The sequence below is a fragment of the Vigna unguiculata genome, chromosome 1 (assembly GCF_004118075.2).
Source record: "Vigna unguiculata cultivar IT97K-499-35 chromosome 1, ASM411807v1, whole genome shotgun sequence".
NCBI lineage: Eukaryota > Viridiplantae > Streptophyta > Magnoliopsida > Fabales > Fabaceae > Vigna > Vigna unguiculata.
In genome coordinates this window covers 20609107-20681195 of record NC_040279.1, presented here as the reverse complement: position 1 = coordinate 20681195, position 72089 = coordinate 20609107, and the positions used below count along the sequence as shown (strand labels likewise).

At 30.2% G+C, this 72089-nt stretch overlaps 2 protein-coding genes, 1 long non-coding RNA gene and 3 other non-coding genes across 8 annotated transcripts; 5 read left to right on the top strand and 1 right to left on the bottom strand.

The window, feature by feature from the left end:
- Positions 1 to 4665: 4665 nt before the first annotated feature.
- On the bottom strand, positions 4666 to 7102 carry LOC114194240 (glycerophosphodiester phosphodiesterase GDPD1, chloroplastic-like). The gene is made up of 7 exons (XM_028084365.1): positions 6840 to 7102; positions 6573 to 6754; positions 6214 to 6273; positions 5843 to 6121; positions 5618 to 5713; positions 5329 to 5525; positions 4666 to 5228 (listed from the first exon to the last, which is right to left on the bottom strand). Exons 1-7 carry the CDS (start codon positions 6934 to 6936, stop codon positions 4994 to 4996), a joined length of 1146 nt encoding a protein of 381 aa, XP_027940166.1. The 5' UTR covers positions 6937 to 7102; the 3' UTR covers positions 4666 to 4993.
- Positions 7103 to 30863: 23761 nt separating this feature from the next.
- Positions 30864 to 30966, top strand: LOC114165495. The gene has a single exon (XR_003599720.1). It is a non-coding gene; the product is annotated as a U6 spliceosomal RNA (small nuclear RNA).
- A 9705-nt stretch (positions 30967 to 40671) lies between these two features.
- LOC114165541 lies at positions 40672 to 40776 on the top strand. Its single transcript, XR_003599729.1, has one exon. It is a non-coding gene; the product is annotated as a U6 spliceosomal RNA (small nuclear RNA).
- Positions 40712 to 41385, top strand: LOC114180271. The gene is made up of 2 exons (XR_003603658.1): positions 40712 to 40817; positions 40901 to 41385. It is a non-coding gene; the product is annotated as an uncharacterized LOC114180271 (long non-coding RNA).
- LOC114165445 lies at positions 41154 to 41374 on the top strand. The gene has a single exon (XR_003599710.1). It is a non-coding gene; the product is annotated as a small nucleolar RNA U3 (small nucleolar RNA).
- A 20816-nt stretch (positions 41386 to 62201) lies between the features above and the next one.
- On the top strand, positions 62202 to 66373 carry LOC114175471 (serine/threonine-protein kinase PBS1-like). 3 transcript variants are annotated; one of them, XM_028060226.1, is made up of 5 exons: positions 62202 to 62682; positions 63984 to 64150; positions 64264 to 64453; positions 64839 to 65227; positions 65587 to 66373. In XM_028060226.1, the coding sequence occupies exons 1-5, from the start codon at positions 62553 to 62555 to the stop codon at positions 65971 to 65973; spliced, it is 1263 nt and encodes a 420-aa protein (XP_027916027.1). In that variant the 5' UTR covers positions 62202 to 62552; the 3' UTR covers positions 65974 to 66373. The 3 variants fall into 3 exon arrangements, with proteins under 3 accessions (XP_027916027.1, XP_027916034.1, XP_027916038.1); XM_028060233.1 differs by lacking the exon at positions 62202 to 62682 and adding an exon at positions 63034 to 63110; XM_028060237.1 differs by lacking the exon at positions 62202 to 62682 and adding an exon at positions 63484 to 63500.
- Positions 66374 to 72089: the final 5716 nt, after the last annotated feature.

Below are 72089 nucleotides of genomic sequence, written 5' to 3'. Positions count from 1 at the left end.
ATCTGAATTCCACTAGGATTCAAGTGGAATCATCAAGTTTAGAGATAGAATTTGCATACCTTCAAAACAAGAGTTAACAAAACTGACAATGGAGGAAGCCCATAAGAGTAGCTTAAGCATTCATCCGGGTGCTAGAAAGATGATTCAAGACTTGAAGAAAATGTTTAGGTGGTCTGGGATGAAGAAAGTAGTGGTTGAGTTTCGCACATTGTGTAGTGTGTCAGAAAACAAAAGTTGAACATATAAAGCCTTATGGAGAATTGAAATCCTTAGATGTTCCATTATGGAAATAGAAAAGCATATCCATGGATTTTAAGACAGGTTTAGCAAAGATTGTGTCTGGCCATGATGCAATTTGGGTCTTTGTAGATAGATTAACAAAATTTGCTCACTTTATACCTTAAAAAAGTTAGTTATTTGTATATAAACTAAATTATCAAGTTATATGTTGTACCTTCTAGTTTAATTTTTGTTAGGGACCCTTGTTTCACCTCTAAATTTTGGGATACTCTACAAAAAGCCCTGTGAATAAAATTTAGACTTAGTTCAATTTATCACCCTCAAATTGATGGATAATCTGAAAGGACTATCTTATCTTTAGAGGAATTGTTGAGAGCGGGTGCTTAGAACAAACTGGAAGTTGGGATCAATTTCTACCATTGACAAAGTTTACATATAACAACAGTTTCCACTCAAGCATAGGAGTGGCTTTATACGAGGCTCTATATTGGAGAAGATGTATAACCCCGTTGTGTTGGTATGAGAATAGAAATTCTTTAGTTTTGGGAGATAATTGAAGAAGCAATTAATAAGAGTAAGGCTTAAATACCTATTTGGTCCTCGTTTTCGCAGTGTTTGTTGTCGTTGGTCGTAATTTTTTTCAAATGTTTAAAATGGTTCTCATTTTTGCAATTTGTGTTTAATTTGGTCCTTTTATGTCACGTCGTATAAATGGGTAACGAAGCACTGTACAGGTGGCACTATTTGTATTACGTCTTCATTTTGTTTATTACATGTATAGTGAGGTGGATAAATTAGTTTTATAATTAGGGATTAAGGATTTTGGGAAAGCCTGTAATTAAGAATTTAGGATTGAAACCATGTCTCACTCCCCCCTTCCTTCTTCTTCCTCACCTTCTTCTTCTTCCTCTTTAATCTTCAATCCTCTTTCTCTTAACAACAATTCTCATCCTTCAACATCTCAAACTCTCCATGGAAACCATCTCATAATAGAACCCTTCTCTCTCCCAATAAAAACTTCACTACAGGCTTCTCTCCCATGACAAACTCTAACAACCTCTTCATCTTTTCCGTATGGTATTCCAAAGTTCTTAAAATTGCTAACAATCTTGCATATTGACATGGACACAATAGAGAACATCCTTGTTGTATATAGACTTTGGTCTATTACGAATTTTACCATGTCTCTTCATTAGAGAAGGCTAATTCAATGTTATACCTAAATACATGGTCGAAAATTTTCCTTCCATATTGATCATTGTTTTCATCTTTCCTACGTTCAAATACATCCTCTACATTTTCTGAAGAGGTAGCATCATCACTTGATCGAACATTCAAGTTGTCACCAGCATGCAAAGGCAGCAACCATGAAGAGAATTTGCAACTCTTATGCTCCTAAAATCCCTAATTATAGGTTTTTCCCAAATCCCTAATTATAAAACTCATTTGTCCACCTCACTATTCACAAACAGTCCAAGTAATTAAAAAATGGTAGACGTAATGAAAACAATGCCACATGTATAGTGCTTTGTTACTCATTTAAACAGCTAAAAATGATGACCATTGTAAACATTCCAAAAAAATGAGGACCAACCGCAACAAACTATGTGAAAATAAGGACCAAAGAGGTATTTAAGCCTAAGATTAAATTGATTAGGGAAAAGATGAAAACTTCTCAAGGTAGACAAAAAAGTTATTATGACAAACAAAGAAAACCCTTTGAGTTTCAAGAAGGAGACAATGTTTTCTTAAAAGTTACACTTGTAACTAGGGTTGGTTGAGCTCTCAAATTAAGAAAACTTTCATCCAAATTCATTGGTCCTTGTCAAATCCTTAAACGGATTGGTTGTGTTGCCTACCAAATTGCTTTACTTCCAAGCCTTTCAAAACTTCATAGTGTGTTTCATGTGTCCCAACTTCGTAAATATATTCATGACCCTCTTCATATGATAGAACCTGATATAGTACAAATATAAGAAAACCTTACGTATGATGTGCTTCCCATGAAGATTGGAGATCAACGGATTAAGACACTTTAGGGAAAGGATATACCTCAGGTAAAGGTATTGTGGAGTCAAAGAGATGAAGGTAATGCAACTTAGGAGTTAAAAAGTAATATGAAAGAGATGTATCCCCATCTTTTTACAACCAAGTGAATTTCGGGGACAAAATTCCTAAAAGAATGGAAGAAATGTAACATCCCTACTTTTGATAAACTCTATTGCTTATTTTGAAGATAAGACTTATAAATTCTTGCATTTTTACTATTGTTTCGTATTGTATCTAGACATAGTTTGAACATATAAAAAAAAAACAAAAGAAAAGAAAAAGAACTATATAAGCTAAAGAGAGAAGCATTATCTCTTCATTAATGGAAGTAATCATTATGTGAAATTCAAAATGAATTGTAATTTGGCCTATAAATTGGTGAAGTATAAAAGAAGCCAAAAGATAATTAAGTAACTTAAGAAAAAAAAAAAGAAGATAACAAGACAAGAAGAAATATTTTGCATTAAATGCACATGGATTACTTTGAAAAATTTTAGCTTGTAAATATGTATGAATGTGATAGGAAGGTGCAAAGAAAGAAGATAAAGTAAGTCATAATGACTTTGACTTCGCCTTGGTGGATTATGACACATGTGCATTGCTTATAAATACATGGAAGGGATGAGTGAAGTAATAAATGTGAGTTAGGTGAGAAAGTGAGAAGGAAAGAGAAAGAGAGATAAGAGAGAGCAAGAGAGACAAAGAGAGAGAGAGAGAGAGAGAGAGAGATTTTGGAGCAAAAGATTGAAAGAGATCTTAGTCTTCTAAAAATATTGCTAGTGTGTTCCTTCAACAAATAACATAAAGGATAATAAGATTAAGTCTTTCTATGCTAATCTTGATAAATTCATGTATGTTATATTAAATCTTTTACTTATTTTGAATTATATATTATTTTATTTACTTCCATTTAACTTTATATTTGACACAAGAATATGTGACATTGTACGTAGAAGAAGAATTATAAAAAACTAAAAAAATATTTTCATTTTAGTATTTTTTATATTTATAAATATTTTTTATAAACCATATGCTTTTTAATTGTATTATAATATTTATAGTTGGAATGATATATTACTAATGTTATCTGTAACGTTATAACATAAATAACATAAATGATGTGTTCCACAATATATATTTACTAAACAAATTAATTATATAAAAATATACTTATATTAAATATCTTATAGGCGATAAAATGAGACAACCTACTTTAATCCTGTCCACCATCATTTGAAATCTTAACGCATTCCATCTCGTTAGAGGATGAGTTTGTGTGAGCTCACCAGTTTTTTTATAATCTTTTTTTTAATATGTATTGTTTAAAATTTCACTTAATGTATCTTTTTATAAATCCTTAATTAACTATTATCTTTAATTAAATAAATGATAAGATTATTAATTTTACATATTAAGTTATTTTATTATAATTAATAATTAAAACTAAGTATTAATTATTAATTTTTTATCTTTGAATTAATATAATAAAAAAAATTCTATTAAACTACTTTTTATTTTTAATTTTAGAAGCATCGAGCCAAGAAAAGAAACATATTTAAGAAATTGAAATTAGCATCCACCCCCCCTAAATTTTAGTGAGCCGATCCGCGGGACTTGAACTTCCTCGTCATCCCTTAACATGTTCATCGCTTTGCACTTCAAATAATAGCTTCATTACTGAGTACAAAAAGTCAACCTGCCACACGAAAATTCAAAAGGATATTAAATTGGACAAATGAATTTTGTTGAAGTAGAGAATAATTCGGAGAAAAAAAATGACAACAGATCACTTTTAAACTCAGAATTTTCGTCAAATACTTCTAAAAGTGGATAGGATAAATTAGTAATATCTTTTTCGAAAAGTTAGAACTCAATTTTTTTTGTTATTATAACAGTCTAAAACCTATACGCTAACAATAATCCAAATTAAACACGTTAATAATAACTATATTCATAGGTTATTTTATCCTGTATTAATACATTAACTCAACCAAAAATCAATTCCTTAATATAATTTTTTTTTTAAACTGTTCGATGTCGTAAACATTGTTTTATCTTCCTTTATTTTCACTCAAACATCATTTTACGTTTCCCTCACTTACGCATCAAATTAGTATTTCTAATTCAATTTTGTTTAAATAGTTAATTTAATCGAATCATATTCAAAAGTTACATCAAAATATTGATATTGAAAAGGAAATATTTTAAAATATAACCCACAGTAAAATACAAAGAACACCGATTCAATCCAATCCAAGTTAAAGTTTGCTAGGATTTGATGAAACTTATCTCAATCCGTAACATATAACACTCTGTCCATAATAAGAACACGAAAAAGAGACCAACATTTAAAAATCACAGCAAAAATTCTTGGTAGGAAGAAGAAGAGAGAAAGTTTGGTATGTTCTCATTGAAATGGTAGACAATAATACAAGAACGGTGTAACAACATTGGTGCAATATAGAGATATTTTTGTCACTATTTGCACGAGGTCCTTCAAACTACTTAATTCGTACAGAATATCTTTCCATTATATCCCCAAGAGAAAAGAAGAAACATATGTACAAGGGTTGAGCTTTTATGGAACCCCTCCAAAGGGTTCCACTCTTTTGTGAAAGGCCGTGTATATCATCTGTAAACTACTGAGTGTATATATTGTAATAGGCCAAGTCAATTAAAAGCCGCATCTTTCTCTTGTTAGTTTTCAAATTTGTATCAATTGTGGGATAAGCTTCAAAAGGAAAGATAAATCCTGCTGTGAAAATTGTGGATTTGAGTTACCCTGTACCGTCCCACTTCCCTCCGTCAAACCCTCCCCTTCACCACCATTTTTTGGCTTTATCATATCTGCAACGGCCTCGGTGATTTCTTTAACCAAATCCACAATTACTCCATCAATTCCCATTAGATGTTGCATGTAAACTGCCTCAGGAACATTGCTGCAATGTCAAAGATAATAATCAGCAAAAATGTTACACCAAAAAACATTCTCTTCTCAACCAATTAATAAAGGAAAGAGAGTACTCAAAACAAGCATACTTTAATTTGCCGTAAGAAAGGAGACAGAGCTTGGACTCCTTTATCTTGGTTACTGTAGCAGGATCTCTAAATATCCCTTTAATTTCTGAGACAATTCCTTCCAATCCATTCTCCACAGAGAGCTTCATGGCCTCCTCCAATGAGTTTCTCCTCACATCTTCATAGATTTCACATCCCCCATTTGTCAAGAAAAAAACCTGGTTGTTCCAACAAATTAACCACAACATCAGATCCAGTTAAAGAAATAAAATAATTTCCCAGAACAACTAAAAAGGATTAAAGAACTAACTGGGTAGTTGCTTTGCAATTTCCGGATGAGCAAGGCAGCATCTGGCTGGAATGTTGAGAAGATAATAGGTCTGTCCTTGGCATATTCAAACACAACCTGCACCCCACAAGTACCAAAGAAATTGACAGGAGATCCAAGTCACCACTTTTGAAATGTAAAACTGAAACAAAACACTCGGTGTCCCCAGAACACATTTTAGGCTTAAAATTAACTCTCTTTGTGTACCTTTAAGATGGTTTGAAGGACATGGACGAGATAATCTTGCTCATAGACAATGTGATCATCGAACTTCAACTCAATGTTAAAACCAAGAGCGGGTTCCACCTTCACAAAAGCTTCTTGGAGAGTGCACAGTGAGTCGTCTTGTTCAACATCCCATGGCATTATCTTCCCATCTTTTTTCCTTAGCAAAACCTTTCCCTCATTGCCATTGTCTCTCTGAGGCCCATAAGAAAGAAACTCAGAGAGACTCAGCTCTGTGATCCTCCTTCCAAATACAGCACCCTGCAACACACATTAATTCCACCATAACTAACCGAAAAAACTCGACCCATTGAAAAGAAAAAACAAAGCATTGCGAAAAGAAAAAAACTCACATTCTCCTCCGAGAAGATGAAATCGTCGTGGAAAATGACGGGGCAATCATCTCTCGTCACCTACAAAAAAAAACGTGCATTTTCCGCTTTAATTTTTCAATTCGTTTTCTTTTCAAATTTTTTCAATAAAAAAAATGCAACGCGTCAAATCAGCACCGATTCGACGGAAGAAAAGGAGCAGACGGTTTCAAAAACGGCCGAGAAAGGCAAGATATTTACAGAAAAGCCACCGAGGCAAAATCGGAAAAGGAGAAAAGTAGTTATGGCGACGCACAAGAAGAGAAAACGGTGCGCGCGGGTGGAACGTTGAAATGCATTGAATGCAGAAAGCGAAAGAGGAAAATAACAGAAAGGGTTACCTGAACGTCAAATTCTATGAAATCAAGAGGAAAAGTAGAGGCGGCGTTGAAGGACATAATGGTATTTTCCTTTATGGCTCTCATTCTTCGATCCGAAGATTGCAGAACGTTCATGCCGTTACCCCTGTGGCCGATGACGACGAACTTGGGCATCTTGAAGCCACTCCGACCCATCTCCACCCCTGCATTAAAGATTATGAACAACACGTTAGGAAGAAAAACAAGAAAAGGGAAGAGGAGAAGGGAAGAAGAAGAGGCGGTAAGAACCGTTGGGGAAGCGGGAGGAGCAGAGGGCGAGAGAGGCGTTCTCGGGGACGTGGTCAAGGGAAGGGACGTCGGTGACATGGACGGCCTTGAGAGCCATTTGGGTGGAAGGAGAGAGAGAGAGGAGGAGAGGGAAAGGGAGGTGGCGGTGAGGAAGGTGCCGGATGGTTTGTTGGTGGTGGTGGTGAAGAACAACGCATGGTTTGGTGCGCTATTTATTGCTTCCACCTACGCCAAATTCACCCTCCGATGGATCTCCCCACGAATATTCCCCTCCCATCTCATATGCTTCGGATATTCCCTTCCTCCCCTGTCATTTTACACCCTTTCAATTTCAACCTACACTTTTCTTTTTCTTAATCTTTTCCTCTTCAATCATTGCTAATTTTAATTTTCATCCAAACATTTACGCGTAATTTTACATTATTTGCTAATTTATCGGACTGGATTTTCAACTAATATATTCCTCTAATATTTCAATAATCCCATATTTTTATAAAATATATATTTCAAAATAATAACCGAATTTTTTTATACCCAACAAAATATTGTTTTTTTTAACAAACACCTTCTCAACCATTTAAACCACTACAACAACCAATAATTAGTTTATCTATTACAACTTCCAAAAATAAAAGCAAAAGCAAATGGCCATGAATACCTTTCAATTCCAACATAATAGTCTGAAGCTAGCATAAAAACATCTTGAAACAAGGAATGGGTGTCATCAATTTCCAGCACAAACTGTTCTAAACCCCAAAATGGAAGCCTTATGACCTTTTTAAAGGGAAAAGTTACAATATTTTATTTTTTTGAGATTGGATAATTTTTTTAAAAATAATTCTTTATTTATGTGATAAAATAAATTATTAAATATTTTTTGCTTAAAAAATTAAATTTCTAAAATAACATTAACTTAATTTTTACAAAATTATATATATTTTTTAGTGATTGTAAGGGTAGTGGGAACGGAACAAGGTCACAGGTGTGGTTCAAAAGAACATTGGTGGCGGGTGAGAAGTGGCTGGGTGACAGCTGGGTATTATATTATACCCGTTGACCTGTGACAAAGAAGGCAAAATACAAAGTTTTTGTTCTTGATGAAAATCTATGGTGGGATCGTCCGAACATTGCGGACTAGGGTTTTTTATAAGATAGAGGATGAATGAAGAAACATAATTGATCGGATATGACGTGGTGACACAACAGCATGCATGTAGATAGATGGTGCTAGATAGAGAGAGGTGGGTGGGTATAATTGGATAAGATTAAAGGAAGGATTAGGAATGACTCATGGCTGGCTTGGCCAAACTAAAATTAAATGTGTTTAGTTTTATTTAATGATAAAAACTGACGTTGTGTTTGTATGTTTAGGAAAATAAAATAAAATAAATTAAAATAGGGTGAAAACAATTTGCGAAAAGAAAAATAGGAAAGAATGTTTTAAAAATTATGTAATTTAATTTATTTGATATACAAGATAGAAACATGAGTAAAAATATAATCATACTTGTTCTTACCTGAAACCGGCGAGGATTTTGGAGATGAGTCCTCTGAGAGGTCAACTGTCATCCGATTCAGAAAGAAGAGGATTGAGTTCCAACACATGTCTCTCTAATGCTTAAGTCGACGAGAGAATCTATAACAATATATAAAGGGGATTCCCCTTTTTGTGTCCACTTTTCAAAATACCGATTTTACCCTTTAAATATAACAATTTATTAAATTTTAAAAAATTGACCGTTACTTTTACAAACTTTTTATAAAATCAGATGTCTCTGTTTCTTCTCTTCTTCTTTATTTATCAATGGTTATTCTTTTATCTGTTTTGATATATTTTACTTTATTTTTAATAAATATAATTTTAAAATATATATTAACTTAATAATATTATAATATCACGCATTTTAAAAAATACATACACACAGGCGCGATAGCGCCTGTGTTACGCTAGTATATATAGTATGAATTGTATGAGATGTTCACTTCTCACTGAGATTAAATAGACTCATAATATAGGCTAATATTTGATATATTAATAAATAATAACAATATATATGTTTTTTCTGTTGATAGATTAAAAAAAACAGAAAGATATAATAAATAATTATATCAGTCAAATTTAAATTCGGTTGAAGCAACCTTTTATAATTCTTTTTTTTTTCCTTTGTTATTAATTTAACTTAAAACTAAAAAATAATAATTTATATAATAAAGAGTAGTGAAAACATAAGAACTATAAGAACTATGCGCATACGCATGTGTTTTTATTTATTTTTTTTAATAAAAATTTATTAAACTATAAAGTAATTCTTATTAAAAATGATTACAAAAATAAATAAATTGTATATTTTTTATTATTTTATAGTTTTTTATTACAAATAATAATTTATATTTAAAAATGTACTATTAAAATGATAAAATTTTAATTTTAATTTATAAAATAATTAAAATTATATTAACGATCATTTAATAGGTAAAAATAGGTAAAAGTAGAGATGTAATTATTTTATTTTAAAATAATGGTTCTTTTTAAGGTTCTCTTCTATATGAGATTCAATAGGATTCAAATAAATTATGTCTTCTTCATAGGATTCGAAGTATCTAAAACCATATCCACATTATTTTCAAATATTCATTTTTTATTTCCAAATTTTTTCCAATTTAATTTATAACAATTTTCACATTAAATCCACCCATGTATTAATTTTTCACTTTGATAAAGATACTTTGAATTTTCTTCAAAAGTATAATCACTTATATAGGAATTAAATATATTAATTTTTATAATTTTATTGTAAATAGTTTTTATTTATTTTGTAAATAACTTTCTAATTAAAAAAGGACTAAGTTTAAAAAACATATCAACTCACAAAAGATCTATTTATTTATTTATTAAAAATGATTATAATAAATTATTTTCCAAATCAGAAGTATATATTTATATCTTGTTCTATATATCTATATATATAGATTGTATTTTTTTTTTTAATAAGAGGTGTATTTCCGAATTCTTTATCTTATATTTCAATTTTGCACAAATATTTGTCATGGTTTTGTCATTAAAAGATATCTCGAAGGTGAAGAGATATGAGTATTTAAATTACATTTGATTTCAAAATCGAAATGATATAGAATTTATTAGGTGTACCGAAACATAATTTATATTAAGAAAATTATAAAAATAAATAATTTGTATAATTTTTTATTACTAAATAGTTTTTTATTATAAATAATTATTTAAATTAGTAAGAAAAGATAGATCATATAAATGTATACGGTAAAGTATTTTATATTCTTTCTATTTTTTATTTCTTCTAAATATTTGGTTTGTCATGAAACTCATTCGCATCTCCAATATATTTTTTATCTTATCATAACATTTATGTAATTATGTTAAAATGATGTATGTCAATTAAAAAAAATTATGTCTAACATTTGAATATTTCTATTATTTTTTAATATTTTTATTTATTGTATATTTGTTTTTCACATGAGAATGTTTAATACTCTCAATTTAAGTGTTTAATAGGATAAACATTTCATTTACTAGGTAATATAAAAAAAATTCTTTACTTATTATTATTATTATTTTTTATTTCATTTGAAGAACTCTTTTATTTCGCTAAAACAATTTTTGTTATTTCTCAACCATTGAGTATATATGTTGATATTTGAAAAGTTTTCTTAGATCTCTAAGATATTTTTCGTCTTATCATACCCTTAATTATAAATTTGTTTTTCTTTGTGCAATTCCTTCCAATAGTTTCCAAATTATTTATAAGACACACATTTGTTAATTTTTTTAATATTTTTATTTTTGTTTATTTTCATCATGTAGAATATTATTTTGATAAATTTTATCTAATTATTTTTTAATTTCTAACTCATTACAATCATACTTAAATTTTTTTCACTATAATTGTATAAATAATTTTTATTTACTACAATATAAAAATTTAATGTAATTGCCATGAATATTTTTTTATCATCATCCAACATATATTGGAGTTTAAAAGATACAAGATCTATAATAAAATTTTATTATGTTTATTATTTATGTTTTGTGTCATTTTTTTATCAACCATTGAGTATATATGTTGATATTTGAAAAGTTTTCTTAGATCTCTAAGATATTTTTCATCTTATCATACCATTAATTATATATTTATTTTTCTCTGTGTGATTCCTTCCAATAGTCTCCAAATTGTTTATAAGACACACATTTGTTAATTTTTTAATATTTTTATTTTTCGTTTATTTTCATCATGTAGAATACTATTTCGATAATTTTTATCTAATTATTTTTTATTTTCTTACTCATTACAATCATATTTTAATTTTTTCACTATAGTTGTATAAATAATTTTTATTTACTACAATATAAAAATTTAATGTAATTGCCATGAATATTTTTTTACCACCATCCAACATATATTGTGGTTCAAAAGATATAAGATCTATGTTAAAATTTTATTATTATATTTATTATTTGTTCTTTGCGTCATTTTGATCAAGTGATGTATTATAATTTTTATTAGTGTATAAAAAATAGATTCATTATAATTTAAAAAATTGAAGTATACAAACATTTAAAATATATTTTAATTTAAATATTTTTTCCTTTTATATTTTTTTAAAAATATATTTTTCCTTTTATATTTTTTAAAAAATATTTTTAAAATTTATCAACTAGGTTTCATTAATGTTTGCAAATTTAATAAATGTTTTGGTTCTCATCAAATTTTATTTGGTATTATAATCTAAAATGTAAACAATTATAATTTATTTCAAAGTATTTGATATCGAAGAAACAACCATACTCCTAATATTGAATATTTAATAATATTATGTTTCCTTTACCGTAATTTTTTATAAAAATTAATTAAAATTAATATTAAAGTAGTAAGAAAACGGGTATGGGTATGGGTACGAGATTACACCCGTTACCCGGTGGGGATGGGAATGGGACAAAAGTTTGATACCTGTTGGGTTTGGGTATGGGGATGGGGATGAATTTTTTTTTTACGAAGATGGGTATGAGATAGTGAAACCCGTCCCCGTCCCGCCCCGTTGCCATCCCTAAGTGGGAACATATGCTCAATTTTTTATTTTAGTAAAAGTTTATTGAACCATAAATCTTTTCTATTAAAAATAAATATAAAAGTAAATAATTTGTATAATTTAATATTATTAAATAGATTTTTATTATAAATAATTATTTAAATTTAAGGAGAGAATATAGATTGGATAAGTGTATAAAGTTTAATGATGAAAAATATTAAATAAACTCATATATATATATATATATATATATATATATATATATATATATATATATATATATATATATATGATAATGAGATAATAATGAACATAACTTAGAAATATAATAAATAATTAAATTAGTCACACCTAGGTGTGGTGAAATTGAATATTTCTATTAAAAAAGGTTATTAGGACAAGGAATTCCATTAATAACCGGCCGTTGTGATCTTTTGGAACAACTTGATGAATTTAGTAAATCTTTTTATGAGACTCCAATGACTATAGATAGGACCTATCCAATTTCTACAGTACAATGACTAGTTGTTCACGAACTAGTAGTATCCCTGTTTCTTTTTTGAGATCAATATCAACAATGTATTCATCCAACTTTTTTGAGATCAATATCACCAATGCATTCATCCCATGATAAAATGAGTACATACATACAATTAGTTTTAAATACGTGACATTTTATAATTATTCTTTTTTGATTGTTATTAGTTTAACTTAAAATTGAAAAACATTTTATATATTTATCTAAATAGGGTGAAAAAAATTTGCGAAAAAAAAATGAGGAAAGAATGTTTTAAAAATTATGTAATTTAATTTATTTGATACAAGATAGAAACATGAGTAAAAATATAATGATACTTGTTTTTACCTGAAACCGGCGAGGATTTTGGAGATGAGTTAACCTCCTCCTCTGAGAAGTCAACTGTCATCCGATTCAGAAAGAAGAGGATTGAGTTCCAACACATGTCTCTCTAATGCGTAAGTTAATTCTCTAATGCTTAAGTCGACGAGTTAATATAAATAGTATGAATTGTATGAGATGTTCACTTCTCACTGAGATTAAATAGACTCATAATATAGGTTAGTATTTGATATATTAATAAATAATAACAATATATATGTTTTTTCTGTTGATAGATTAAAAAAAAAAACAGAAAGATATAATAAATAATTATATCTGTCAAATTTAAATTCGGTTGAAGCAACCTTTTATAATTTTTTTTTCCTTTGTTATTAATTTTACTTAAAACTAAAAAATATTAGTTTATATAATAAAGAGTGGTGAAAACATAAGAACTATAAGAACTATGCGCATACGCATGTGTTTTTATTTTTATTTTTTAACAAAAATTTATTAAACTATAAAGTAATTCTTATTAAAAATGATTACAAAAATAAATAAATTGTATATTTTTTATTATTTTATAGTTTTTTATTACAAATAATAATTTAAATTTAAGAATGTACTTATTAAAATGATAAAATGATAATTTTAATTTATAAAATAATTAAAATTATATTAACGATCATTTAATAGGTAAAAATAGGTAAAAGTAGAAATGTAATTAGATGAGATTCAATAGGATTCAAATAAATTATGTCTTCTTCATAGGATTCGAAGTATCTAAAACCATATCCACATTATTCCCAAATATTCATTTTTTATTTCCAATTTTTTCCAATTTAATTTATAACAATTTTCACATTAAATCCATCCATGTATTAATTTTTCACTTTGATAAAGATACTTTGAATTTTCTTCAAAAGTATAATCACTTATATAGGAATTAAATATAATTAATTTTTATAATTTTATTGTAAATAGTTTTTATTTATTTTGTAAATAACTTTCTAATTAAAAAATGACTAAATTTAAAAAACATATCAACTCACAAAAGATCTATTTTTTTATTTATTAAAAATGATTATAATAAATTATTTTCCAAATCAGAAGTATATATTTATATCTTGTTCTATATATCTAAATATATAGATTGTATTATTTTTTTTAATAAGAGGTGTATTTCCGAATTCTTTATCTTATATTTCAATTTTGTACAAATATTTGTCATGATTTTGTCATTAAAAAACATCTCAAAGGTGAAGAGAGATATGAGTATTTAAATTGCGCTTGACCTCAAAATCGAAAAGATGTGAGACTTATTGGGTGTACGGAACATAATTTATATTAAGAAAATCATAAAAATAAATAATTTGTATAATTTTTTATTACTAAATAGTTTTTTTATTATAAATAATTATTTAAATTAGTAAGAAAAGATAGATCATATAAATATATAAGGTAAAGTGTTTTATAAAGAGTAAGATTAAGTAAATATATAACTTTTATATATATATATATATATATATATATATATATATATATATATATATATATATATATTTGATATATAATAACAAGATAACAAGATAAGGACAAGATAACTTAAAAATATAATAAATAATTATATTTGTAACACCCCATTTAATTAAGTACGCGAAATTAAAGGAAGCGTTACAAGAAAGATAACATAAAAGCGCAGTCTGGAAGTTTTAAACTCAACTCCATACAACCAATGGCACACCACGATGCCCAAAAGAAAACTAGATGAAGAGTTAACCAAAGTACATAAATCCAAGGACGAACAATTACGTGAGTCACAACCCTAGATAAACTCATACGGAAATAAACACTAGTCCATGCGGACTATGCAGCGAAATCTCCATCCCTTGTTGCCTATGGGTGTTCCTCGCATCTGCTTACCAATAAGTTGATGATCATCGTAAAAGAGAGTACCACACAGCAGGTCACACAACAAAGAAAGTAGGGTAAGCTAGAGCACAAAAGATTTCATTCATCAAATCATATATAATTCCACAATACCGTACATTCAAATCAACCAAGCATGTTATGACTGTTCAGGCAATACACTACGACACGACTCAACTCATCCGGATACATATAACCATGGTCGGATTCAGCGGATGCTTGCACTTGTAGTGGATACCTCTGCTCACCCCTGAGCTATGTGTTACAAGTGTTTCAATGAATCAATTTCCCTTACCACAAGGTTAGCCCTTAATGAATTTTAGGCCTCCTGCTACTCTCACCACAGGAGTCAGTCCGCTCTAAGTGAGACTAACTGACCCTTTAGAGTGTCAGGATGCAATCCTTACCTTGAATCCTTACCTAGTTATACAGATGGGGCACCACCATAGACACCCACTAACAAGGGTCAGGGAATTACGTCCCGACCACTGAAGCACGACCCTGAAAGTCTCACCTAGAGACCCCAAGGAATTATGCACTGACACAAACAAAACAAGATCACACAGTCAAATAGTATTCACCATGCAAGGATATATTCATTATGTCAACCTTTAAAGCCAATACCTTTCACGTATCCAGGTCCAACTCATCATAACCCATCCATGCTCATAGGATTCAACTCATCTCGTTATCATGCCACTTTAATAATACCCATCTCATTTAGTTCACATGCCAATTTTCACACCAAACCCATCATCTACAATCCATGAATAATGCCATGCATACATAACACTCCATTATATACATGTTTCTCATCATAACATTCATACCCAACCAAATACCAATCATTCAAGAGTAAACAAGCATCCAACAGCGCACTGCCTCGCCCAGCCCCTCGCTCAGGCTGAAGGGTCTCGCTCAGGCGAGACGTGCTCGCATCTGCTCGAGAAAAGCATCAAGAAACCAACGTGGGATCTCACTTAGGTGAGACCCCTCTCACTTGGGCGAGATGGCGAGATGTTCGCTCGCTCAAAAATTGAGCGGGTCGCCTGGGCGACCTTTTGCGCAAAAGGGTTTGGGCGAGTCCCTATTCGGCGAGACTGGCTCGCTTAGGCGAGATTATCAGGTCTCACCACTGTTTCACTTGCAGCAGCTATATTTTTCAAACCAACCAATCATACAAGGTATCCCACGTATCAAAACGAATGATTAATCCATACAATCAACAACCAACTCAAGAACAGGCCAAAAACAACTTAAACTTGAAACCCTAACTTCCCGTACCTGGAAAAAGGGTTAACAGAAACCTTGACGGCACGACCGCGAGCACTACAGCTCTAGGAACGGACTAGCGAGCTGAAAATAGAAGGTAAACGGGACAAAGGACGGAGTATTACAAAACTGTAACTGTGAACTACGAAGGAATAACAATGGAACCCATACAATCTAGAAAGCGGCACTTACGTGGAGTAGGAGCTGGTTCCGAGCTAGTTCGAGAAGGCTTAGGGCAAAACCCTAGCAGAACGTCTTTTGAGGGCAAGGAGGGGATGAAGGCTGGTTCTGTGAAATAATGAGAGTAAGTGTGTTAGGCCAGCTTAGGGTTTGGTTATATCACTTGGGCCAGCCCTAGGCCCAAATACAAGGGACAGCCCTTTTCCTTTAGAGCAGAAAATAATAAAGTAGATTTTTAATGGGTCTTACAATATTGGTCACACTTTGATAAAAGTGAACATTTCTATTAAAAATGAGTACATACATCCAATTAATTTTAACTACTTGACATTTTACAATTATTATTTTCTGTTTGTTATTAGTTTAACTTAAAACTGAAAAATATTAATCTATATATCTGAAAAACATTCATCTATATTAAAGACGAGTTGGAGCATATGCTCAATTTTTTATTTTAGTAAAAATTTATTAAACCATAAATCTTTTCTATTAAAATAAATATAAAAATAAATAATTTGTATAATTTAATATTATTATATAGATTTTTATTATAAATAATTATTTAAATTTAAGGAGAGAATATAGATTGGATAAGTGTATAAAGTTTAATGGTGAAAAATATTAAATAAACTCATATATATATATATATATATATATATATATATATATATATTTATATTTGATATATGATGACATGATAATGAGATAATGACAACATAATTTAGAAATATAATAAATAATTATATTGGTCACACCTAGATGTGGTGAAAGTGAATATTTCTATTAAAAAAGGTTATTAGGACAAGAAATTTCATTAATAACTGGTCGTTGTGATCCTTTGGAACAACTTGATGAATTTAGTAAATCTTTTTAGGAGGCTCCAATGACTATAGATAGAACCTATCCAATTTTTACAGTACAATGACTAGTTATTCACGAACTAGCAGTACCCCCTATTTCATTTTTGAGATCTATATCAGCAATGCATTCATCTAACTTTTTTTGAGATCAATATCAGTAATGCATTCATCCAACGATAAAATGAGGGCATACATACAATTAGTTTTAAATACGTGACATTTTATAATTATTCTTTTCTGTTTGTTATTAGTTTAACTTAAAATTGAAAAACATTTATCTATATATTAAGGACTAATGAGAGCACATGCTCAATTTATTTTTTATTTTAGTTAATATTTATCAAACCATAAATCTTTTTACTAAAAATAAATATAAAAATAAATAATTTGTATAATTTTATATTTTTATATTTTTAAATAGGTTTTTATTATAAACAATTATTTAAATTTTAGAAAAAAAATATAGATCAAATAAGTGTATGAAATTTAATGATAAGAAAGATCAAATAGACTCATCACACACACACACATATATATATATATATATATATATATATATATATATATATATATATGATAATAAAATAACGAGATAAAATCATACTTGAATTCGGTTTACGTTGGAGTGAATGTTTTTCTTAAAATAGTTACTGTAACGTCCCATTTAATAAATAAACTTATTTAAATGACACATCATACAATATAATATGAAGAGCAAAGTTTTGGAGTATAACGTCACTCCTACAAGTATCCAAGGTACTTAAAAGAAGACAAGGCACGTCACGATGCCAAAACATAACGAAGTACAAGGCAGCGAAATCATCATTTCCCTGTTGACCACGAGTAGTTCTCGCATCTGTTCACATCAATAAATTGATGATCATTGCAAAAAGAGAAAACCACACACACAGAACATACAACAAACAGAGGGTAAGCTAGAGTAGAAAATGGTTAATCATACAGTTACATACACTTTCATAATCCAAAATGCATATGTCAACCAATCATGTTATGACCTACACACAATACACTAAGACTCGAGACACAACTCATCCGAATACATATAATTAGTCGGATTCAGTGAATGCTTGCACTTGTGGTGGCTTTTACTGCTCTACTGAGCTAATTGTTACTGTGTTTCATCCCTCATACACAAGGTTAGCCCTTAAAGTGTTCCAGGCCTCCTGCTACTCTCACCACTCGAGTCAGTACGCTTTATGTGAGACTTACTGACTCTTTAGAGCGTCAGGATGCAATCCTTACCTTGAATCATTACTAAATTATATAAATGAGGCACCACCATGAACTTCCACTAACAGGGGTCATGGAATTACGTCCTGACCAATTAAGGCACCACCATTAGATATCACCTAGAGATTCATGGAATTACGTCTTAACCCATGTGGCACCACCACGAAACTATCGTGGAATTACGTCCTAACCAAACCAAAACCATGTTTCCATCCATCAATATAACATTATTGCTCATACCAAATCCATGACCACATATATAACCAACCATTCATTTATATTCCATACTAAGATCATGCCACACACATCATTCACCACCCATAAACCATCTTTACTCAAGCATATTCACCCACCTCATGCTTTAACATAGTAATTCAATCAAACATGTGCCAAACATCCAAGAACAAAGAAGTAACAAAACAAGAACGCATGCTCGCAGAGCTCCTCGCTCAGGCGAGAGGGTCTCTCGCTTAGGCGAGAGCTCGAGAAGTGGGGAATAGTGGCTTGCGCGTTCTCTCGCTTAGGCGAGACCTCCTCGCCTGAGCGAGATAGTCTCTCGCTTAACACAGGAGCTCGTCGCTTGAGCGACAGCTCGCGCAAACAACCTGGGTGAGTTGTTGCTAATCTCGCCTAGGCGAGACACGCTCGCTTGGGCGAGAAAACCGCAACCCTCCATTGTTCATGTAAGCCAACACCAATAATCAACTAGAGCAAAGCACAAATCACGTTCATAACATTTTACATACCACACATACATCAGAAATACGAAACATACCCAAAAATAGGTAAAGATCGATTAAAAATAAGAAACCCTAGCTTCCCTTACCTGGAAAGAGCTAGCCAAACAACTCTGACATTTAAGTGAATGAGTACGAAAGTTCTCGGAGCATATTTAAGAGTTGAAAACCCTAATACAGAACCCTAACAATAATCACGAAGAACCAAACCAGAGAAGAAGAGTATGAGTTGACGAACAACTTACATGAGCAAAAACGAGGTCGAGCTAAACTTGAATCTAACTGAACTTCAAACCCTAGCAGAGCTCTGGGAGAGAAGAGGAGAGTAAGCAAGGTACTATTTTGCAAGAATGGCAGAAGTGAGAGGGATTTGGCTAGCTTAGGGGCATTGTACACCCTATGAACCAGCCTTTAGGCCCATTAGATTTTGGGACTGAAATAAGAAGACCTTACAGTTATTGGGGCCGAGACTGATTTTAGTTGAGTACGTAAATTTAGTTTGTAATTATTATTTTCCATTTGTTATTAGTTTATCTTAAAACTAAAAAATGTTAATTTATAAAATAAAGACTATTGGAAACACATGCTCACTTCTTTTCTTTAAGTAAAATTTTATAAAAAAATGATTATAAAAATAAATAATTTTATAATTTTTATTTTTGAATGTTTTTTTATTATATTTTTTTTTAAATTTAATGAAATAATATAAATCATATAAGTGTATGAGGTGTTTAGTGATGAGTAAAGATTAGATAGACTCATCATACATATGTTAATATTTCAGATATTATAATAACATAAAGATATATAAAAAAATCTATATTAGCATGAATTGGAATGGGTTGAGGTGAGGTGAACCCTCTTATTAAGAAGGTTATTGCAACGGGAGTAATTTGAATATATTATGTACAATTGAATTAGTAGTTTTAAATATGCGAGATTTTATAATTATTCATTTGTTTTTAGTTTAAGTTGAAATTGAAAATATTAATTTATATAATAAAGACTAGTGAAAGCACATCACAATTTTTTATTTTAGAAAAGGTTTATTAAACTATAAAATATTTTTTAAAATAATTATGAAATTAACTAATTTGTATAATTTTTTATTATTAAATATATTTTTTATTATAAATAATTGTTTAAATTTATTAAGAGAATAAGATTCTATAAGTGTACAAGGTGTTTAGTAATGAATAAGATTAAATTGACTTATCTATATATGTTAATATTTTATATACGATGATAAGATAACAAGATAAGATATAATAAATAATTATATTAACCATACTTATATTCAGTTGGAGTGAATCTTTTTAACATAACAGTTATTAGACGGACAATGACTGAAATTGAGTATGTGTAATTAGTTTTAAAATGTGACATTTTATAACTATTCTATTCAATTTATTATTTGATTAACGTAAAATAGAAAAATATTAATTTATGTAATAAAGATTAGTGAAAACTCATACGCACTTCTTTTTAGTAAATATTTATTAAATTATAAAATATTTTTTATTAAAATTAATTATGAAAAGAAATAACTAGTATAATTTTTTATTATTAAATAGTTTTTTATTATAAATAATTATTTAAATTTAATCAGAATATATATATATATATATATATATATATATATTAATATTAATATTTTATACATGATAGTAAGATAACGAAATAATAACGTTATAACAAAATAATTATATTAGTCAAATTTTGCTTAAGTTGAATTTAAGCTTTTTATTAAAAATGTTATCGGGGACTGATTTTAATTGAATGCGTACAAAATTTTTTTTAGGGATGGCAATGCGGTCGGTCCGACCTGTTTAGTCCGATCCGCATAAGGCTCGCACAACGCGGGCTGGTCCGTCCCGTCCCACACACTTTATGCGAACTAAAAACACTGACACGTTCCGTATACTCCTTGGCCCGTGGGCTTGCGGGTTCACTACCCTGGCCTACCCCACATTTTTTCTGCGAGCCGGCCCGACGGGCCAAACCCTAATTATCACCCCTAATTTTTTTTAAATGTGACCTTTAGTATTTATTTTAGGATATAATGTGTATACTAACTAGGTGTATATTAACTAATAAATATTATCAATAAGTTTTGTTTGTATCATACGTCACATGTTTATACTCTTCATAAATATTATTATTTCTCTTTAAGGGTTGTTGAAGTATCATATAAATCTTATATTTAAATCTTTAACTATTGAATCTATTTAGACTTGTTAATATACATAATTTTATTATAACAATAGATCAAATAGGTACATGTTGTATTTTCTTTAAACTAGATGTAGTGTAGATTAAGTTTTTCAATAAAATTCTAATGCATGATTGAGATTATATCAGAGGTAACTTTTATTTTTTTTAATATACGATTGTTCATTACTTTTATGTTTTACTTTTCATATATATTATTGTCATATTTTTTTGGGATTATGTGTTGGTTTTGAGTTAGAGAATATAATGAGAGAAAATGAAAACTTTTTTTAATTAGAAAAAGTAATTTATATATAAAGAATATAATTTGGCTTTCCTGAAATTTTTGTCCAAGTTCCATCACTAGTTGGGAATGAGTTAACATTGATCGTTTGTCATGAATCAACTTAAAACAAAAAGAAAAATAATATTAGTACATGAGATCATCATAGAGTTTTTAAATTTAGAAGATTATTAATGGGTTGCCAAAATGGGACATGTTGAAATTTTCAACCCATTAGTCCATTTTGACTCGATCCGCCTAGTCTACCAAATTAGCGGTCCAAAGGTGGATCAACTCGCCCTAGCCCACTAATCCACTTTGTTTTTTATTTTTGTTTCATTTTTATGACGGACCAGTCCAGCCCAACTTGTTTTTGACAGGTCAAAGCCAGACTAACTCATTTTGTCACTCTTAACTTTAATGAAACACTTGCTAATTAGTTTTTAACATGTAAAATCAAATTGATACACTTTTAGTGATTTTAATTATTAATTTTTCAACAATTACTCAAGTTTTTACATAAATTTATAAAAGTTAACTTTTAACATATACACTTTTAGTGATATTATTTATTAATTTTTCAATAATTACCCGAATGCTCATATAAATTTATAAAAATTAACTTTCAAAATTTAAAGAACTTGAGAAATAACTAGTTCTATTTGAACAAATTTAATTAATCAAAATTTGAAATGTAGAGATTAATGAACAAAAATAAACGGAACATTCGTTCAATTTTAATGTTAAATTATATAATAATAGATATTCAAAGTGAAATATGAGAAATAAACGAAGAAAAGTTAAATGAATTGTTGAAAATAAATCCTATATAATATTATAGCTACACAACTAAGACGATATGGTATAATTATTTTTGTCAATTGCATTTAGATTAATCACATTATATTACACATCTTTTTCATCATTTGACCCTCATTGCACCTTTTCTCCATCAATTAATGATTAAACCAATTGGCTCTTGAACCCAATTTTTTCTTTTGTCTGATGAGAGTGTGAAAGGAGAAGAAATTGCATGTTCTTTGTGCAATCAGTAATTGCATTTTTAAAATAATCTCAAATTGTAGGAGTTTCTCTTGTACTTTTGGGTAAACTTGAATACTCTATCATGTATTAAGTAATTGTAATGAAATGAGTGTATATATTTTGGTTGACAATGTGTAAATGTATGTTAGCATGTGTTATGAAATGTTGGGTGTTTAATTAACTATCCTTAAAGATAATCTGATAACCTTAAGTAAATGATTATCTTTATAAATAATTATAACACTCTAATTTATTTAGCCTTCTTTTTTTCGGTAAATATTTTAAAATTGTGAAATCAAGTTTATTGAGTTATTGAGATAAATTAGAGCGATAATTTTGAAAATAATTAAAATATATAAGTTTTCCATGACCAAACCCATCATATAAATAAAATCAATGAGGGAAATTTCTATTCGTGAAGCAAAATTATGTAGATTTTGTCATTTTACAAAATTTCCAAAATTATTTCTAAACTTTTCTCTTTTAACCAAATATATTTTTAACAAATTTTAAATGCATAACTTGAACTATCAATAATATTATTTTTACATTCACATTAGTCCAACCAAGTCTGACACGTACAATCTTAAACAAAACAATGAGTTTTTAATATGTCCATATCATCTATCACACCTAATTCAGTGCATATTTGGAGGTGCCTCGAAAAATCGATTTTTGTTGAATCGATTGCATGGACGCATAAATTGATATTTGTAGTTTCTCATTAAAAGTAAATTTTTTAGTTTTAAATCAATTTTTAAATCAAACATACCTAAATTTTGTGTTAGAAATTCATAATCACGTAAATGCTAAACCAAACCTAGTAATGTTCATGTCTAATATAATGTCAACCGCCACTTTTTTGGTTTTATAGTCATTTATAACACTTAAAATACCAAAATTTTTCATTCATTTTGCTGTCATTTGCTAAATACTGAAAATACACTATGATGATACTTTAAATATATTTTTAATATATTTTTAAATTTTTAAATCAAAGATTATCAAATTGTTTCAAAGACACATCAAAGAAACAATACAAGTAAAACTCAACAGAGAATTTAAATCTTTTTTACCCAAACTCCCTTCTTGGTCTTTCGAAGTTTTTAGTGGTGCTTCTTCTTGGTGCGAGTACTATGCATGACAAGATGAGATACATCAGAAGTATTATGCTTCATTATTCTTTGATTTAGTAATGAGGTGGTGTTGTTTTTCTTTTTCTATGAGGTTTCATTCTTCTTTAATATTTGTCTCCTTCGTTTTGGTTGTTCCAATTGTGTTGTTCGTAAATCTATTTCTTCGTTTTAATCCGTTGTTGATGTCTTCTTTTGGTGGTTCTCGATTTCTTTTTTCTTCTTCCGCAAGGCACTTTTATTTTATTATGTTATTGTTAAGGAGTAAGTTTCGTATTTGTTTTGTTTTGTAAAATTGATTTTATTCAACAAGTTGTTCTTTATTTTATAGGGTTTTCTTACTTTTGGTTCTGCTTCTTATTCCCTTAATCTTTGAGAAAGTAAGCTTTAGTTATTTTGGTTTCCGTAGGATTTGTTCATTTTCTTTGACTTTTTTTTTTTCGTTTTGATTTGTTGTTATTTTCTTTTTTCGGTGCTTTTTTTTTTCTTATTGTCAATGAAGGACTGGTACTACAATTTTGTTGCTAAAGGGTAAGTTTATTTATTTATTTATTGTTTTGTTTTAGGGAGTTGATTTTTTTTAACAGGTTGTTGTTTACCTTGGGGAAGTGGCTAATTTTAAATGAAGATTTTTTTAGTTTAAGAAGCCAGCTATCTTCCCCTCTATTTAGGCTTAAGCTTCCAAAGAGCACAGCTAAAGCTGATCACGTTATGTATTGTTATATATTTGTAAGGCTGTTATGTAATAATACAATTTTTTTTTTTATTTAAGCATGGTGATTGACTTTCTTATGTTATTGTATTTACATGTTGCATATGACATGTTTGCGGTTTTCTCACTCCAATAAATGTTAAAGTTAACTTTAGTCAAATGAAATGGAAATTTCTCTTTAGAAGCTTTGTTTGTTTTAATCGTGTATTGCTTGGATATTAGATAAAAGTTGTAATAAATTTCTTTTTAATAATGTCATTCAAATTATTTTTTCAGTTTTTGTTCTTCCAAACTGATCATTGGAAGCTTTTTTTTTATTGATTATCTTTCATAATACTTTATACTAATTAGAAAAAAAAGGCGTGGAGAATATTCCTAATTTATATTAATTTGAATGGAATGAAACCTCATGTTCTTATATGCAATTCAACCTCGCTCTGATAATGCTCTTTATAAATGTTCAATTCAATGGTATTGTGTGAAAAAAATATTATTATTAGATAGTTTTTTTTTTTTTTTAACTAGCGAGTTGGTTGACTCTTGATTTGTGCATTTCTTCTACTAATTATATTGCATTTTTTATTATTGAGGTGAATTTGTCATAAATATAAAACTATAAATACAATTTATCTATATTTGATTGCAAGTAGTTAACGGTTGGGCACAGCTTGGAACTGGAATCAAAGAGGAAGCCAAAATTAAGAAAAGTTTTGGTTGCATATATTCAATGGCCATCATGCAATGCAACAACATTGTTTGAAGCTGCATGAAAATTCCTGTGTTTCATAGAAATTCCTGTTTTTCATAGATATTTACTTTCACATCTCTTATATTTGGAAAGGAAAATGGTATATTACATTTAATTCTACACCAATTCAACACCTAAAAAGCCTAATATATTTACTTTTCAATTTAATTCTTCCTAAACTATTTTATATTTGAAATTAAAAATATAATTTTATTAGTGTTAAGTAGATGTAAAACAATGCATCATTATCTATTTGAATATGTTTGGATAAGAATTAGATAAATGTATGCATTAATAGCAATAGTGTCAGAGGATTTTTTTTTTCTTCTCAAATTAGGATCAGAGAAGATTACACACATAGAACTATTTCCTTTTTTTCGTAAGAATTTTTTTTCTCTTCAAAATAGCATGTTTTTAACTTTTTCTCTCTCACATAATTACCCAAATAATATTGATGGAGGAATGGACCATGCTCTCTCCATGATATTGATGTAAATAATAATAATAATAATAATAATAATAATAATAATAATAATAACTATGATAATTGTAAAAATAAATTTATATCTTAATAATAAAAATTAATAATAAAAAGTAATAATAATAATAAAATAAAATAATAATAATTAGAAACATTTTAGAAAAGTAAACTAATATTTATAAAATCAACATTTACATATAAAACATTTTAGATTTTAATATCTAAAATGCAATAAAATATTAAATATTTTAGATTTAAATGTCAATTTACAAATGTTAATATATATTTTTAAAAAATTTAATTATTATATTTTAATAATATTTTAAATAATTATATTTTATTTAACAATTGAATCTAAAAATTATATTCAATTTATAATTAAATATAATAATTTATAATTGAATTTTAAAAATAATTAATAATAACGTCAATTTTAAAAATAAATATATAATATTTATAAAAAATTAAATTTGGTCTCAACTTGAAAGAAAAAAAATTGTTCCATTTTAAAAAAATTATGACTAAATTGAACAAAAATAATGAATATAGGGACCGAATTGAACAAAAATAATGAATATTAGGACTAAATTGAACAAAAAGAAATAATACAACCACAAACTGATATGTAACACTAGCATTGACACATTACACAATTGTGACTTGACACGTGAATAATTTTTTTGAAATTAAAAAAAAATTAAAAAAATTGAATAAATCAAGAGTGTCGTAGTATGTAATGTTCAAAAACATTAACTATTTAAACATTGTTAGTAAAAATGACCAAATTGATAAAAGTGAACATAAAACGAAAATGAGGACCAAATTGAACAAACACAACTAAAATAAGGACCAAATGTATATTTAAGCCTAAATATATTTATATGGTAATAATAAAAATTTAATAAAATTAATAATAAAAATGAATAATATAGTAATATAAGTTAAAAAATAATATAATATAATAAGAATAATAATAAATATGATAATTGTAAAAATAAATTTATATCTTAATAGTAAAAATAATAATAATATTAATAATAAAAAGTAATAATAAAATAAAATAAAATAATAATATAAATACATCTATATGATAATAATAAAAAGTTAATAATATTAATAATATAGTAATATAAGTTAGTAATAATAGAATATAAGAATAATATCAATAAATGTATATTAATAATACATAAATTAATTAATAATATTAACAGTAATAATGATATTTTTTACTCTAGGAATAATTTAGTCTTCTTACAATAATATTACCTATTAAAATTTCTTTTTATCATATCAAATTCATCTCTAAAGTCTAAGTCAAATGTAAAGACATAGAACAACGACAATTTTCATAACTCCCATTTTTAACAACAATTTCCAATACACAAGCATAATTGTTTAATCAATTCAACAAGGTAAAAAAAAAATCTATTCCAAGTATTTCATCAAAATTTTCTTCAAACTCTAATATTTTCCAATTCTTCCATATTAATATCAACTAAAGGACAAACTTTTAATAATTATTCACCAACTTAAACATTTACATCATACTCATTTACTAAAGCTAATATTAATAGTTTTCTTATCTGAAGATCTAGCTATTCCAACGATCATTGATTCACACAAAATGTTTAGTTATTCACAAAAAAAAATTATGAGTGTTAAACCGAAGATATTATTATGATTCTATACTAACATATATTCATTTTTACCAACACATACCCGTACATGTTAGGGATGTAAACCATCCTTCTTTTAAATAAGCTAATGTTGTGTTTGGATAAGAAAATTTAAGAGTAGTTCATTTATTTGGAGAATTTTAAATTCTTTGAAGTAAAATTACCTGTTTGGATAAAAGAATTAAAAGAAAATTGAAATTGAGAAATTTTAAGAAGGTATTTCAAATAATTAAAATAATAGAATTTGAAATTCATTAAAAAAGAACGAAATTGAAATTCTAAATGTTGTAGAATTTCTCATTGGTCAGGATGAAAAAGGTCCACAGGTCCAAAAAGTTAATTCATATCGACCTTTGTCCCGGACCAAGTCATCTCGACATCTAGCCTAAACCGACTCAACTAGACTTTATGCCCTAGTCGACTTTGCTCGGCCTAAGGCTCAACCTTTAACTCAAGCCTATTCAGCTTGATCCTTGGTTTGCATCGACTCTTCTCAACCTTTGTCCCAATTTGACTCATCTTGATGGTCAACTTGTATTGATCTTTGACCAAGGTCAATTTGTCTCGACTTTTGGTCAGGTTCAACTCTTTTCGACCTTCGACTAAGGTCGACTAGTATCAACCTTTAGTTAAAACTAACTAGTCTCGACCTTTGGTCAGGGTTGACTCAACTAGAAATTATGCCTGAGTTGACTTGACCTTCCTCTCGACCATTCAACTCAAACTGACTTAGCTCAAATTTTGGTGTTGAAAGTCGAGTCGATTCAGCTTGGGCCAAAGGATCAGTGGAGTTGACCATGGTCAATGGTATAAATGAGTTGGTTTGGGTCGAAGGTCGAGATGAGACTGTGTAGACCAAAGATTGAGCTGAATCAGCCCAATCCAAAGATCAAGCAAAATATTTTTATAATATAATTTTGCCTTAAAAGAGAAATTAATTTTATTTATCCAAACAAGAAAATTGAAATTGAAGATATTTCAATTATTTTATCCAAACAAACAATTTAGGAAATGAAGCAAATTCAACTGCAAGTAGTTCAGATACCATATATTTTAATTTCTTGAAATTATTAAAATTCCTTATCCAAACAAAAGGTAATGAAAGAGGGGATAAAAAGAAATGTACTCTAAACCAAGTATTGTCTATTAGTTCTACTACCATGAGTTTGAATCTTGAAAATGATGAATACTTAACTAAAAATTAGAAAAATTGTTAGATGGTTGTTTTTATATAGTAAAATTTTAATATTTTTATTTATTTATAGACTTTTCAACTTAAACAATAAAATATTCATGACTCATCTAATCATTCTCTCTTTTATTCTGAAATAAATAAAGTTTGTTCTTAGAATTCCAAGCAATCCAAATAAAACCAATTTCTCTAATTAACATGTTTAAATAAAATTTTACTTTAAAACATAAATTAAAATAAAATAAATTTTCTTTGAATCAAATTAAAAAAAGTTCAACAATTTTATCATAATTAATTTAACATCCTTATTTTAATTTTTTCTACTACAAATTTTTTTTATATCCTATGCGTTTAATAATCTCACACAACTTAGGAATAACGTCAAAGATAATTTAAATACACTTTTTTTTTCTTTCTACTCTCCAAAATATCTTTTGAAGATAAATTTGTGATAGAATTTTAAACGTCAAAGAGAAAATACCTTTAATATTTCTATATCATTTAGAAATTTAGAAATTGATATTAAGACATATTTAAATATACTCTTCCAAAAAGTCTTTGAGAAAATTATCTTAATTAACTTAATATTATAACACATTAATTGAAATAGATTAAACACACTTTAAAAAAATAACATCTTTTTAAATTAAAGAAATATATATATCATAAAAATTGGAGAAAATTTTGTAAGAGATTGAATAAAAGGTGAGTTGCTTTACAAATGCTTACACTTATTTTCATCTCACTTTATGTTTGATGATTTTATTGATTTTTTTTAATGTTTTGGAAAATTTGAATAATATTTCTCATGCGACCAACACCTTAAATTTGTGTATTTATTGACATAGATGATGTAACACCTTAAATTGCTAGAAATATTAAGCATCAAATCACAAAAGTATAGTGATATAATTAAGTATCAAATCACACAAGTATAGTCATATATCCTAAAAAAAAAAATTCAAAATTTATCAAAACAAAGATGGAGGAATAATGTATAATACAAAACACACTACACAATGGTAGCGGTACACACCTAATCTATTCCAAAGCAGCTTCATCATCGGATTCTAACCTGCGGGTATTGTTTGCTCCCGTGTACACACACAATCATAGCAAAAGAAACATGATAATAAGCAAGGATAAATTAGTGTATCAAAGAAGAAAAAGACTAATAATTTAAGTAAAAGATTTTAATCATGCAAATCATGTACAACAAATTCATCCATGCATACACATAATACACACTAGTGTAAACACAGGCGCTATCGCGCATGTGTGTACGCATTTTTTGAATTATATTAATAATTGATGATATTGTAATGTTATTAATTTAATAAACAAAATAACAAAATAAAAGTATATTTATAAAAAATAAAATAAAATGTACGGAGAAAATAAGAGAAAAATAACTATTGATGAATAGTAAGAGAAAAAAAGAAAAAGGAGATAAGTAAATAATTTTATAAAAACTTGTAAAAGTAACCGTTAAATTTTAAAAATTTAATAAATAATTAAATTATAAAGGGTAAAGTTGGAATTATGAAATGTGGACACAAAAGAGAGAATCCCCTTTATATATAGTTATAGATAATATAAGCAATCACAACTGCAATCACTATCTCCGGAGGATTTTGAATATGAAGTAGAACTCAGAGATTTAACACTTGTTATAGGATCCCAATATAAAATGAAAAAAAAAAACCTCTAATATAAAAACCGATTTAAATATATTGTTTAAAAAACCTTGTAAAAATTACTTTATAATAAATAAAACACGTATTGAAATAAAGTCAAACACGTATTTCCCATGAAACAATGTTTTCATTTCTTTTCGAGAAACAACTTGTAGAAAGTAAAAATAGTACTGATACTTATAAAAATTCATTTGATGTATTATTAGTGGGTGAGTTTTATATAAATTATGGTTTACAGTTAATTTTAAACATATAATGAAGATTAGAAATATTGTAAAAGAAATCAGTGATTTATAATAATATAACTGCCATAATATAAAATCCAAAGATGATAAATGGTGATAAAGTAGATGAAACCAAAATGAAGTAAATAAATAATAGTAAAAGAAAATAAATAAGGACAGCAGAAGAAAATAGAAAAACGTGAAATGAAAAGTAGGGTGCAGTGTGAATAGCAGAGTAATGAGAGGCTAGGAGGGTAGGAGGGCAGCTAAGGTAGCAGTGTTAAGAGTGAAATCCTGTTTTACTTATTGTTGTGTTTCAAAAATATCTTCCTCTGCTCAGTTTAGGTAACAACAAAATTCTTTACACTTCCTCTGGATCATGTTACTCTGCATACTCTACTTTCCTTCCACTTCTCTTCCTTCCGCTAGAGTCCCACACCGTATAATTTCTGCAAAAGCTCAATCTTTATAACGGAAGCAACAAGAAGCAAGCTCGTCCCTTCGGGGACATCCGATAAAATTGGAACGATACAGAGAAGATTAGCATGGCCCCTGCGCAAGGATGACACGCACAAATCGAGAAATGGTCCAAATTTTTTTTTTCTTTCTTCCGAGTTCCTTTTATGAAGTTTCAGTTCAGGTTTGTTTTTATTTTCTTCATTTTACAGGGAATTCCTGTCTCTATTCAGTGGTATGTTTGAACAAATAATGGATGTAGTTTCAACATCACGTCTGGGGCCAGATGCAACAAATAAATCCATCTCCTTTCCAACATATTTCCTTTCAACTTTTCACAATCAAAATAAATAACCTCATCCAAAGCATCTTCAGATTGCAAGTCCCAACAGGTACTATAGTCCCATATCGAAAGAGTTTTGGAAAGTGAACATGTTTATAAAGCCGGACTTCATACATCTAGTTACGACCTTACTTGAACAGGATCTGTTTTATAGGATCGGTTCAGATGGTTACAGGTTGTTTGACAGACTCCTGCTCAAATTCTTTTTTACATTTTCTACTTTTCATTATACGAATTTTTTTCTTTAATTGGTTACTGGAAATTTTAGTTTTGTTCATAACTTCATTTACTTTCTCATCTCCTCTAAAACGTTCAATGTTTATTTTACACTTTTTACATTTCCTCCTTTCCATTATACGATTTGTTCTTTTTATTTGTTACTGGAAAGTTTAGTTTTGTTCATAACTTCATCTACTTTCTCATCTCCTCTAAAACGTTCAATGTTTATTTTACAATTTCAATTTTAGATTATTTAAAAACTAATTAATATATGAATAATACTTTTAATTTAATCAGATAAAGTAACCAAATTTTTGTGTGGAACGTCTAGTTTTGAATTAGAAACATTTTGGGTCTACTATTTTGTCGTAGACAAAATGAAGATAGTTTATAAAAATAATTATTAGATATATATTAATAAAGAAAAAGATCGAGAATTTGCAATGAAATATTAAGGATATTTTTGAGGAAACATTAAATGAATTCATTATTTAATTCAATTTATAGTAAAATGGAAGGTTAAGATGAAAAATAAACTATTCTAGTTACTTTTGAACTAAATGAAATCTTATTTATTCGTTTATCAATATTATATTGTCGTCTCATTATGAACACTTTTTTATTAGAGATGGCAAATAAACTCGTTTCAGTGGGTATTGTTCGAATTCGTCTCCGTTTTAACGGGAAATCCCTGTATTGACTGGTATGGGTATGGGTATGGGTAATCTCCGATTTTTTTAATTGGGTATGGGGATGGGTATGGGATGTACATATCCCTGTCATAATATCCGTTCCCGTTTAAATTATTAAAATATTTACAATTAATTAAGTAATGATATATCTAGTGACTTCTTGGACTTGATTAGAGAGAGACAGCTGTTGGATGTCAATCTGAACAGGGTCAGAGAACAGCTTGGATCAGAGGAAGTCAGAGAATTTGCTTTGAGTGATGATGGCATATTGAGGTTTCGGGGCAGAGTATGTATACCCGATGATGCGGAGGTAAAACAGTTAATTCTTGAGGAAGGACATAAGAGTCGTCTTAGTCTGCATCCTGGCATGACTAATATGTACTAGGATCTTAAGGAAACTTTCTGGTGGCAAGGGATGAAGAAAGATGTGGCTCAGTTTGTGTCGGCATGTTTGACGTGCCAGAAGGCGAAGGTGGAGCATCAAAGGTTCGGTGGGATCCTACAGCCTTTGGAGATACCAATGTGGAAATGGGACAGCATCTCGATGGACTTTGTGACCCATTTGCCACAGACTTTTAGAGGACATGACACCATCTGGGTGATAGTGGATCGGTTGACCAAGAGTGCACATTTCTTGACGATGAACTTGAGGATGTCCATGGCTAAGTTGGCCCAGCTATACGTTAAGGAGATTGTGAGGTTGTATGGAGTACCTTCGAGCATAGTTTCCGACAGAGACCCACGGTTTACATCCTGGTTCTGGCAAACCCTACAGGAGGCTTTGGGGACCAAGTTGACCATGAGCTCAGCCTATCACCCTCAGACCGATGGCCAGTCTGAGAGAACGATTCAGTCATTAGAGGATTTGTTGAGGACTTGCATATTGGATCATCTGGGTGCTTGGGATGAGGTATTGCCTTTGACAGAGTTCACCTACAACAACAGCTTTCATGCGAGCATTGGTATGGCGCCATACGAGGCCCTTTATGGCAGGAGGTGTAGGACTCCTCTCTACTGGTATCATGATGGAGAAGCGGTGTTGGTTGGACCAGAGTTGTTAGAGCAGACCACCGAGAAGGTGAGGATGGTGAGAAATAGGATGCATGCTTCTCAGAGTAGGCAGAAGGCCTATGCAGACCGTAGGAGGAGGCCCTTGGAGTTCGCAGCTGGCGATCATGTGTTCTTGAGGGTGACCCGAACCACCGGTGTGGGAAGGGCTCTCTGCTCAAGGAAACTCTCTCCTAAATTCCTTGGCCCATATCAGATCACGAGGAGAATTGGGCCAGTGGCCTATGAGATAGCTTTACCCCCGCAGTTGGCAAACCTTCACCCAGTGTTTCATGTCTCGCAGCTGAGGAAGTATGTGTTCGACCCGGCTCACGTGTCGGAAGCCGAGGATATACAGATTAGGGAAGATCTCACAATGGAAGTACCGCCCATAGCTCTTGAGGATACCAAGGTTGAGGAACGTCGAGGAAAGACCGTCAGTCTTGTCAAAGTCATCTGGGATCGGAGGACGGGTGACTTGACTTGGGAGTTAGAGGAGGACATGAGAAAATCACATCCACATCTGTTTACCTGGTGAGTCTTTATTTTTGAGGTCGAAAATTTTGTTGTTGGAGGGAATGTAAGGCCCATGAAAATCCTGTTTGTGTAATTCTGCCCTAAAATAAAGGGCTACCTTGTAATTGGGCCTAGGGCTGGCCCAAGTGATAGAACTGAACCCTAATATGTCCTAACACTTCCACTTTCTCATTTTCACAGATTCAGCCGTCATCTCTTTTTCCCTCTCACAGAAAGCTCTGTTAGGGTTAGGTTCCTGCCATCATCAAGCTAGCTCGAAGTTGTTTCCTACTTCATGTAAGTACTATTGCTAGCCATACTCGTCTCCATGGTTCCTTTTCGTTTTCCTTTCAGTTAGGGTTTTCAAGTAACCCATCTCGTGCTTTTGTTTCTCTATCCTTTCAGCCGCTTCGTTCGTTCCTTGAGTCGCTGTGTTCTCACGCTTGGTTGCCAAAGTTTCCTTAATCCCTTTCCAGGTAAGGGAAGCTAGAACCCTCCAAAATGTTTAAGATGTTTGTGGTTATTGGTGTTGGTCTTGCGTTTGATTGTATTTTGAGCACTGTTATGGATGTATAAGATGATTGGATCATTGTTTGGTATGTTATGTTGTCCACTGCAGGAGAAAACAGTGGCGAGGACTGTTAAACTCGCCTAAGCGGGCATGCCTCGCCTAGGCGAGGTTAACAGGGGCTCGCCTAAATGTTTTGCCACGAAGGGTCGCCCAGGCGACCCACATTGATTTTTGAGTGAGCGAGCATCTCGCCCAGGCGAGAGGGGTCTCGCCCAAGCGAGATCCCGCGTGTGTTTCTGCTCCATTTCTCGAGCCCTCGCCTAGGCGAAGGGGGCTCGCCTGAGCGAGCACGTCTCGCCTGAGCGAGACCCTTCAGCCTGAGCGAGGGGCTGGACGAGACAGGGTGTTGTTTGGATGCTTGTTGGTTCTTGGATGATTGATATTGGTTGAGTATGAATGTTATGATGAGAAATATGTATGTACTGGAGTACTAAGTAAGTTTGGTATGATTCATGAATTGTAGATGATGGGTTTGGTATGAAAATTGGCATGTGAATTGAATGAGATGGGTATTGTTAAAGTGGCATGAAAATGAGATGAGTTGGATTCTATGTGCATGGATGGATTATGATGAGTTGGAATGGGTTGGACCCGGAAATGTGAAAGGTAACGACATTAAAGGTTGACATAACGAATGTATCTTTGCATGGTGAATATCATTTGACTGTATAATCGTATTTTTGTCTGTGTCAGTGCATAATCTCTTGGGGTCTCTAGGTGAGATTTTCAGGGTCGCGCTTCAGTGGTCGGGACGTAATTCCATGGCCCCTGTTAGTGGGTGTTCATGGTGGTGCCCCATTTGTATAACTAGGTAAGGTTGCATCCTAACACTCTGAGGAGTCAGTTAGTCTCACCTAGAGCGGACTGACTCCTGTGGTGAGAGTAGCAGGAGGCCTGAAATTCATTAAGGGCTAACCTTGTGGTGAGGGAAAATTGATCCATCGTAACACTTGTAACACATAGCTCGGGGGTGAGCAGCTCGGGGGTGAGCAGAGGTATCCACCACAAGCGCGAGCATCCGCTGAATCCGACCAAGTTATACGTATCCGGATGAGTCGAGTCGAGTCGTAGTTTATTGATTGAAAAGTCATAACATGTTATTTGTTGTATGGATATGGGATGGTGAAAGTATATTTGATTGCATGATGAAAATACTATTGGCTCTAGCTTACCCTATTTGTTGTATGGTTGTCTTGTATGTGGTTCTTCTTTCTTGCGATGATCATCAATTTGATTGATGGAAGCAGATGGGCGAGGTTCCCGCGGTCAGCAAGGAAATGGCGACCCCGCTGCATAGTCTTTTGGACTGGACTTCACGTTTCTTTGGCTTTGTTAGGGCTAGGGCCCATGTATTGTTTGACTCTTTAATACTCTATTCCTTCTGTAGACTTTTATCTTGTTCCTTTGGCATCGTGGTGTGCCTAGAACTTATAGGGGCTGTGTATGAGACCTCAGGACTGCGCTATTGACTTATCCGCGTGCGATGTTTTTTTTAATTTTGTTTAGTGATTAAATGGGACGTTACAATTTGACTTGTTTAGATTTTTTTCCTATATATCACCTCTTGTTTTCAAGTTTCTCCTTTTTAAAGAAAATATATTTAGAAGTCTATCCATGGCAAAATTCCATCTTATTAAATGGTTAAAAATAACATTTATGAGAACATAACTAAAAAGGTATATTTACATAAATAATAAGTTAATTTATTTTAAAGATTTTTCCTAATGTCAGATGTTTTAGAAATCTCTTTTAAATGATTATAAAATGTATTAAAGTAATGAAAATATTGAAAATCCACCTTCATTCTTAAACTTAAGAAATATCACAACCTATACCATCTTGCTTTTTATTTGTTTTCCAATAAAATAATCATTATAATTATTTCAGAAGTGTAAGAAAAACGAAAAAGAAAACATGCATGAGGTGACTTCCCACAATAAAATTTATTCAAAATTACATATATTTATTCAATTTCTTTATGTATTATTAGAATTAATAATATACTAAATAAAATAGAAATATAGTCGTACTAACCGGTTGAGATTGGTTAAACAATAAATGTAACGTCCAAAAATAATAATAATAAAAATAAAAGTTCAATACAATAATTTCAATAAATAATTTATTATATTACTTATAAATATTTTTAATATATATATATATATATATATATATATATTTTATTTTTGAAAAATAAATTTTTTATTATTACAAAGAACAATATATTTATCATAATAATTTATAAACATATAAATATGACAATTATAAATATAGAGGGAGTCAAGACTAATTAACTAATAATGAGTTTATACTGCACGTTTAGTTATTGTTCTTGCAGAGAACAAATAAGATAAGTTAGGCACAAGCGTCACCTTACCTATGTAGTCCGCTATCTTCTTAGTTGGCTTCTTCCTGGTTGATACATGTCAGCTTGAACCCAGGAGGGGTTACCTGCAGAAGGGACTTCGAAATTCAAGTAAGTCAAAGCTCTTAAAAAGTCAAATCAGTGATTAATGAAGTAATGAATGTGTACCTTTAATTATTGGGGTCCATGTGTATTTATAGAGCATTAATTATGTTTGATTATGCCATGGGTCGGACCTTGGGTTGGGATTTAGTTTGGGCTGTAAGTGGGTCTGGGCCCTAACCCAGGCCCTTAGGAGGACTCATTGAACCAATAGGAGGGCTTGGATTTACGTATATTGGAGTAACCGGCCTAGGCCGACTACTTTCCTTGGCTGTTTACGTTGGTCATGTGTCGTCTTGTGCAGGTTGTCCCTCTAGTCGTTAAGGTTACCGGTTTAAGCCGGTAAGGCTCAGGCCAACTCAACTTAGGTTGACTACTTGACTGCTTTGGCATATATGTGTCGTTTTATTACTATTTGGTTGAGTTGGCTAGGTGTGATACAGCTATTATGTATCAGTTATTTAATATAAGTATTACAAAAGTAATATATTTTAAATTAAAGCCTAACAACTTCAAATAATAACATATAGTTTCGATTGTTATAAAAGAATTCAATGTATAAGAAACATAAATTAATAATATTGTATACATATACTACAAATTTATTTTAACATATTTATTAATTTATATAAATTATAAAAGAAAAAGGAAGTGAGATAAGATTGCACATAGAAAACTACAAACCTTATCTCTAAAACAAATCTAGAACCAAATGTCAAAAACTAACTTAAAGAAATAGTGTTATCAAAATATAGTTAAATTTAAACTAAAAGTAATGATCACGCTAATCGTTATAGATAAGGTGTGAGAGAGGTGAATGGAATAAAAATGTGAAAAGAGATAGAAAGTAAAAAAAAAAACAAGAGATATTTGGTGCGGTAAGTTCATCTCGTATAAGAAAAGAAAGAAAGAGAAATGATAGGTGGTGTGAGTGCAAAATAGCAACGAAGAAAACAAAATATACCATCAAAATCTCAATCAACATTGGTTTATCTTCCATAATAACTAAGGTACGGGAACTAGATACATTATTTTATTTTTTATTTTATTATTTATTTATAATTATTTTTATAAATTTATAGTAGTTAAAATAATTCTAATTTTTATTTATCTTCAATTACATACTCGATTGATTTATATTTATCTCTTGTTATGCACTTATCTTAATTTATATTTATAGTCAGTTATTTTCACTTAAATAGCGTTGTTCTGATTTAGAACTATGTGGTCCTTCATGTACGTAAGAGTGAGGTTAATCCTTGTTGGATGTAAAATAAAATATTTTGTAGAATCGTTTATTTTTATTTTTTAAAGAAAAATCATTCTTAAGTAATTAAAGTAAGGGGAGAATACATCTATCATTTTATGTTTTTAATTTTATTAGTTTTTCATAATTATTTTTATTTCTATATTTACCTTAAGTGAGGTGTCCCTAATATCATTCTAATTTATATTTAGTTCCCGCTCTTATTTATTTATTTATATTCATCTTCAAATGTGCATTGGTCCTATTTATTCAATTTATATGTACTTTTATTTATTTATTTATATTTATATCAATCACATACTGGTCCTATTTATTTATAATACTTATTTTTAGTTATGCACTGATCTCATTTATTTATTTATACAATTATATGATTTCATATCAAAATAAAACTTATGATAAAAAGATTTGATTATTCTAGTTGGAGGTATGATAAACCTCCGTGCTCACACTTGAGAGTTGCTGCGAGCAAGGAGGTTCGTAGCTGGATGCATCATGCGTGTTGAACTACAGACGGGGAGGTCCGTAGAGTTGGACCACGAGCAAGCAGGTTCGTGCAAGCATTGGAATCCCTAAGACCAACTTAAGTGTGTATCTTGTATAGGGCATTGTGTTTTTCTTAATTTCGTTTTAATGTGTTGCGATGTGGACTTGGACTAGGAGGTGTTTGATTGTGTCAAGAGAGGGTATGTTCATGGCTAGTGGTGAGCACGTGATAATATGAGCGGGGAGGTTCATATTATGATGCTCTCGTGTGAGGATACGAGCGAGGAGGTTCGTATGTTCCGTGCTCACACTTGAGGGTTGCTGCGAGCGGGGAGATTCGTAGTTGTGGGATCACGTGTGTTGGACTACGGGCGAGGAGGTGGACTACGAGCGGGGAGGTTCGTAGAGCGGGACCACGAGCGGACAGGTTCGTGGAAACATATATATCCTGGGTCTATGGTCAAGAAATTGTAGGTTGGAAACCTTAGAGCAGTAAGGTTTCTTTTTTTAAGCATTGGCTGAAATAAAGTAATTTGGGGGTGAACTCTATTTATTAAATTATACGTTTATATTGTTACATGAGCTCACCCTTTCTATGTGTGTTGTTTTAGGTGGAGCTAGTGACGCTTAGAGTCGGAAAGGGGAAAACTTGGAAAGTTTTATAAACTATATTTAACTATTTTGTAAACATTTAGTTAATCAATTTTGAATTATGTAAATTTGGAGTTTATTTTATGGTTTTGAATTTCGAGACATTTTATTAGGGTTTTAATTTTCTGCGTTTTGGAAAAGAACTTTGAAAAATAATAACATATTTAATATCAATTTACTTTATTTTATTTAAATTAGTAATATCCGACCGGGATATTATACCAAATGCATCGATTATCCTTGAAGAATAAATTGGAGTCACTTTTTATCTATCCCCAATAATCCAAAAAAAATTTATCCATAACCTCTTTCCTACAAATGTTTAGAAGCTAGTATATAGGAAAAAAAATGTAGTTAAATAATACTTTTTTTTTAATATAAAAAATATAATATGTACTAAATAGTGTAAATATAAAACGCATGCAGTACTATAAAATATAAAAATATATATTATTTGTAGAATTTTATGCTAAACTTTTATAAACATATTAGTAAATGAAAAAATAAAATAGAGGGAGAGACGTCAAATAAATACATTTAATTCTTTCTCGTCTATTTTATTTTGAAATAAATAAAATTTATCTATATTAAAATTAAAAAATAATAATTTAAAGATCATAATAATCGTAATAAAAATAATAATTTTATTATTTTTTATTATCATAAAAATAAAAAAATGTAAAAACACATGCATAGGTCTATAATAGGTTTTTTATAATATTTTTTCTTTTCTCTTCATTAATATTTATTTAAAAGTTATTTGGATATAAAACATAATACAGTAGAATGGAACTGTTCTCAATTAAAAAATACACATTCACAGTAAAAAATGGTCTTATTTTATTAAAAGTATTAACTTCTATAGGATTTATTTATATTTTAATTAATTTTTTAACAATCTAAAATTTAGGTCGAACTGTGGAGTTGAGAAACTTTATTACATTTAGTAAATTATATTTGAAGCCTTAAAATGACAGTTGACTCCCGCACAGCAAAATAAAATGTAATTTTGAATTAAAATAACTGACGAAGTTATACATTTTCTATTAAATATTTTTAATTTATATTAAAATGTTTATATTTATATTTTAAGATTAAAATTAAATAAATAAAATTTTATGAATTAAAATTATATTGATGAAGTATGTTTATTTAAAATTTAAATATAAATGTAAAAATTGATTTTGACGTATTGATTACTGTCCATAGACCTATTGATTACTGTCCTCTGTGACCTTTTCTTCAAACTTCACAATTCTATCTTTTCACTTTATTTAGTCTGCGATGCTTTAACCATCATCTTCTTGTAATTAACATCTGAAAAAATAAAAAAATATGTTTTAATACATATACAAAGAGAAAAAGTAATTAAGAGTAAGTAAATAAAAGAATGTGAAATGAAAAGGAAAAGACAGAGAGTAATGATGAGGCAGCTAAGTTAGTAGTGTTTACAGTGAAATCTTGTTTTAACTTATTGTTGTGTTCCAAAAATACATTAAAGAATATCTCTCTCTGCACTCAATCCTTTACGTCTTCCTCTACACTGATTTCCTTTCACTTACTGCCCCGTTAGAGTCCCACACCGTATAATTACTGCAAAAGCTCAATCTTTATAACGGAACAATACAGAGAAGATTAGCATGGCCCCTGCGCAAGGATGACACGCACAAATCGAGAAATGGTCCAAATTTTTTTTTCTTTCTTCCGAGTTCCTTTTATGAAGTTTCAGTTCAGGTTTGTTTTTATTTTCTTCTTTCTTCCGAGTTCCTTTTATGAAGTTTCAGTTCAGGTTTGTTTTTATTTTCTTCATTTTACAGGGAATTCCTGTCTCTATTCAATGGTATGTTTGAACAAATAATGGATGTAGTTTCAACATCACGTCTGGCGCCAGATGCAACAAATAAATCCATCTCCTTTCCAACATATTTCCTTTCAACTTTTCACAATCAAAATAAATAACCTCATCCAAAGCATCTTCAGATTGCAAGTCCCAACAGGTACTATAGTCCCATATCGAAAGAGTTTTGGAAAGTGAACATGTTTATAAAGCCGGACTTCATACATCTAGTCACGACCTTACTTGAACAGGATCTGTTCTATAGGCTCGTACCTCTGTATCCTTAAGTTCTAAGGAGACAGGAACTGAAGTCTGGTGGATGAACTATGACCCTGTGATCAGAGCGTGATTAATGGTTGGATGGGCTTATTCTCTGGACTGGGCTCATCTTTGGCTGTAGAGGATCGTTCCCAGTCATTAGACCTGGGATGGTTACAGGGTTGTCTGACAGACTCCCACTCAAATTCTTTTTTACAATTTCAATTTTAGATTATTTAAAAACTAATTAATATATGAATAATACTTTTAATCAGATAAAGTAACCAAATTTTTGTGTGGAACGTCTGGTTTTGAATTAGAAACATTTTGGGTCTACTATTTTGTCTTTATAAAAATAATTATTAGATATATATTAATAAAGAAAAAGATCGAGAATTTGTAATGAAATATTAAGGATATTTTTGAGGAAACATTAAATGAATTTATTATTTAATTCAATTTATTGTAAAATGGAAGGTTAAGATGAAAAATAAACTATTCTAGTTACTTTTTAATTAAATGAAATCTTATTTATTCGTTTATCAATATTATATTGTCGTCTCATTATGAAAACCCTTTTTACAGAAAATATTATTTTAAAAGATATTTTATTTAAGAAATTTTACTTATTCTTGGAAATATGTAACTTCGTTCTTTCAAAATCGAGAAATAAAACTTTCTTTTTATTTTACTTTTTCTTTTTTTGTTTTTGTTATCGATATTAGTGAGATTGATTAAAAAATGTAAGAATTTAGAGAATTGTCGAGGTGATCTATCTAAAATGAAATTTAAATATATCATTATTAAACAAAGTTTATAAGTAGAAAAGATGTTTATAGAGGTTTCATTTTAAAAATACTATTATTTCTCTAAACTTTAATTTGTTTCATTATTTTGGTATTTATATATAAAAATTATGGATATAAATCTAATTTTATAAATTGGTATATAACTTTAATTTGTTTCATTATTTTGGTATTTATATATAGAAATTATGGATATAAATCTAATTTTATAAATTAGAATATAAGTGTTATAAATTTTATTTATAGATTTAAAATTGAATTTTTTAACATGCATTCAAAAAACTTTTGTTTAAATATATATATATATATATATATATATATATATATATATATATATTTAAAAGATTTTGATTAGTAAAAATGAATAAAAAAAATCAGAGATAAAAATTTAAAGTAAGTTTAATCATGAAAGCAAAGATAACGTCAAATAAGAAAAAAAAATGACAAAAGAAAAAAAGAAAATATGGATAAAGAAATCCAAATTTTAATTATTTAAATGAATTTTTAAAGTGTTACTTATTTAACTTTTCCTTATAAGATATGGAGTGAGGTTAAACTATTCTTACATTAATATTGGAAAACTCATGTTGCATTATTTAATTTTTATTTATTTTAAATTATATATTATTTTATTTACTTATATTTTTTTTTAAATATTATTTTTATTATTTATAGTTACAATATTTTATTTATCTTTTATATTTATATATTTGTTTTATTTAATTTATTTTTAATTATGTAAATATTTTATTTATTTATTTTATGAAGTGATTATTAACTTATTTATGAAATGTTAAAGATTTCATCATCTAGATTAACAATCTAACTGAATCTCATTTATTTATTTTACTCATTTTCTATATTTAACCGTATGAATAACTTAAATATTTATAAAATTACGATTTTACATGTGTAAAACCTTTATGAATACATTTAAATTGATAAAAGATGGACTAAAAAGGTAAAGAAAAGGAATGACACAACAAAATCTATACTAATAAATTATCATGTTTAATACATGACAGACAATATGATATGAAATATGATCATACTTAAAAAGCTAGTGAAGTTAACCTTGTCATGACTTGTTAATTTAGATTTTGTTTCATCTTAATTCCTTGGTAGCTTTTGAGTGACTCGTGAGTAAGTATGACAAGTGCAATGTCTCACGAGTTCGTTCAGTACATTAATCTTCCGGAAGTAACGTGTGTGAGTAGAATTGTGATAGGAGTTGGATGTGCTAGTTTTTTGTAATGATGAGTGAAACTTTAGTAGTGTAACATCCCATTTAATAGTTTTAAAATACTAAATAAAGTATTATATATGATGATAGACCAAAGCAGATAGTGAAAGACTGATATAAAAATATTAGTATAGTCATCCCACAATCATAGCAATATAATTATATAAAGACTAAAGTTGAAGTTGTTTAAGAGTATGCTATCTCTTAAAACAAAACTACCAAACAACATGTCAGAATCCTATCCAAAGCTCCACTATTTCCCAAAATGGGAGTATCCTCACCTGAAATCCACTATGCTCACATTTTAGTGATCATTTCAAAAGAAGTAAACAAACATAACAACACAAAAAACATAGGGTAAGCTAATATGAAAAAGAGTTATTTTGGTAAACCAAAATCAGGTCATAAACTTCATAAAAAATCAAATTACATTATAAACTAATTCTATCATAACAACACATGACACTGACTCCATTATCGGAATACATGCAATGGACATCGAATCCCCTAGCGGCCTGCACCTGTGTGTGGTTCCCAAACTCTGTAAAGTTTGGCGTCAAGGGGTTATCACCCAACCACTCACAAGGTAAATCCCTTTCACGCCTAGGACTTGATCGAGTACAGTGGCTAGGATCTCCTTCTTCTCTTCACTACATAACTTACTCTACTCTGCTTGAGTATGAGTAGTTATTAGAGAAAGGATACCAACCAATAATGAATCCTTATGTCGTTGCATACACTAAATTACCATTGCTTAGAACTTCCCTTGAAATTCTAGAAATCATCTCTCACACCACACTTGCAGATGCATACACAGATATACAGTATTTCAATTAGTATTGAATATCAAATTTAAACAAACCACATACTCTAGAATGAAAGAGGAACCTTGGATCCAAGTCTTGATCCACTCTCTCAGCGAGCACATCTCCTTGTTGGGCGAGAGGTACACTCTTGACAAACGAGACATTGATCGCCCAACGAGTTTATCACCGAGATTCCAGGGAATTCACCCATAATTCGCCCAGCTAGTGGGACTCGTCCAGCGACCCTCAAAATAGGGAACCCTTACTCCATAATTTGCATAGTGAGCTCTTGTTCGCCCAGCGACTCTTGAATAAGGTATCTCCTGGTTTTGTTGCTCGCCTAGTGAATCCAACTCGCCCAACGATGTATAATTCTATATATCATAATTATGCATAATTATGAAAATTCTAAAGTTGTAAAAGAATGAAAAACCCCCCTTTTTAGTTGTCGAACGTATAACTCAACCTAAAAACAACACAAACATGATTAGGACACAAAAATAGAACCATTGATCGGTAGAGACTCATAAGGAACGATCAAAATTCACTTGTGACTCCTCAATCATCACATGTATCCCTAAGAAGAATTAACAGAGAAAAGGGCAGAAAATCAACTTACTTTGTGGAGGAAACTGATTAGACAGAATCAGAGAGTACGTCGTAGGGATCTCTCTAGTAGTCTTTGATCGTCAAACAAATGAAAATATGATGAGATATGGTAGAAAGAAGGGAGAGAGCTCCTAGAAAAGGTTTTCTAGAGAGATAGAGTGTTTTGAGGTAATGAAATCCTTTTATGAAATTCCTATTTACATATAAGCTTTTTATTATTAAAATAATAATAATAAGATCTCATTATCTAAAATACTACCACTATTTTCTAGGTTCTTACAAGTAGTAATTTCTGTAAAAGCCTAATTGTAAACCACTGAGTTTGTTTTTGGGTGTTGTCACTATAAAATATTTAATATTTTTGTATGTTATTTTGTTTTATCCAATTAATGTTTTTTTCCTCTTCTTTTAAATGCATTAGCTTACCCTTTTTCTTTTCTTTCCTTGTGTTGCTAGTTTTCTTTCTCTCTTTTTTGTGATGATCGTGTGTAAATACGTGAGCAGAGATAAGAACAGATGGGGTCAATAGCTCAAGAGCTAGAGCCAGTCACTGATAGTTTAAAATAATGATTAGTTCAAAAGATGAAGTATTTGTTTTTCTTTTGAAAAAACTATATCAAACATACTTATGATATTTTGAAGTACTTTGGGATGCTTAGGAAAAGTCATTTTGAAATACAATGTTAAAGGATTGTAATAGTCTTTAAACTTATTCTATATAGACATGTATGGCATTTTGAGTATTGATTTTATTAAGTAATGACTTAAAGTTTTTGAGCTGAAATTTTGGGTGTTACATTGGTTTAAAAACAGTGAGACTCGATTATTTTAATATTAAAAGGTTTTAGTATAACAAAAATTGTTATAAACGAGTTTCATTATGTTTAAAAAAAATTCTCTCTAGAAATCACTTTTCTAGAGTTTTATGACTTCTTTCTAAGGGTTCTCCTCACCTATTTGCCTAATTGAAGATCTGAGACCGTAGAAGTGATCTTCGCGATGAGCTCTTCAATTTGGACCGATCAGTTTCTTCGTTCACATAAGTTAAGTTTCAACCATTTTCTTGGTCTGCTTTTGTTTTTGTTGCTTGTGAGGCTTTTTCTACTTGCATGTGATGCTTTCATCTTCTATATGAGTCTCTTCTGATTATTCTGATTACTGATCATAACAATATGTCCTGATCGTTCTTGTACTGTTTCTATGTGTAGGTAGATCATCCTGTGGAGTTAGATGTGTTTTGTTGTTCTTAGAGTTGTTTGGGTTTGTGGATCCGCTTTGACCGATAAGAGAAACTAATTTTCTGTTGAATTGACCATCTTGACAATTAATTGTGATGTGGTTTATTGAATTGATGAATTGTATGTGGAAATGTTTGATATGGTTTCTTGAATTGATGAGTCGTGTGTTGAATTATTTAATATGATTTGTTGAATTGATGAGTTGTATGTTGAACTGTTTGATTTTGATCTATGTTTCGTCTTGATTTGGGGAAATGTTTGGATTTGTGTCTTGAGTGATTGGGTATCAATTTTGAATTCTCTGAAAACCATTTCGAATCAGAAATAGTAAATGGAAGGTGCACAATTAGTTAAGTACACTAGATCAATTTCCTGCTTCATTAACCGTCAGATCGAGCTGAAATTTTCACAATTGATCTGGTCACGACCTTACTTGAATAGGATCTGTTCTGTGATCAGAGCGTGATTAATGGTAGTGACCTGGGGGTGGTCGCAGGGTTGTTTGACAAACTCTCATTAAATTCAATATCTTTTTTGCTAAGCACCTCATATACATATACCTTCTTATTTCTAATCTGAAATTGTTAAAGATTACAAAGTTTATTTTTGTTTACAGATTAATAAAAGTCCATTTTAATCTCAATTACTTGTCTAATGATATGAATTAGTGATTCAACACAATTTGTCTGGGTTATCTTCTTATTTAGTGCGGTTGGAGGTGAAAATAATTAAAATTTAAAATGACGACAACGGTCATATTTGCATTTTGTATTTTAAATTTTTTTATTAAATTATAAATAAAGTATAATTATTTATTTACTAAATTTATATTTAATTGTTAACTGTAATAAAATTGTATCCCTTAAAATTAACATATGGCATTAAAAAGAAAGGACACTGCATGTAGTAACAGTACATTTAGAACGTGGTATAATAAGTCAAATTAGGTTTGAGAAGAGTTATGCTGTATAAGTCATTAAACCTACCCTAAATTTAAGGGTTGTGCAGTGTGCTATAAAATTTTACTAAATTTTTTCTCCACCTTTTTACGATTTTTTTAGAAAAACATTTCCAGTTAATATTATGTGATTGGAAAAAAATGTTAAAATGAAACTTTGGTACCTCGTGAATACATTACTGAAATTGGTGGTGTTTTCCTTTTAAATGCACGACACTTCTAATTAAAAAACGACGTACAACTTGATTAACATATATTTCATAAGATTTGGTGAGTTAATTTTTTTAGGCCTTTTGATCCTACTTCACATACATGGTATAAGACAATAATTGTACTTAATTATTTGATAGAAAATATAAAACTGACTAAAGAAACGTAAGTAAGAAATGGTATAGAAAAATAATTTACTTAACTATTTGTAGAAGAAATAATAGAGCTAGCTAAAGGAAGTAGTCAATGTTCTAAATATGTAAGACTTGTTATTTTTCCTGTCTCATTTTAAGGGCCTATCCTAAGCAGATGGGCCTAAAGGTTGGCCTATAGGGTGTCAAGGCTCCTAAAGCAGCCAAGGTTCTCCATTCTGCACTCATTTGCAAGCATTCCCTTTCTCAAACACTATTTTCTCCTTGCAGAAGGCTCTGCTAGGGTTTAGCTCTGAGTTTTTGTCAAGTTAGCTCAAACTCATCCTCTTACTCCACATAAGTCATTTTCAACTTGTACTCTTCCATTCAGTCTTCTCTTCCACGATTTTCCAACTAGGGTTTTGTTATGGTGAGCTCATTTTAAAATTGTTCTACTGTTTCAGCTCTTGAACCTGCTCTTAGAGCTACTATGCTCAACTGTTGGGTGTCGGAGTCCCTTTTTCTAGCTAATTCTAGGTAAGGGAAGCTAGGATTTCATTATTTTAAGTCATTTTCGCATGGTTGGTCTGTTTATGTTATGGAGACTTGATTCACGATGTCTGTGGTATGAAAATGCATTGCTGGTGTTGTTTGGATGATTTTTCTGGCTTGGCACGCGTAAGAGTATGGGAGGTTCTGCTGATCTCGCCCAGGCGAGCTATTGGTCGCTCAAAATGAAAAGCTTTCGCCTAAGCGAGTAGCTCTCGCTTGAGCGAGAACAACTTTAACCACCATTCTCTTTGATTCGAGGGATCGCCTAGACGAAGTCCACTCGCCTAAGCGAGAGTAGTCTCGCCTGAGCAAGTTAGGCTAGCTTGAGCGAGGCCTCGACTTGCCCTTTGTTCGCAGTCTCGCCCAAGCGAGAGCAGGTAGCTTGAGTGAGGGGTTCCTCTTGCCTGAGCGAGAGCTCTATAGCTTGAGCGAGATTGACAAGGTTAAATGTGTATGTGTATGTTTCATGTGATTGGATGAGGTGTGCTTTAAACCGTTGAAGTTATGAGGCCATATACACTCTATATGATATAATTGGGGTTGGAAGTCGATGTGTTTGGTATAATATATGTTTGGATAGTTGGTTATTTATATATATTAGCATGAGATTGATATGCATGAAAACTCTATGATTGATTTGGTGAAACATGGACAAGTTATGTGTAGGACGTAATTCCATGACTCTCATAGTGGGCGCTTATGGTGCTGCCTCATCATATGGACGTAATTCCATGGACCCTCTTAGTGGGAGTCAATGGTGGTGCCTCATCTATTGGACTTAATTCCATGAACCCGGGGTGAGAGTTCATGGTGGTGCCTCATGTATGGACATAATTCCACGAAGGTATTGTGGTGGTGCCTGAAGGCCAGGACGTAATTCCACGAAGGCCTCGTGGTGGTGCCTCATGTATGGACGTAATCCCACGAAGGCCTCGTGGTGGTGCCTCACCGCTAGGACGTAATTCCACAGTCTGGTGGTGGTGCCTCATTGTACGTATCCGAATAGTCAAGTCTAAGAGTCTCAAGTGGTTTGGGTATAACATGTGTGGATGTCTGTTATTTATGTTTGATTTTTGAACTTACATGTTGAGTGTTATGATATAAGGATCTTTTACACTAGCTTACCATTTAGTTTGCTTGTATGTTGTGTGTGGCTTTCTCCATTGCGATGATCATCAATTTTATTGATGTGAGCATATGTGAGAACCCCTGGCAGTGGTAATGATAGTAGAGATGTTGCAGCTTGATGGTTATGGATGGGTATTGGGCTCACTATGGAGCCTACAACTGAAGGAGATTTAATAGTTTATGATTCTCTTCTCCTGGACAGGACCTTGTACCACCTTTAGAACTATTGTATTTAAGTTAGGCAGTGTGGTGTCCCTTTTCTTTTGTTATGATCAGGTTTGGGGTACTGTGTACCTTCATATCCAAATTTTCGTGCTCTCTGGATATTTAAGTATGTGGCGTTTTATTAAATTGGATTTATCTATTTAATTGGGATGTTACACTAAAAAATATAAGAGTTGTATAGAATTTTGAATAGTTAGTTATATTTGAAAAGAAACTCTTGGCCATTCGATATCATTTATTTTAACTCTTTCAATAAAGCCTCTGTAACCTTTTCTTCTGTAAGGGTACCTTTCTATATATGTTCTTCCATTCCAGTAAGCTTTATTCCTAGAATTATTAAGAATTACTGATTAAAACAAATTAAAATTATATGTAATATTAAAAAATATTATTTTATTTTTTACAAAATGTAAAAATAATATAAAATAATTTCCTTTATAAATTTTAATATGTTTTGTGGCTAATTGTTCTTTGCGTATAAAATAATAAATTTATAATTATATAATAAAATTGATATATTATAGTTTTCTTTTAAAATCTTATTTCTTCATAGTTGGAGTTTCATTTATTTTGGTGGGTTTACTTGCTTTAATTGTAGACTTCTTTCTTTAATTTTCGTAATCAAACTCACTTTAACATTTCAATCTTGCATAAGTTATATTTAGTGCTCTAAAAGTTGAATTTCTTATAATTGTTGGAAAGATATAGGTTAAATTACTTTTTTGTCCCTCTATTTGTCATGAAATTTTATTTTGGTCCTCAAGTTTTTCGTTGTCTCAATTTGATCCTCATTTTCTTAAAAATGACTCAATTTGGTCCTCACCGTTAACTTTGACCAGACGGTGGTAAGTCAACGCCACGTGTCAATTTCTGGTTTTTTTTTTTAATTTTTTAATATTTTTTGAATTTTTTTAATATTTTTGAATTTTTGAATTTTTTTTGAATTTTTTTTTAATTTTTGACACGTGTCACTTCACAGTTGTACCACGTGTCAAAGTGACTCAATTTGGTCCCTATATTTGTTTTTAGTTTCAATTTAGTCCCATTTTTGTAAAAATGAAGCAATATTGTCCTCCGTAGATTGAGACTCAATTTAATCTTCGTATACAACTTATGATGATATTCTTAATAAAATTGACATTTTTATTAAATATTTGTAGAAATATTTTTAAATAAGTTTTTTTTTAGTTTTATTATTAAACAAAGTTAAACCCCAAACTTAATTTCAAAAGTTAACAATTTTATCATCATATATAAAGGTATCAAGTGTATCATATTATACAAACTTAGTAAAAATTAAAAATCAAATAACTTGTCACACATAAGTTTAGGAACTAAATTTCAAGTTCAAAACAAAATCAAAGTCTAATGTTTTGTGTAGAATTTAAAGTTAATTTAAAATATTTATAGAAATATTTAATAAAAAAATTAATTTTAGTAAGAATATCACCATAAAATTTATAAAAAAGTAAATTTAGTAACCATTTAAGGAAGGATAATATTGCTTCATTTTTACAAAAATTGGGACTAAATTGAAACTAAAAACAAATATAGAGACCAAATTGAGTCAGTTTGACACATGACACAACTTTGAAGTGACACGTGTCAAAAATAAAAAAATTAAAAAAAAATTTAAAAGAATTTTAAAAAAATTAAAAAAAAACAGAAGTTGACACGTGGCGATGACTTTAACACCGTTTGGTCAAAGTTAACGGTGAGGACCAAATTGAGTCATTTTTAAGAAAATGAGGACCAAATTGAGACAACGAAAAACTTGAGGACCATAATGAAATTTCATGACAAATAGAGGGATCAAAAGAGTAATTTCACCTAATTATTATTAGTACGCTTTTAAAAATTAAAATTTTAAAGTAGTTATATATATATATATATATATATATATAAGATAAATAGTTTAATTGATTATAAATTGTTTCTTTGAATTATAAAATATTTGTTAATATTTTTGTATTTTTGTGTATACCGTAATAATTTTTATGTGATGATTAAAACTTCTCTTTCTTCTTCTTCTTCCAACTTTCAAAAAAATGTCTCAATTAAATCTTTTTTAGAAAAAAATATTAATACAGTTAACTTTATTTATAACTTTTACCATTAAATTTTATTATAAATATCAATACTTATTTTGTAAGTATAGGTCATTTTAAATATCAATACAGTTAATGATGTTAATAATTTTTTTCTAAAAAGGACATAAGTGAAACATTTTTTCAAAAAGTTGCAATTCACTTATTATCCTTTCATCAATTTAATGAGAAATAATAGTATTTTATATTTTTAAAAGTTAATTTTGTAGGAACATATAAAAGCATAAAACAATATTTAAGTTATTACTTTAATTATTTATATTAATAAAATAACAACTTTAATAAAGTTGATTTAATTTATTAATCTCTCACTGTCTACCATTACATCAATAAATAGATAAACAAATAAATAATATATATATATATATATATATATATATATATATAATATAATATAAAATATTTTGTGATAACTAATATGTCCTAAAAATTTATAATGAATTTAATAAATTGGAAAAAAATCCTGTAAGAGATTCGATAAAAGGTGAACTATGTCACATATGCTTACACTTATTTTTTTATGTAAATTTATGCTTCATGATTTTATTGATTGTTTTTATTTTATGGAAAATTTGAATAGTATTTCTTATGTTATGTTACCAACACGTAATATGTGTAACATCTCATTTAATAGATAAATCTAACTAAATAAAACATCGCACATATTATAATATCCAAGAGCACGAGACTTAAAGTATAAAGATCTTACAATCATCCAAATATACTCAAAAGGAAAAACGAAGGCACTACACAATGTTAGGAACAAAATATAAAAGTTCACAGTTATCTGACACAAGCTTGTGCATAAGCAAAATATGGCATATGCAACAGTGCCTACAGGGAGTACTCCAAGGAAGGAGACTTAAAGTATAAGGATCTTACAATCATCCAAATATACTCAAAAGGAAAAACGAAGGCACTACACAATGCTAGGAACAAAATATAAAGGTTCACAGTTATCTGACACAAGCTTGCACATAAGCAAAATACGACATAGGTGAAAATGCCTACAGGGAGTACTCCAAGGAAGGAGATTCCACCTAAGTCGGGCTACACTGCAGAGTTTCCATCACCCTGACGACCACTAGGGGTTTCCACATCTGCTCACATCAATAAATTGATGATCATTGCAAAAAGGGAAAACCACACACATTACAAACACAAGCAAACAAAAAGGGTAAGCTAGAGTAAAAAGGTTTTATCATACAATTGAAAAAGCAATTTAAAAGTCAAAGATACATGAATCAACCAATCATGTGATAGTAAACAAGCAAAACTCTAAGACTCAATTATCCGGATACATATAAATAGTCAGATTCACTGCATGCTTGCACTCGTGGTGGCCTCTATTGCTCTACAAAGCCATTCCCAATGGGTTTCACCCTACCACGCACAATGTTAGCCTTCAAACATTTAAGGCCATTATCCTGCCAAAGACTAGGGCATCCTGCTACTCTCGCCACTTGAGTCAGTACGCTCTACTTGAGACTAATTGATTCTTTAGAGCTTCAGAATGCAATCCTTACTTGAATCCTTAATTATATACTGAGGCACCACCACGAAACCTTACTAAGAGGTTCGTGGAATTACGTCCATTGCCTAAGGCACCACCATGAGCTCTCACTAAGAAGGTCATAGAATTACGTCCATTACATGAGGCACCACCATGAGATATCACCAAGAGATTCATGGAATTATGTCTATTACCTGAGGCACCACCATGAGATCTCACCAAGAGATTCATGGAATTACGTTCATTACATGAGGCACCACCGTGAGATCTCTGATAATGTTAATTTTTACCATTATCCAAGCTATATTTCATTAGCAAAATCATCTCTTCTAAAGCTTTTAACCTACTTAATCCTCAATTTTACCTTACTTTTGTAAATAAATACATTGTGGGTTACATTGATCTAAATATACCACTAATCCCCATTTTTGTGTCCTTTTTGCAGATGGGAAGCTTTGTTCCAAAAATCCAGACTAATGAGTGACGCGGAATAGCAAAGAGAGAAGAAAAATGTCAACAGGAAGCGCCTGGCGACGCGAAGCCAGCGCCAGGGGGAACAGACCGCCAGCCACGCGCTAGCCAAGCGCTACTGTTAGTCATCGCCTGACGGCACTTGGTCACCGCCGGGCGGTAGCGGGAAGACTTGCCCCCTGTTTGGTGGCTTGCGCCTGGCGGTGAGACCCTTCCGCCAGGCGCCAATGTTTGCTGATGTGGCAAGTTGGCTCTTTTTCTTCTGTTTTCGCGAGGGGAAAAAGGATCTTTGGCATTTTGGAGGCACGAAGAACACATTTGGAGAGCTTTGAGGAGTGTTAGGGCTTGTGGAAACAGCTCCATCTTCCTCTTTGTATCTCTTTCTCTTCCTTTTCTTCCATTTTTAAGCTTGAGCTCTCCATGGCAATGGAGAGCTAAACCCATTTTTTGTTGGGATTAGATGTAGCCACGAAACTCTTGTGTAAATGCAAATGTTTTGATTATATATATGACTGTTTCATTAATTGCTAGTCTTCTTATTTCTTCACTTAAAGCTTGCATGATTTTTGGTTCATTGGGTGTGGAAATATCTTTTGAAACCTAGATTTGAAATAAGAAAACTCAATGGAGCTTGTACCTAGGAATGGAGCTTGACCCATTGGTTGTCTTAAACCTTTGTGCATAAAGCAAATTTGCTTATTAAGAGTTCAAGGAATTGGCTTTTAATAAGGAAATTTAGGCTCAATCTATTAAGGAATTAGGGTTTGAGTAATATTATGGGTTGGCATTAGCATATTAATGAAGAGGATGTTAAATTGTAGTTGCATGAGAGCATAGTTGGTGAATTCTAACCCCGACAATATCAAGTCATATCATTTCTAATCTTTTCCATTCACTAAATGCCTTTAACTTCCAAAGTTCAATTTTAATTATTTATGCAAAGTTTAATTTCATACATTGAAACTCAAAATATGGATTTATTCATTAGTTTAAATTAGTCACTAATTACGCAATTAATTAGTATACACGAGTCTCTTGGGAAACGATATCCCGGTCTTACCGGTTACTACTTACGCAACTTGGTACACTTGCCAAAGTCTTAACAATCTCACCAAGAGATTCATGGAATTATGTCCAAATCCATACCATAGCCATGTCTCACTAACTAATCATAGAATTAACGTGCATAACAATCTCATGCCAATATTTAACCAACAATCTCATCATTTTTCATACGTACAATCATACCAAGCTCATCAATTCCAATCCCAATATATCAAATAGAGCATACATAGCATCATACTTGAACCGTTTAAAGCACAAATCATCCAATCACGTGAAACACCCACGAATACAATCAACTTCTATCAATCTCGCTCAGGCTAAAGAGCTCTCACTCAGGCGAGAGGAACCCCTCGCTCAAGCTACCAACTCTCGCCTGGGCGAGATTGCACACATAAGGCATGTCAAGGTCTCACTCAAACTAGCCCATCTCGCTCAAGCGAGTGGTCTTCGCTTAGGCGAACCCTCAAAATAGAGAGGGGGTGAGTTGTTGCTGTTCTCGCTTAGGTGAGAGCTCCTCGCTTAAGCGAGAGCTTTCATTTTGAGTGACCAACTCGCTCGCTTGGGCAAGTTCAGCAGAACTCACTACTCTCTCTCGTGCGGAACCAGATTCAAATCATCACAACAGTACAAGCAACATATTTTCACGCAACCAACAACATATATCAAGCACCCAAAACATAGAATCAACCAAACATGCATAAGAACTTGAAAACAGTAAAACCCTAGCTTCCTTTACCTGAACAGGGGCTAGTAGACAATGGTAAACACCCAACAACGAGCACCATAGCTCCGGGAACAACTTTGTGAGTTGAAAATACTAACACCAGAACCAAAACAGGGTTGCTACGATGAACTTAGTTGGAAACACGAAAGTAAAGCTAGAGAAGAGAAGATATGGGTTGAAGACCAACTTACGTGAAATAGGAATGGAGTTCAACTAGCTCGATGAAGACCGGAGCCAAACCCTAGCAAAGCTCTGTTGGAGAAGAAGTGGCAGTGAGAAAAGGAGCTATTTTTACAAAGTGTGGCAGAATGAGAGGGTTAGGGTTAGAAAAGGGTTTTGGACACCTTATGGGTTGGCCCTTAAGTCCAATAGTTAAGGCCAAGCCCTTAAACATAAGAGTAGAAAAAGTGGGTCTTACAATATGAATTCATTGACATAGATGATATAACACCCTAAATTAATAGAGATATTAAGCATTAAACCTCACAAGTATAGTCATATACTTAAACACTAAATCACATATGTATAATCATATACTCTAAATTATTTACTAATTTAAAATGCTCCATATAATTGATTTAATCACCCAGTATAATTATATCATATTAGAATATTCTTCATTCTAAATATACAAAGTTCTTCAAAAGAAATTTCAATATTCACTACAAAATATTCTGTAAATTGTGACAGTTTTAATATGATTGTTGTTTAAAACCGTCATTTTTTACCACATAATACGACACTTTTAGAATTGTCACATTTCACATGCATAGTTTAAACTGTCATATTTTATGACGTTTATAATTGTCATTTTTTAATAAATCTGAATTTTTATTTTTTTCCTAGTTCCTTTTATTTTTTAATAAATCATTCCCTCCTTTTTCCTTTTAACACTAATTTTCCCTATACTCTCCCTCCACCATTGCTCGTTGCATAAGCACTGCCATTGCATCAAACCTCATCAACAACACATCTCAACCTCACCATCACCGTCGTCGTCATTGTAAGACCCGAGAAAATTAAATAAACAATTATTTACTAAATGCGGGTAGTAAGAGCCTTTAGGGCATTTAATACGAATTATTATGATGTGGAAAAGTACTAACTCAAGTGGTTGAGAGTACTTAGTTGTGTTGAGAGGACTTGGGTTTGAATCCTATGTATGCCAATTGTATGATATTTTAAAATATGCATTATTTTAATGTTATGATTGAATGTGAGTAGTGATAATGTAATCCTAAAAGTGTAGGAATTATCACGAAACATGAATTGGTTGAATTGGTTGTGCATTGACTTTGTAATTAAGTGGTTGTGAGTTCAAACCTTGCTAAGAACGAATTTAAATTTTGTTTTGCCAAAATTTCTTTTGGCATGGAGATGAAAAGGCAGAGTAAAACCTAGCTAAATGGAGACTTGGTAAGGGGGTGTAAATGACTATTCTGAGTGCATTGTGAGAGGGGCCGATCAGAACAATTACCTACAACAAAGGCATAAGGATTTCAGACTAAATTGGTGGAGAAAACAAAGGAGCACGTTTGGGGATCACAAAATAAGCTTGGGATTTCAAATTGAGCAAGGATTAACAAGTAATGGGAGTTGTTTATATATTTTTTAATCGTGTTCAATATATTGTGCCTTGTATTAACATAATTGTATGAACCTCATTCTGTTTATGCTGTTTTTCTACAAAATTCTGGGTTGTCGCCCAAAAACCGCTTGGCAGGCATGGATGTGCTGCCAGGCGACCCATTAGTTGTGGCCCATTTTCTAGGTTCTGTTATGGACCGCCTGGCGGCGATGAACTACTGCCAGGCGACATATCACTAATTTTGGGTCTATTTTGATGTTGTTGTGCGAGAGTCACTTTGACTCCTGGAATTGGTTTGTTTAAACCCTATTGGGTGCCTTACTACTATCGAACTTATGAAAATTATGGGTGTGGCAAAAGTTTGGAAAACAATTGTGCATGATCAATCATGAACACATGTTCGAATTTTGGAAGGGAGTGAATTGGAGTTGATTCCAGAGAGTAAAGGTCAAATGAATATTAAGAATTAAATTGGGAAGGGAAGTCCAGTAAAGTATATGCGAATTGGTGTATTTTGGTTCATTTAGCAAAAAGGATACATTCTAGAAAGGGGCTGAATTACTTGCAGGTATGGAAAAACTTAGGTTTTTGCTTGGCGCTGATACACCGACTAGTGGCGCCCTGTTTGCCGCCAGGCGACGACGAGAAGAAGGTGCAGTTTTGCGAATTTGAGTGGTTGGCAACGAGGGAAGAAAACCATGGAAGTGAATGCTAAAATGAAATTAGGTGATGAAGTGGGAAGGGATAATACACGAGTATTAATAGAAAATGAGACTAGTGAAGGGAAGTGATGATATGTTGTATGTCTATGCGTAGTTGTAAGACTGGTAATGAAAGAAAGGGAAATGTTAATTCTAATTGCAATTTCAAGTGCTAGAAAGCTTAAGTTTTCTTTAGGTTGGTGCCCTTGGGATGTGTGATGGTCAAGCCTTAGTGAGTTAAGGAATCAATCTTAAATTGTGCAGCTTAATGAGAAGAGAATTGAATAAAAGGGTTGGTACTATTGGTAGTGCAGTAGAAGTAGGTTGCCTAATTTTAAGATATTGGATTGGTAGTTCTTATCTTAAGTTTGATTAAGCCATTAGCCAGGTGAATCATGTGCCTAGAATATGTGAACCTATGAATATGAGTTATAGGTAATTGAATTGATTGTTGTATGGATGGGTAATTAGCATAATGTCCTGATAAGTGAGGGTGTAGTGATCCATTTGGTAGTATTTTGGATTAAGGAACGACCTAACTTGAGTGCTAAAACCAGTAGAATTTCGCTACTGGACACGGGTGTGTGCGCCAGGTGATAGGAGCATCATGGAGGTTCCTACACAACATGGCGCTTGGTGGCAATGTGTGCTCCGCCAGGTAATTGTGCATATTTATATGTTTTGATTTTTACATGAACTAATTAAAATTATTTTTAAAATTTTTATAATTGTTATTTTTACACTGATTCAAACATTTGTGTACAAATTATTGAATTTTACACATTTTAAAAATATACAATTATTTGAAATATAAATTCAAATAAAAAATAATATTAAAGTACGATGTAATAAAATATCAATATAATTTATGATTTTTTTTCTATTAATATTATTTTCTATTAACAACTTTAAAATAATTTTAAATAAATTTCAATGTAAAATATTAATTAAATAAACTTAATCTTGTTAAAAATGTTTACTTGAAATATCAACTTTGATAAAAATATTTGTGTACATTTGTATAGAAATTAAATTTGATTTCAAATTGGAGAAGGGACCAAATTGAGATAGTAGAAATGACACCTGACATATAAGTGATACGTGTCATTGTCTCTGCCACATCACACATCACTCTGTCACTACTACGTGACATAATGACAGCTTGACACGTGGCAAATTTTGTATTTTTTTTAAAAAAAAATCAAAAATCAAAAATCAAAAAAAAAAAAGTCAAAAAATCCAAAAACTGACACGTGGCACCCCTTAACGATATTACTGGAAGAGACCAAATTGAGACAAAAAAAAAATTAGAGGAATTAAATTAAAATTTTACTACGAATGGGGACCAAAGACATAATTAAACCTAATAATTATTATAGGTAATTGTATTGATTACATAATTTAAAATAATAAATTAATTATGTTTAACATTTTGAATATCTTAATTAATATTATATATACAGAGAGAGGTTGTATTTTTTTATTAATTAAATTCAAAGTATATATTACAAAACATGTATATTTATAATAATCAAAATTTAATAAACAGATATTTTAGTGTTGAAAGACCAACGTTCTCTAAATAAATATCTAATACAATAAAAACTAAAAAACAAAATGCTAACAAATTTCTTATAAATGAAAAAGAAGGTTAAATTTTTTCCATAAATACTGTGTTAACAAATTAAAATTATGAAATATATTTTAATTTTACCTTTATTATTTATTATTTATTTTCTTTAGTTTACCAAGTGTTTTTTTTTAATTTTATAAAAATTTAATTAAAAAATTTATTTGGTAATTTATCCACTTAAACTATTTTCAATAAAGTCTAATAACAATGTTTAATATTTTATTAGTAACATGTTCATCAATATTTTTTTTTCTATTAATAGCTAGTGTAAAGATATATTTTTCGTAAATGTATGTTATTTGTTTTTTAAAATTTTTCATGATGACAAAAATTAATAAATTTATTACCATTATAATTGTAAAAGTAAATTTAAATAAATTTTACAATATTTTATTATAGATAATGTTTATTCTTTATAAATAATTCTTTTTATTATAATAATTATTCTAGCTTAAAATGTTCATAAATTTTAGAAAAAATAAGTTAAATTAAAAAAGTTGAAAAAAAAAATAAAAAATAAAAATGATAAATAATCATTTTAATTTAAAATAACACTTCAAAGATAAAAATAGGAATATATATATATATATATATATATATATATATATATATATATATATATCAGAAGAGAAAATCCTATTTAAATAATAATAATAATAATAATCATATATATTAATTAATAAATAATATAAACAATTTATTCAAAGATAATTTATCCCCTTAAATTATTATTAATAAAATCTAATAATAATATTTAATACTTTATTAGTGACATGTTCATCAATATTTTTCCTGTTAATAGCTAGTGTAAGATATATATTTCGTGTCTTATATTCAACTTGTTTTAATGATGATAAAAATAATAAATTTATTATTATAATTATAAAAATAAATTCAAATAATTTTTGTAATATTTTATTGTAGACACTATTTATTCTTTTTAATTAATTTTTTATTACAATAGTTATTTTAGTTTAAAAAAGTTCATAAATTGTAGAAAAAAATTTCAAAGTGAAACAATGATTAAATTTTAAAAAAATAAAACATAAAATTAGTGAAATAATTATTTTGATTTAAAATAGTACTTAAAGAGTAAAATTAAAAATAATATATGTACATCAAGGAAATCTTCTTTAAATAATAATAATAATAATAATATAAAATATCTTTATATAATAATATAGAATAGTATAGAAAAATAATTCCATATTAACTTTAGTTAAAATTTTAAAATTTAAGTTACTTTTCGATGTAACATTCAAATAAAACGATGCAGTTTTTCTTTTAAAACTTTCTTCCCATTCATACAATATTTGCCAATAAATGAAGTATATAAATATATTACATTTATATAATTATCTTTTATTATATTTTATTATAAATTAAGATAATATAATAAAAATGATAAAATATAAATTATAATAACAATAATTATAATAATAATAAAATAAATAATATTATCAATATTATTGTTAATAATAATATAAACAATAATAAATAAATAATAATAATCATCCAACTTTATTAATTAAAATAACTCTTCAATTTATTAAAGTTATTATATCACTTTTCAATTTTCCTCATCTCCTTTCCTTTAATCTAAACACTCACCTCCTTTTCTTCTAAAAAAAAAATCCATTTTCTAAATTTATGTTAAAAAATAAAAACACCAAAGTTTATATTTTAAAATATACCGTTTCATAAAATAAAATATATATAAATTATCCCATTAAATTACACTCATATATATATATATATATATATATATATATATATATATATATATATATATATAAATATTTAGCATGAATAATTATTAATATCCAATCAAGAAACAAGCAGACTACTTTTTTTTGACAACCATAAAACATTCTTCCTATAATCCTAAATACAATAACATTAATTGTTACTTAAATTATTTAGTTACTGAAAATATATTGTTGAAAGTTTTTATTCAGAAGTAAGGAGTATAAATATAGCCATGTTTTAATTTATAAAGAAATTATACTATACTTTTCTTTACTAATTATAATACATTGTTTTTAATTTTTTGTTTCTTTTCATAAGATTTTTTTCCCAATTTTTTATTGTACTAATTGTTTTTTTACAGAAGAAATATCATTATTTTAATTCTCATAATAAATTTTATGAATTATGTTTTACTCTTTTATGAAGATTGAAAAATTTAAGATTTAGTTTAAAAAATAGAATTTTATTGTTATTATTCTTCCTACAAATATTAATTATTAACGTATAGAAAATTATTACAATATAATCTAATTGTAAATGTTCATTGATATTACTTTTAAGTTAATTATTATAAAAAGCTTTCTATTGATATCTTTTTCATTATAAACTATCTAATAATTTTATAATAATTAAGCTTTGTTTAAACCGATATAAATTATACCACAAATATTTATTTTACTTTATCTTTTAGTTAAATTAAATTAAACTGCAATAATCTTTTATGTTTATCACAAAATTATATTGTTTTCTGTCTATAAAAAAAATTTGTTCTATTAAATATATTTTTCACCTTCTCAAATAACTCACCATATTTCACATAAACTAGTCTAGTATTCCACCTTTAATACAAACATTTAACTTAAAATTTATTATATTTCATATTTTCTTATAAATTTAGTTTCATAAACAACATTTTTTTTCAAATAAATACATTTATAATTGATTGATGACAGCAAGGTTAACCCAACACATTTATTTTATACAAATTACAATCTATTAACTTAAATCAACTTTTGATTCATATAGTATTCCCATGTGTAGTTTTTGTTCACATACAAATTTAACAGCACATTGGGTATTATAAGTTTACAAAATTAAACACTTTTAGTTCAACATAACATATGTTTTTTGGTAATAAAAAATATGAATTTTATTTGTCATAAAAAATATTAAAACTTATGAGTAAACATTATAATTATTATCATTACTTCACTTCATCTTTTGAAAACCATATTAATTTTAGAGAATTAATAAAATTCCATATTTTTAGTGTAGCTTGAGCTGACTAAAGAAAAGATGCATGATCCACCCAGCAACCTTAAATTGAGCACCCAAGTGCAAGAGCATGAGAGACAAATGTGGCATATTGCAGGCAGAACAGGTTTTGAGAGAAAGTACAGTACACATACGTCAGAAACCCAATAGACATGCATGTCATTGTACAAACAAACTCTTCTCTTACCCTACACACAATCCCCACAAAATTTCCTTCTAAGGAAACAAATAAACATTTATTATCATTACTGGAATTATTTAAAATCTGTGCGCAATTCAACCAGCTAATTTTATTTTTCCATTTATATTACACTACCACCCTCATTTTATGAATTCTTTTCCTTTTACACCAAGAAACCGCAGCAGCACACTTAGCATGGTTGCTGCAACGTGTGTGTGATGTGGGAGTGGGGCAGATTCCGTTGAGATCTGTGTGAGCACGCATTCGTTTTTCGCCGTCGTTCTTTTCCAAACAAGAATATTCTTCTTTTGTGATGTTCTGGGAATTGAACTGAATTTCAATAAATCCCTCTGTTTGCGTGGTTTTCTCTTTCTTCTCTGTGTCTGTGCCTACTGTTTTATGCGACTGGGGACACTGAGAAAGCAGAAACTCTGCATTTTGGCTCAGAATTCTCTTATAGATGGGTAGTAGCTGCCCTTGTTTCGGGTCGAGGAAGAAGGGCAAAGAGAAGAGTGTCAAGGGACGGGACGAGGAAAACAAGAATCGCAAATCTGTAAAGAACACCAATGATGTCTCTGAGAGTTCTCCAGGTTATCTTTTTTCTAAAGATTCAATCTTTCAAAAAGAATTTTTTAATTTTTTGTCAATTTTTTTGGACGGGTTTGGGTTTTAAGTCACCATAGGGGACAAATAGGTTTTTAGGTGATGTTTCTAATGATTATTGCTTATAGTTCTCATCTCACTTGATTCTTATCTTAGGGTGAAAGAAAAGAGGTCTTGGTTGGATGTTGTTGTCTTGGGGTATTTTTTTATTTGAAAATTGAAGTTCTGATTCTGTACACTGTACACTGTACAAAACTCAGTACCTTACCCCCAAAATCAATTAAAAAACTAAAGGGACTGTTCAGATTTCATGCCCCGCTTAAATGCCTTTTTCAGTGTTCCTACTGTGTTGTTTTTCACTCTAGTATTGGGGAAGCACAAGCATGCATGTTAAATTCTGGAAGAAATTTTTTATGTGGGAATTTTATGAATTGATTGTCACTAGCCCCTGAGTCTCTGTTTCATATGATATGCATTCTTTTAGGTCTATGGGAAATTTGACATAGTGATTGCTGGCTATTCAACTTGGTCTACACATTTGAGTGGTCTCATTTCTGTATCAAAAGAATATCACATCAGCCTTTGTTGCATAGAACCACCTTCACATTTTGGAATCAATTTAGTAAGATACCACAGCTGTTGACTACAGATTCTGCTAGGAAAATAACTCATCTCCCTCCCTTTTATAGGCAACTTAGAAAATCACTGCGGTCCAGCCAAAGGAATGGTCCTTTTTCGTGAATTCATCGATTCTTCAGTGGCCCTGTTTTGTTTCACAGGAACTGATTATAGATAGTTTTTCGTGGTAACTGAGCACATCCTGATTATCAGAATTTCCTTCATTCTCTTCTAATCTTTCCCAAGAGGGGAGATAGATGTCCTGAGTTTTTCTTGGCTTAGTTTCATCTTGTTTAGCAATTCTTTGACATGATAGAGTTATACAAAGATGATCACTTGTTTATAAGCTGCTGGAAAGCTCTGTCAATTAATTTTGCATAGTTATTTTTGAAGACAAAATTTAATATCTCCTATGTATCTCTTGAGCAAATAATTACTTAAAAGTTTTACACTTCTACAATAAGTTAATATTAAACTCATCAACTAGACGTGTAGGCACATATATAATTAGTCCAAATTACTTAATAGGAACTTGGGTATTTTGGGGTATCTATGTTTCACATTGAGCAATATGTTTATGTAAAAATGTTGTTATAGTTTTAAAAGCGAGATCCCTTTTTATTGTTGCTTTGCTTGTATACTTTAGTGATCATAACTTGGTTTGATACAGGAAATGGACCAGAAGAAAACCCAATAGAGGATGGAGAAAGTTCTCATAAGGCTCGGATATTTACCTTCCGAGAGCTTGCAACAGCAACAAAAAGTTTTAGAGATGAAACCTTTATTGGGCAAGGTGGATTTGGCATTGTTTACAAGGGAATAATTGGGGAAAATCAGGTATAGCTTGATGGATGGATTTTCTTTGTTCCGTTTCTTCATTTTCTATACCCATCAGTATGTTCCATTGCTGTGCAATATAATTCTTTTAACAAGCTACAGGATTTGATCAGGTTGTAGCTGTTAAAAGACTTGATACTACAGGTGTGCAAGGGGAGAAAGAATTTCTGGTGGAAGTTCTCATGCTTTCCCTTCTACGCCATCCCAACCTGGTTAATATGATTGGTTACTGTGCTGAAGGGGATCAACGTCTTCTTGTGTATGAATACATGGCTTTGGGATCCCTAGAATCTCATCTTCATGGTATAACACTATAAAGCAACCTTTTTCTTCAATGCCAAATTCATGAAAGGATGAAATAATATATAATTCATGAAGTTAACACCAGTTAGTTCTAAAGCAGACAACAGTAGTTTTAAAACCAAATTTCAGTACTACATTAACATTTAGTTTCACTCCATGTGTTTCTTTATGGTTGGGATGGGTGGGGGGTTCTACATTATTAACTGAGCTGAAGAGGGGTGCTACTAATTAGTTCAATAAGGCAATGTTTAATGTCACATGTTAATGCTCTAGAGCTTAATGTAACTACTACTGTATCTTCTCTGTTCTTGACGTGCGTCTTTATTCACCATAAGTACATTTAAATCTTTGTATCTTTTTAGTATCTGTTTATGGTTATTTGCAGATGTTTCTCCTGATGAAGAGCCACTTGATTGGAATACCCGAATGATAATAGCTTGTGGGTCAGCAAAAGGGCTACATTATCTGCACGATGAAGCAAAGCCTTCTGTTATATACAGGGATCTTAAAGCATCCAATATACTATTGAATGAAGATTTCCTTCCAAAACTTTCTGATTTCGGGCTTGCAAAATTTGGTCCAACCGGAGATCAATCATATGTTGCCACTAGGGTCATGGGAACACAAGGTTACTGTGCCCCTGAATATGCCACTAGTGGAAAATTAACGAAGAGATCTGACATATACAGTTTTGGGGTTGTGTTACTGGAACTAATTACTGGACGCAAAGCATATGATGATAACCGTGGCCCTGAAAAGCTTCTGGTAGACTGGGTAAATTCCTATATTGATTATGTTTTGTTCCATTTCTAGTCCATGATGAATGACACAAAACTTTACTTTCTCCTTTATTTGTCTCCTTTTTCACTCTTGGTTTTTTCCAAGTTTTCATTGTGTACTTGAAAGAGGAAGAAGCTGAGTTATAAATCAGCTCTTGTTATCTAACCCTTCTCTCAGAATATTACGTGATTTCTCTACTTGCATCCAAAATGGCTAAATGTTATCCAATGTCTTAGTTTTGAGAAGTTTATGATTGTATAAGGAATCACAATTTGAGAAAAGATAATGGTTTCAGTTGGCTATGAGAAAACATAGTACTTACAGACAAGGTTGTTTTTTCCTAACATATGTAGGCACGTCCAATGCTGAGAGACAAAAGGAGTTTCCCAAGATTGGTGGATCCACGGCTTCAAGGGAAGTACCCAGCATCATGTCTACCGATGGTGATTGAATTGACCGCCATGTGTCTTCGTGAAGAGCCACGTCAACGGCCTAATGCAGGTGATATAGTGCAAGCTCTGGAATTCTTGTCATCCAAGCAATACTCCCCAAAAGCGCTCAACACAGTGAACAACACAACTGAGATGGAGAGTGCAGTGTCCCCAAATGAAACAACACCCATTTTTCCAAAAGAATCACTGAGAGAGCGAGCTGTTGCAGAAGCCAAGCTCTGGGGGGAGACATGGAGGCAGAAACGACAAAGCGAGCAAAACAGTCCTAAGGAACCACAGGGGTTGTGATTCAACATCGTACCAAACAAGATTCAACATACTTCAACTACAGAAAGACACAGAAAGGAGACATTTGATGCAGATTGCAATTGGCTGGTATCTGAAAAGGTACAGGGAAAGTACACAAACTTCAGAGGATAATCTGTTCAAGATTTTAAATGTAGCTTAATAAAGCTAGTTGGCCATCTTTTTTCTTAAATTGTTCTGTTTTGGCACTTGTGAACTTAGGCTCAACTTGACATGCTTTCACATGAGGTTTCAGATTACATGGTTGCTCTTGATTTGCTGCTCTGAGAAATATGATACTTTACTTGTATTTCTATGTTTTAACATACTTAATGTTGCTGGAGCTGGAAACAAACACAAAACTTTCAAGAAAAATAAATAGCAAACAGATTGGATTGCTGAATTTTCCTTGTCTGTGGCATGAAATAGACATTTAAGCTAATGTTTTTGCCCAGAAAAATCTGTATATCTGTTCAGATGCAAATGCAAATTCCTGTCTGCAGACTCTACTAGAATATTGAACATGTTTACGGTTTAATTCTAGAGTAGACATTGGTGCTGTCAACTGTTTGGTAGTCTTTACAGAAACCTTTATTAACAGTTTACATGTGGGCATTTTGAACATGGCTCATTCAATCTTATCACATGCAAAGGTTCAAGCATTTATAGCAAGTGTTATCTGTTTGGTCCTCGCTACTTTACCAGTGATTGAAAATTAGTCACTTCGTAGATACTCAAAATGATATGTATTATAATGACAAATAATATTAGTAATATTATCATCTGTGGAAAATATTCCAGCACTCCTCAATAAATATTTTTAATTGTTTTAAAGTTATTACAAATAAATTTTTCCTTTTAAGATTATTATTATTATTATAATATTTTAACTTATTTTTTATTTCATTGGATCCTGTTCTCATTAATATTTGAGTTGCAGACAAAGCTCTACAAATTGTGGCAGGTATACGTACCCCAAAGCAAGTGTCGAGTTTGTGGTATGGATTCGAGAGAGAATATATATATATATATATATATATATATATATATATATATATATATATATATATATATATATATATATATTAAGATTTAGGGTTTAGAGATTTCTTTTGTCATCCATTCAAATTGTTAGAAAGATTAGTATATTCGAAGAAGAAAATTAAATTTGTTATGTTAGACTAGTATCTAATGCATGCAATGATGAGTTTGGGTTCCAAATGGTTATAGGGTAATTTCAAATTCAATTGAGATATAGAAGGTGAAAGTTATTTAAGTAATTTAATATTACATGTTTAATTTATATGATGTGAAATGTATCATATAGTATGTATTTCTCGCTTTTCTAGAAATATTGAAAGTGAACTCCGGTTCTGTTAGTATTTAGTGTGACGTTTATATTAGTGTTTAGTCTGACGCCATAACATGTGTTTTTAATTCTACAGGGAAAAAGTATTTTTGACACCAACATATTTTTCTTACATATTTGACACTATCTATAATAATAAACTATATTTAATTTAAAAATAAATTAAATTGTTGAATAAAAAGATTAAATTAATAAAAATGGTTGTAGGAAAGGAGTAGAACTTTGATGGGTGTCGGCCTATCAATTCCTATACATGGATTAGTATATTTCTATCTTTATTATTGATTAAAAAAAACTATTTAAATGTATAATTATTTATAAATATTTTTTCTCGACAATTTGACACCATTAAATATAACTTAAATCCGTTCATATATTTTGACTAATTTTCCATTTATCTCTTATAAATGTGCATAATTTTTTCTTTATATATCACATTATGATATTATAACTTTTTTTATCGTGATCACGCTAATACTAATCATAAAACATATATTTTTAACTATTAATATTTTTTCTAACAATGAAAAATAATTTTCAGATTAGAATCAATCGAAGAACAAGGGAAAAAATTATATTGAGATTATCAAACAACCAATAAATGAAATATTCAATCAGAATATAAGTTCAAAAATAAAAATGAAATACTAAAGTAAACGTCATTCATTCATGACAAATAAATGTGGTACACTCTTTTCTTTTACAAATGGATAAACGATAATTATCAAACAAGAGGAAATTATCAACCTCCTTGAAAATGAAAGTTCATTAACATCATTGATTTCTTTTTCTTGTTTCCATCCTCACCACCTCATCCCAACATGCTTCTTTCATATTTTGTGATGTTTTGCCAACTCCACTAATGTGTAACATAGGATTGGAAAGTGCATGATAGAAAAATAATCTCTCTCATCTCATTGAAGCTCACCGACAAATAAGAGTACAAGTAAAAAATAAATATTTTTCTTAAAAAAAATTACAAATTTTCTCATGTAAATTTTCTGACAAAAATCATAGACCTTCTTATAAGATATATAACATATATGATATACCTATCCAAATCAACTATACATCCAAGAAATTTATTATCTTGTAATAATAACACTTAAATCAACTCTTTGTTTTTATAGTAAAGATGACAAATAAATTAGGATGACAAATAAACTTGTCTTATGAGTATTGTTCAAATATATCATTATTTTAATAGAAAATTTTAGCATTGATTGGGTACAATTATGGTTATGGATAATACCTATTTTTTTTCATTTATGTCCCCCATATCCGTGCAAATACTCATCGTCATCCTTAGAGTTGTCAAAGTGGATCAGAAATCGTGGGCTAACTCGGCCCACTACGGGTTCGGACCTGGTTGGGTTGAAATTTTTTTACAAAATTTTAGTACGAGTTAATTTTTGACCCGACCCACCAAGAACCCGGCTCACCTGGGTTGAACTTGTGATGAGTTGGATTGGTCACCAACCCACTTGCAGATAAATGTTCACACAATTTTTTTGTATTTGGATTGCATTAACCTGTTTTTTTAGCCAACATATTGGGTTGACAAATGCAAACATAATATTTTTGTAATTTTGGTTTGTATTTGGGGTTGAATATTATTTTGGATTATAATGAAGTTTATTTAGATTTTAATCACAATTAAAATTTAATTTTTTTTGGACAGAATAAAAAAAATTATATTTTTTCTAATTAGGTGAGCCAATGAGCTAATCTGTTTAATCCACCAACCCGTGATGGGTCGGGCTGGGCCAGATAAACCGTTTTGACAGCTCTAGTCATCCTTGCTTAATTTACTAAAGTGCTCATAACCTAAAATAATTATATATATATATATATATATATATAATAGAAGTTATTTCATTAGAATTTAGAGAAAGGAATTAAAGAGACATTTGCAATATTTATAAACTTGAATATTTGTTTAATTAACATTTCTAAAATTAATAGATTTTAATATTGTCATAAAATTTTATTTATATGTAATTGGGTAATAATATATATAATTATTTCACTTTGATCCAAATGTTATTTGGTAGTATGATTTAGAATTATATAGTTATAATTTCTTTCTAAATATTAACATTCAAGAAAGGGAAATACATATTTTAATATTTTGATAATATCATGTTTCCTTTGTCATGATTTTTTTTTTTACAAAAAATTAATTAATTGATATTGAAATATTAAGAGAATGGTATGAACACAGGTTCAAGTATACCCGTTATCCAATGTGTTGTCCTTAGAGCAAAAGCATTGGACAGAAATATGTGACTGAGTTATGTTTTTGATGATGTCCACAATGGAAAAATGTACATGCCATGTATGTCTCCCTAAGTATAGGATAAAAAAGTCAAGATGTGTTTAGAATAAGGAAAAACTAAAACCCTTTAGAATCATCTTTACCTGTGCATAATCCATTATGAACCAATTGGCGTGAAAGTTTAAAAAGTATTTGAAAATTGTCCAGTTAATCCATTAGATTAATAATCTAATAAATTAAAAGGCTAATAATAGAATCGATAAAAACATATGAATTGGAATTTGATCATTAAAACTGGTCTTTTGACTTCACGAAAAGTGTGACTATCTTGTGTCTTAGAGTTAAGATTTACTAGGTGTTTTGTTATTCTTGTAATTCTTTTGAGACATAGTGGAAAAATTCCATAGCTAAGTTTGCTAGGGTAAATTGGATGTAGATTCTAAGGAATCAAACCAGTATAAAATCCTTGTGTTTGGATATTCTATATTTCCTTCCATTTATTTTGTTATGATATAAACAATCCAACACTTGAGCATCAAATTATATTGTGTTAATCTTTTTAGCAAGTTTTCTTTTAAAATCTAGTCTTAAAAAGATCAAATCAAACTAAAATTTTAAATACCATTTCAACCCCCTCCCTCATGGTTTGAGAAGATTGACCTATCTTTTTAACACAATGGTGATGGAGATGAGACAAAAACTGGATATGGAAATGAGGATGAAAATAAATTTTTACTTCAGACATGAAGATAGATAACGAAATCCTTCTTGCCCAACTCCATTGTTGTCCTTTGTATTTATAGATAAAAATAAGTAACTAATAATAAATCCATTTAAAATAAAAGAAGTGAAATACATTTACCCATTCATTCATTCATAGAAATAATGTTACAAAAAGTTTACCATAAAAATTCATTTATAAAATTAACGGTAACAATAAAACTAAAGTAAATTATTTTAAAATTCTATTAATATTTTCAACACATTCTTGTATGATGAAGAATCTTCCCGTCTAAATGAGTTTGAGGAAATGAAAAGTATGACTCAAACCCAAAGTGAATTCAAGATCTAGTTTGACATCTCATACAAGATTAATAAGGATGACAAACTGAATTTTGGCATGCAAAACTATCCATCGACCTACTTTTTTTATAAAATTAAAATTAAAATAACTGATTAATTTGTCTATATTATATTATTTGAAATATATAAATGTACAATTATATTGGGACTTAAATGTAAGTTTTAATTGTTAATATAATATAGTAACTTAATATATAAAGATAACAAATATTTTAATGAATTTGATTGTTAATATTAATTAAAAACTTAAAAATATTTATAAGACTAAATGTATTTTAATATATATATATATATATAATATTTTAAAAATTAGAAATTAAAAGAAAAGTTGACACTGTAAGACCCGAGAAAAATTAAATAATTATTTAATAAATGCGGGTAAAGGGAACCTTTAAGGTAATAAATGCAGAATGTTATAATGTGGAAAAGTATTAGCTCAAGTGGTTAAGAGTACTTTGATTGTGTAAGAGGACTTGGGTTCAAGTCTTATGTGTGCTATTTTTGTGTGTTATGAAATTAGTATTATTTTTATGTATATTAATCATGTTGTGGAGTTTTATAATAATTGAATTATATTGATTGGCATGAAATATGAATTGGTTGAATGGTTTGGCATTGAGTGACAATTGCATGGGTGCGGGTTTAAACCTTAGAGGAATGCAAATGAAACTCTATTTTTGCTATTTTTAGGCTTGTCTTGAATTTGAAAGGTTAAAGGAATCCCTAGTAGACTTAGTAGCCAAGGATGGCTGAAAAGGCAGAAGATATCATGCAATTGAAGGGTAATTAACATTGCCATTAAAATTGTGAGAAGCAAGAATTTGAAGAGGAACGTGTTTCTAGAGTGATAGGCGAATTGAGCTAGGAGGATAATTTGGGAGGAAGCCATTGGTGATGTTTACGTTTTATGACAATTTTCGCAGTTTCTGGATTTTTTCCAGAAACCGCCTGGCGATGTTGAAGGACCGCCAGGCGACTCATCCTTCAGGACCCAAAAACTGGGTTTTCTTCATGCACCGCCTAGCGGCAAGGTGCTGCCCGCCAGGCGATACGAACTGGTTTGTCCAGTTCTTGCAGGTTTTTGGATGTTTTGTGATGTTGGACATCTAGGTTAATTTATATTATGATGTGTGTATGATTGAGGTGCTACGTGATTACCTATAATCAAGAAATGGGTGAAAGATTTCATGAACTCTAATGTGAGTTGGGAATTTTAGGCTCCGCTTGGGTTGGGAATAGATGTCATAAACGAAGTTCGTGAATTGTGAATTACTCGTGTGCGATTGAGGATAATATGATTGTAATATGAATCTGGGTTGTGATGCGTGCGAAATTACATTATTGTAAGGATGAACCGGGAAACAGTGGGGTGAGCGAGTCACGTCGAAT

Coding starts and splice junctions, on each gene's coding strand:
- LOC114194240 (XM_028084365.1), bottom strand. CDS start 6,936: ATGGCTCTCAAGGCCGTCCATGTCACCGACGTCCCTTCCCTTGACCAC. Junction 6,755..6,839: donor CTCCTCCCGCTTCCCCAACG/GTTCTTACCGCC, acceptor TCTTTAATGCAG/GGGTGGAGATGGGTCGGAGT. Junction 6,122..6,213: donor TCATCTTCTCGGAGGAGAAT/GTGAGTTTTTTT, acceptor TGTGTGTTGCAG/GGTGCTGTATTTGGAAGGAG.
- LOC114175471 (XM_028060226.1), top strand. CDS start 62,553: ATGGGTAGTAGCTGCCCTTGTTTCGGGTCGAGGAAGAAGGGCAAAGAG. Junction 64,454..64,838: donor CCTAGAATCTCATCTTCATG/GTATAACACTAT, acceptor GGTTATTTGCAG/ATGTTTCTCCTGATGAAGAG. Junction 65,228..65,586: donor AAAAGCTTCTGGTAGACTGG/GTAAATTCCTAT, acceptor TAACATATGTAG/GCACGTCCAATGCTGAGAGA.